At 45.0% G+C, this 50,617-nt stretch overlaps 2 protein-coding genes across 2 annotated transcripts; one reads left to right on the forward strand and one right to left on the reverse strand.

Annotated features, from left to right (window-relative positions):
• Positions 1-761: 761 nt before the first annotated feature.
• Positions 762-10,110, reverse strand: FGFR1OP2 (FGFR1 oncogene partner 2). Its single transcript, XM_054168113.1, has 6 exons — positions 10,078-10,110; positions 7,332-7,468; positions 5,382-5,499; positions 4,364-4,506; positions 2,687-2,800; positions 762-2,131 (listed from the first exon to the last, which is right to left on the reverse strand). Exons 1-6 carry the CDS (start codon positions 10,079-10,081, stop codon positions 1,994-1,996), a joined length of 654 nt encoding a protein of 217 aa, XP_054024088.1. The 5' UTR covers positions 10,082-10,110; the 3' UTR covers positions 762-1,993.
• A 701-nt stretch (positions 10,111-10,811) lies between these two features.
• Positions 10,812-37,385, forward strand: INTS13 (integrator complex subunit 13). Its single transcript, XM_054167939.1, has 17 exons — positions 10,812-11,061; positions 12,433-12,664; positions 13,906-13,980; positions 17,889-18,091; positions 18,346-18,426; positions 20,271-20,361; positions 23,191-23,319; positions 24,941-25,025; positions 26,791-26,880; positions 27,815-27,904; positions 29,318-29,496; positions 30,226-30,396; positions 31,745-31,899; positions 33,778-34,008; positions 35,090-35,229; positions 35,869-36,004; positions 36,711-37,385. Exons 2-17 carry the CDS (start codon positions 12,440-12,442, stop codon positions 36,748-36,750), a joined length of 2,121 nt encoding a protein of 706 aa, XP_054023914.1. The 5' UTR covers positions 10,812-11,061; positions 12,433-12,439; the 3' UTR covers positions 36,751-37,385.
• Positions 37,386-50,617: the final 13,232 nt, after the last annotated feature.

Below are 50,617 nucleotides of genomic sequence, written 5' to 3' on the forward strand. Positions count from 1 at the left end.
AAACACAAAACTCAAATTTCAGAAGCACTGGCAAAGTTTTACAGACAATAACAGCAGACAAGTGTATTTTGTGATCGAACTAAAATGTTCCGCAAAGAATTCCCACCCTGGATGTTTAGGAGGGTTGCAAATGGTGAAGAAAGTCCGCAATAGATTCTTAAGCCTAGAAACAAGACAGGGTGCTCTGGAAAGAGAAGTAGCAGGTTCTCCATTTCCAAAACATGGTATGGAGCTTTGGAGAGTTTGGTTTGTTGGAGTCTGCTCTCTCACCTGCATTACCTGTCACATGGACTAACTGAAAACTGGTATTTAGTGTCTCTGCTATTCACTCCTTTCACACCACCACTTCTAATTTTTTTTCCTTCTTAAAAGCAATATGGCACCAAGTAAGAGTAACAGAACAAAAATTCTTCTCTCCCTCAAAAGAGGGTCACTGGGAATGGAAATTCACCCTTAGAGCTGTGGTGTGTTCACCCTGAGCCCGCAGAAGCCATGCTGAGACAAAACAAGTTGTATTTAAAACTGACACACTAGGAGGTGCACGGTGCTTCATTCATTTTGCACTATTGCAAGTGACAATCAATTTTGACCAAGTGATGGCTTATTTCAGAATGGGAGTTCAACTCATTTTGCTAGGTAAACAGACAAAACATTCAGCTGCGGATGGCCTTTGCAGAACTACAGTTTGCTGTGGCTGAAGGCGCACTCTGTGTGTTTTCCCAGATGAAGAACGTGTAAACGTGCTAGACGAGAAGTGATGACACACATCAGTATTAGGTTCTTGCTGCCTTGACCAAGAAGTCGTAGTCTGACCCAAAAAAAAGCCAAATGTGCTTTTGGCCCCTCTTTGCTGCAAGGCACGCTGCCTGTCCTATCTGTACACGGTGTGAGCGGTATGATCCAGGAAAGCCAATTCCCTCTGCTTCCCCAAGGACTACAGTGAGCAGCCTGTTTGTCTGAAGCTGTCGAGTACTGAAACTTTCTCTAATGCAAACGTTATACATATCTGAAACCGACCCAACAACCTTTCTGATGACTAGTACTGGAGATAGAAAAATTCAGAGAGCATTGATTGCAGGCATGCAGACTGCCAACTTTTGTCCTTCCTTCCTGCCTTTCTGCCTCCCTCCCTACAACTACCCCTCTGCTGCTGCTCTTTGGGTGCTTTGAAATTGCTAGGTCCCAGCCAAGAATTTTGGGCAGAATCAGGGAAGAAGTAGATGGGATTAATGTAGCTTCTTACTTATAGAGAAGTGAGCCTGATTTTCTCTGGTAAAAGCTAAGACAGAGTTACACTGTGCTACCTGTGTTCCAGAGAGCAATAAAGTGGGAGCAGCTCTTTCCATGTTTTGAAACTACTCTTAAGTATATATAAATCTAAGAGTTGTCTTCAGTTTAAAACCCAAACAACTCCAAATACCGAACAAGTGCAGAAGCATTGCTTATGTGCCGTTTAAACAATCGGCTTTATACAGAACAGATTACACTGTGCCTAAGCAACAGAAACCCTCAAGTTTTATGCCCTCTATGTACCCTTTCCCTTAAACAGCCCTGTTGCAAAATGAGTATCAAAAAACTCACTAAAAGAAAAAAAATGAAACGTGGGCCATGCACAAAGCATACACATAAGTTACAGCTTATTAGCCAGGGGGGAAGACTTTAAATGTCACCTTTATATTACAGGTGCACTAAAATTTTGTATGAGCAATAATTTATGGAAATAACAGGAAATCTTGTCTTTTGTCTGTAAAATTACCTCATGTAAAAATAACTTTGGTAAGTGCATTAATTCATTTCCAACTGAATTTAGATCTATGGCAATTAATCTGTCACTGAAGTTTTTGTAGAAGACCAGTTTTATTTTACAGAGTATAAAAGCCACTAAACTGGAGCTTAAGATGCATGAGCTTGCTGGTGCCCTATTCAGTAACAAGTGACCCCTGAAACTCCCTTTGTAAAGTGTGCAATTGAAGCTTGTTGACTTCCATAGCCTTCAGCTTTTCCTCAGGCTCAGATCACTGCTCGTTACTAACCCTGACAGAGATGTGCTCTCTGATGCATCTTCTTTCTTGAGGTTCAGGAATGATTCTCTAGTTATCTGAAGAATTTCTCTCAAGCCTTTGTTTTCCTGCTGTAACCAAAGAAAGAAAAAGGCATATAATAGAACTCCGGAAAGAAGTCAAGATGACTGCATTGACAACCTCCTCTCTGCTCCAAAGAGATGGCTAAGGAATTCAGTCCCACACTGAATTGCTTTGACTGCGCTTCAAGAGCAATAGCGCTGTTTCTCCAATGCCAAGCAACTGAAAAAAAAAGAAAAAATCACCCTAAAGGCAAACCTGAAGTATAAAAATTAATAATGTTTAAGAGCCAAAGGTGTGGGTGTTATTATTTGCATCCTAGAGTCTTACTAGGACGAATTTGTGTCACTTCCTAGATTTTTGCTACACTCACAGAACCTTCAAAAAAGAGAAAGCTTAAGGCAGTATATAAATGCAAATCCCCGATTTCCGGTGATCCAAGTCCTGAGAGTAAGCTACAGTGGGAAAAACAGTAGAGAGCTCCAAGGAGGAAAGTGTAAGAGAACAGCAGTGCGAGTGCCTTATACCGTAACTGAGCAGAGGCAGCTGCGGTAACATTTGCTCCCTTGCCGTTTGTGCCATTGCTGGGCTGACTGCGCGCTTACCTCCAGCTGCACGATGCGCTCCCGCTCCTTGCAGCCATGCTTTTCGTCGATTTCAATGGCTTTTCTCATTACTGCTGCCATTTCTGTGATCTGGTCCACATGCACTTGCAGCTCCTAAGACATAAAAATGAAATGAGGGCAGCTTTAGATAATAGGCAGGCAATTAAGTTAATAGCTTTCACTTGAGAAAACAGCAATTACTGGTGACAGATGAATTCCTTAGTTGTGATGGATTTGTTAGTCAATGAGAGAAGGATTTAGAAACTGCTTCAAGACTGTTCTGTCTTACTGCATGTGAAGGCTAATGATAAGAATAAATAAAGAAATTCCAGAAATTGTAAATGGCAGGCGCTAAATCCTCTTCATCGTGCATTCCTGCGGGATCAGATTTAACCGAAACACTGAAGCCTTAAACCAGTATTATTTCAACAGCAGATTATTTATTTGTCTATTTATTTTTACCTCAAACTTCTAATTCCTAAAAGTGTTCCTAAAGGAAGTTTCAAAGTCCATGTCAGGATGGCTATAACTTAATTCTCTCGTCTTGGTTGTCCCGAGGCTGTAAGACATGTTGTGCTACAAGCCAAGGTAAGCTCTTTTGAGAAGGATACAGCCCTGAGTTTATGCTAAAGATGCAGTTCTAATCCAACCAACTTTCTTTTACTAATCTGAGTAATGCCATTGATTCCAACAGCTCTAACTATGTACACGTGATTTCGTAGAGGTAAGCAAGCATCGAATTCTTAAGTGGTATTTTCTCAGTATGCAGCCCCAAACTCTGCTGTGCCGGCTTAGTTTGTCAAGGTCAAAGGTTATTAAACACTTCAAAGTAATGCTTAGCTACACAGTTACACTGCTCTCTGGTGACTGCGTTTCATTTAAAATGTAATCTAACAGTTGATCAGAAAGCTCCTGTTCAGGTCTGTTAGTGACCTAGAATGGAATTTCCCTGAAAATACATAAAAACTACTAAACTATGTATTAAAACTGAAAAAATACGTATTATTCTTACGATGAAGCTGCCAATTACTCACATATACCTTGCTCACAACAGTTCACAAAAATGTTGCTTAATGGCACTTTGTTTTTCTAGTTTCCAAAACACTTCGAGCATCTCAGGCTGCTCAGCAATCTCACCTGGTACAGAAAAAGAATCAAGGGCCAAAGCAGGAAAAGTGTATGTTCAGTTGTCCAGTATTTAAAATGGCTTTTAAAATATTCTTTTTAGTTTACAATATTAAAGGGACAAAACCATATTCGCATGTTGAATTTAAAAAGCTTACTCCTCCTACTTTCCCCAGCGAGCACAGGTTCACTATTTCTTGGGGTCACTAGCGCAAGTTAAAGCCAGCTGAAACGTCTGAACATCACTAAGAGCTGTAGCATCTGAAATGTAATAGGGCAGTTGTCTTAAAGACTGCAGCAAAACAAAAGTAACCTACGTAGACAGACCAATGGAAATGCCACTTGTTGAAGGATTAAATAAATTAGAAGCTAGTAAGGTTGCCTTGCTTCACTGATCAAGCTTTCTGTTTCATGGACTGGATGATAAAAATTAGGACTCATTAGCACAGTGATATAGAAACTCAGACAAAGTAAGCTTTGAACTGATCTGCTACAAACTAACTTCACTGTTAACTAAAAACCACAAAGGCAAAATAAAAGTGAAGTTATTACCTCAGAATGTTGCTCTTTTAACTTCATGATGATACTTGGATCGTCCTTTTTGCTCGCCATAAGCAATCTAAACATCTGTTCTCTGTACTTGCTCATTATGAGTTCCAAAGCAGACTGATGCTCTTCAAGAGATGTTCTTAGTTCTAGCAACATAATTTCAAGCTCAGTTAACATAAAAGAACTGAAACAAAATGCAAAAGCTCTTCATTTTGTGAAAACCAAAATAAGCCCTTAATTGAACATCTCCTTCGCCTTGCACCATAAAATCTCCACAGGCTCTGCAAATGACTTCAGTGGTGACTGCCCTGGGAAAATTCTCATTCAGTGAGAAAGGGCTTTTGTTAACCTGACTTCCTGTTCAGTCCCTTTAGCCGATATCATTCGTTGTGAGCGTAGCTGAGGAGCTACACTACAAGCAACTCTGTACAAAAGCCAGAAAGAAGTTTACGGATCTGGTTTAATCTGCAGTAAATAGTGGTAATGTAAGAGTTAACACACTTGTGTTCAAAATACACTAAGTCAAAGGACAAATAACTCAAGGTAAAACACAAATCAATCAAGATCATGGAATCCTTTGCCGAATACAAGCGTTAGAATAGCTAAGACGTTCCAGGAGGAGCAGTGTATTCTTGGTGTACAGAATTCCAGAAGGAATTCTATCCCTGCACTTGTATTACAACCTGTCCTGACTGTTCCTAAATGAGTTATTTTTAGCAGTGGGAAAACACATTTCCAAATAAGATACATACATTGCAGAATGAAGTTCTATTTGTCTCCTCACCTGTGCTGATGAGGACTATGAAAGCAATTTTCGGCAACTCCATTTCTGTTAGTCCCGGTGGCTGGACACTAGGGCTCTTTATTAGACTGCATTATGATCAGTTAAACTAACAAATCCAGGTAAGAAGAAAAATATTTCTTCTACGGCAATTTTTGGAGACTAGATCAACGGTACAAATCTCACCGATTCCAGCAGTGCACACAGGAACTTTCCCAGGACAGAATGATCATGTTTTACCTTTATTTTCCTGTTGCAATTCTCTAATCTGTCTGTTTTCTTGTTGGATACCCATCACTAAAGTAGACCGAGGGCGATGTCTCGCTACTTCATTGAGCTCCTGAATTTCTTCTTGGTACTACGGAAAAGCACAGAACCGCAACACTAGTTGAGTAACTGGAAGCAAGCATTACTCAGCAAGTAGAATACATAGAATAAACCAGGTTGGAAGAGACCTTCAAGATCATCGCGTCCAACCCATCAACCAATCCAACACCGCCCAAGCAACTAACCCACGGCACCAAGCACCCCGTCAAGTCTTCTCCTGAACACCTCCAGGGATGGCGACCCCACCACCTCCCCAGGCAGCCCATTCCAATGTGCAATCACTCTTTCTGTATAGAACTTTTTTCTAACATCCAGCCTGAACCTCCCCTGGCGCAGCCTGAGACTGTGTCCTCTTGTTCTGGTACTGCTTGCCTGGGAGAAGAGACCAACATCCATCTGTCCACAACCTCCCTTCAGGTAGTTGTAGAGAGTAATAAGGTCACCCCTGAGTCTCCTCTTCTCCAGGCTAAGCAACCCCAGCTCCCTCAGCCTCTCCTCGTAGGGCTTATGTTCCAAACCCCTCACCAACTTTGTTGCTCTTCTCTGGACTCGTTCCAGCAAGTCAACCTCCTTCCTAAACTGAGGAGCCCAGAACTGGACACAGTACTCGAGGTACGGCCTAACCAGTGCAGTGTACAGGGGCAGAATGACCTCCCTGCTCCTGCTGGCCACACTGTTCCTGATGCAGGCCAGGATGCCCTTGGCCCTCTTAGCTGCCTGGGCACACTGCAGGCTCATGTTCATTCTACCGTCGACCAGCACCCCCAGGTCCCTCTCAGCCTGACTGTAACCAAGTAACCAAGTAACCAAGGACCAGATCTACAGACAGTCCAAGTCTGTAACCAACAAGCTAATGCTTGTTTTCAAATAATAGTAGGAAAGAAACAAAACCGCTGCTAAAGTTGTTGCTAACACGCTTCCCTTCGGAGAGACAAAAGCATCACGTTTGTTTCAAAAACATTCATGCCTCAGATGTGTGTAGTGGGCATTATCTAATCTTCAATTAATGAAAGCCAAATTCACATCAAGTAATTTAAAGCTGATACATGTGGTAAAGACAAACCACGAGGCGTTAACCTCTAGATATTAACAGTGGCTTCCCAATACCTTAAGCCACAAGGCTGTAGGGGTGTCACACGGACCTGAACGAATGGATCCTGACTCTCAACAAATGCTCTTGACTTGGGAGTTCTGAAGCCCCTGCGTAACTAATTTTACAGGGCTGAAGCACACGTGGGCGTTTATTATTTTACAGGTCCGTTAACATGTCCTATGTTCAATTAAAATGACAGGATGAACTCTCACATGGAAAGTCAGTAGTCAGCTTTACATTTCTTCAGAACTTCTCTAATTAGAAGTCACACACAACATGCCTTGAATAAAGCTTAATGTCAGAATGGAAATAATCACAAAGTCGTCTGAGAGCCTCCTTTGACAGAAAAGGAGATAGTGAAAGATAAAGTATTCTGAACAGAAGAAGGAATGGCAGGGCCTCTGCGTGATTAAACGTGAATGTTGAAATTAACAATACAAGGAGCATTTCACAGAAGAGCAAAAGATGACACCACACAGCAGCTGGCAAGACAAATACCCCGTTTTCCACCAGGGTTCTTCAAATAAATGCCAGTTCTCAATGTTTTGCTACAGTAACAGAGAAAACATCTTCACAGGATCAAACCAAATACATTAACAACCTATTCGGAGATCATTACAACGCCTAGAATGAAAACACTTAGCATGGTAATAAAGTATTAACTGAGTAACACAGCAATTCTACATCGTACAGGAGCACGCAAAAACTGTTGTAAATTACATGTTTCTGAGCTGTTCTTTTAATGAAGCACACAAAGCTGGAAAACAAACCTGTTTCATGGCTTCAACCCGCTTGTTAAGAGCTGTGGTCTGTTCGATAAGCGCTTCCGCCGCGTTGTCGTGTTCCCTTAGCCGCTCCACCAGCGCTTTCGCGTCTGCCAAGGCCTTTTCAATTGTGCAACTCATTTCTGAAGAGGAGACATTTATTATTATTTTTCAGTCTAAAGCAGCTGAATACAACCTTTCTCTCAGAAACATCCAGGCATTTTGTTGTCTTTCAAGAGCAGAAAAAAATATATCCGTATTTTAAGAGCATCTTCAGGTCTGCACTTCCTTTCCTTATAACTGCTGTTGAGACCACATATCAGAGCAAGGAAATGAAAGCAGACTGTGCTGTAAGGAGAGTACCTATAGACTAGTGCAAAAGAAGGACTATGGAGCGCATGGGAATCAAGCAGTGCATGTCCTTCTGTAAGCAGCAGAGGGGAAAAAAAAGACCACAAAATAACATTGCATTAACCGTTTCATTTTTCGATATTACCTTTTTTTTTTTTTTTTTTTTTTGTAATGTGCCCTCCTACAAACCAGACATACTTCAAAATATTTGAGAAGTATATATCTAGCATAAAAAACAATGCCACAGGACTACAGTGGACTCAAAGATTTTGAGACACTTTGTGCCGTGGTTTAGTTGATCAGATGGTGTTGGGTGATAGGTTGGACTTGATCTCAAAGGTCTTTTCCAACCTGGTCTAGTCTATTCTGACATGAAATATTCTGAGTAAGATAGTAGAGAAGGAAAAACTCTTGCTGATGGAGTAGAGAAAATTCCTCAGGGAAAATTCCTAAAACTAAAGCCTCGTGTTTCACGTTATGCCTATAAATGAACACAAAACAGCACTGCATGCAATGCAATGCTGTAATCTTCAGCAGGACAGAGAAAGGCAGCAACATGGAGGAAAAAAAGAACAGACTGCAAAGTTAAAACAGCAGCAATTACTACCTATTGCTAGAATTGCTGAACTTGCAAAATGCTTGTATGTACCAGCATTTCCAAAACACTGGCCTTTACACTGAATATCTTCATACTTGTGTTTGACAGAGTTTCGATATCTAGATTTTTCAGTCCCAGGTTTTTATTTTCTTTCAACAAACTTTCCATTTTTTCTACTGAAATCTACTAAAATCCTTTGAACAGTTCTTCAGCAATCAAACAGCAGCAATAGAGGTTCATGAGAATGACGGGCCTTATTGATAGAAGGCTTCATATTTGTTTCGGGAAACTTTCTAAGATACTAAAAGAATCAACTAAATCCATTTTGTAGCCAAATAATATTCTCTGTAAGCATCAAAGGTCTGTGAGCCTTTCCTGAGCTACGGGGGAAAACCCCCATTTGTTTCTATTTGATGTTCTGACTTTTCCAGGCACCTTTACAAATCATAGTCTAGAATCTTTCAGAAAAATGAAAAGAAACCCTCATATTTCCCTCAACTCACCTTTTCCCACTGTCCTCGGTAGAAGCACAAGTAAGGATATTTCAAACACCAGAAATTCCACCATCCCCCTCAAAAGATTTACAAACGTAGCCGGAGTATCTCGCTCTCGTGCATTAAGGTACAGGAACACTAAGCAAGAGAGTTTGTGGTGTTCTCTCCAAAGAGCTCTTGTGCACCCAGAACATCATTCTGGATCTAGCCCTCTCCACAGGCTTTCCATTTGGCAATTTCATTAGCTGCTCCCTCTGCTCTGAGAAAACCAAAACTTTTGTCTCATCCCAAAACAGATCTAAATCTGTGAGTTGAATGGGATAGTAAGGGGGGGAAGCCAAGTGAATCAAATATATTTGATTTAAAAGAATTCTTATAGAATGTAAAAATAGCCCTGCACCAGGTTGCCCAGAGTTGTGGGAAGCATTCCAAACCCATATGGATGCGTTCCTCTGGAATTTACTCTAGGTGATCCTGCTCTAGCAACAGGGTTTGACTGGATGATCTTCCAGGGTCCCTTCCAATCCCTGCCATTCTGTGATTTTTTGTTTTGGTAACTTTTTTTTTTTTTTTTTTTCCAATGAGAATGAAGACTGCAGTAGGTAAGCTTCATGATTCCTGAACTCCAGCCTATAAGAGCTGCCCAGCTGCAAATCTATTTGTTAGTCTGCAATATTAACAACAGGGTCATCGGGCAGCAAGAGCAACAACTCCACCAACAATGCAACGTTACTGCGACGTATTCGTTTCCTGTCACTTCCTGCTATTTACTAATTGCTCTCATTATCAAATTTAGGGGTCCTTGAAAATAAACAAACAGGCACACACAAAAAAGATTTTTCCCCAATTACAGCCTTCCTCTAGTTTCCTCTCTCTCTCTTACATCCCTACTGAGAACCACATTTCTGTGTAATTCAGTGCTTCGGTTTTTTCCTCTCCATAGTTAACTCCTTTGCGAGGAGAGGAAGGTAGCAGGGAACGGCGGAAGCTCCCCCGAGTGAGAGCTGCCTCCTCACCCCCGCCACCGCGACAACGGATGCTGGGGCACGCCAATCAGAACTGTCGCGACACCGACACCTGCCGTAACCCAGCAGGCACCTGTGGGCAGGACTTGCCCTGGCTCACGCCAGCCAGGAGCACTTTGTGGAAGCATGGGGGCCGGACGATTCCTCTTCCCTCGCACCCCCTCGTCACGACCCAGGGGTTCCCCGCGCGTCCGTTGGGCGCCCGGCGGCGACAACACCCACACGTCCTCCGCCTCCCCCCCGCGTCGACCGCAAACACCCCTTTATCCCCTCACCCCACTCACTCATATCCGGCGGCTCCGGCAGCGCCGGGGTTGGAGGGGGGTAAAGCCCCGACCAGCCTGCCCCACTGGCAAACGGCGGCGGCCCGGAAAACGGAAGCGGAGAAGGAACGGGGCAGGTGTGTCCCCGCCAGCCGACAAGACAGGGCAGCTGTGAAGCGACGGCGCCTGCGTTACCTACCAGCGGCACCGGGCGAACGCCCGCTGCTCTCGCGAGAAGACACTTTTACCACCCCCACCCGGCCTCTCCCGGCTCTCGCGATAGGACACCGTGCACGCGACCTCCGCTGCTCCTACCTATCGCGAGAAAGGTGTCTCCACTGCTCACTGCTTCTCGCTTCCCTACTGGTCATCTTCCCTGTAAAGCACCGCCCCTTCCGCTTACCCCCTGCATGTTAGCGGGCTCTCGTCTTCTCGCGAGGCTTGTTGGCCTCAGGGTCCTGCTCTACGGCTCGGGGAAGTGTGGCGACACCACGGGAACGTTTCGCTGTGGGGGGGGGAGGGCCGGCCCGCGCTCAGGCGGAGGGCCGAGCGGTGAGTTCGGGACGCGGGCATGGGGGGGAAGTGATCCCAGCCATCCGCTGGGGTTCCGGGGGCTGTCGCGGCCGGGTGCTTTAAGGGGGAGGAGGGGAGAGGCGCTCCCCCCGCCAGCGCTGGGGGAGCCGTTGTGCCAGCGGCGTAAGTGGCCGGGCGGGGGTCTCGGGGCCTTAGGGGTGGGCGGAGCGGGGGGGGCTTCGGCCGCTTCTCCCACCCCCGCGGGCGCCGGGCGCGAAGGCAGGAGCTGGGTCCCGAGCTCGCTGCGGAGCCAGCGGCAGAGGAGGCGAGTGGAGGGACATGGAGGTCGCCCGGCCGAAGGCGCCCGCGCCTGACCCTGTCTAGGGTGACCCGCGGGCTTCAGCTGTCTTCCTCGGAGCGAGGCCGCGGCCGGGCCCGGGCCCGGCGCGGAGCAGGATCGGGACTTCTGCATCAGAGGAGGAGCCGGCCAAGGTAAGAAATGGCTCCCTTTCTTTGCTTTTGGGAGGGCGGAAACCGACGTCTTCTTCTCCAGACCCTCCGGTCTGCGCCTGTGTGTTGCTCTTGCCTGTCCTCTTTCCCTGCCTTCCAGGAGCCAGCGCGGCTTCCCTGGCCCTCAGGCTCTCCGCCAGACCAACGGTAGGATGCAGGTTCTTGGACTTGGCCAGCCTGGGCTGCGGCCAGACTTAGCATCTTCCGAAAGGGTGTAGCGTGCCGCTGCAACTGCGATTAAGGGCAGGTGCAAAACCTGCATCGCCAGCAAGGTGCTGCCTGCAGTCTGATTCGTGTATATCCTCGTTATTTTAACGTTATAGTGTTTTTACTGAGGTCCTGTATGGTTTTGGTGTATTCTGTAATTCAACAGCGTAGGGGTAGGACGAGATGGTCTTTGGAACTCCCTTCCAACCCCTACTATTCTGTGATTCTGGCTTTTTTTTGTGGACAAAATAGATTTTCTATACTGGAAACGTTATGGACACGCCTGGAAGTTAAATCCTTTTGGTGAGCATTTGGTCTAAGCTTAACTGCTGAAGTAGCATTAGTCTAAGATCAATTGTTATGTGTAGTTCGGGGCTTGAGGTTATGACGTCGGCCCTAACGCAAGGTTGCGATGCTATGGCTGCTTCAAAAGTATTTCTTTCAGTGATGCTATAGGAGAGGAAAGCCCAGTCTGCTGGTGTGGAACAGGAGAACGAACTTCACATCGTTGTGGAGTTCTCAGGCTTTGTAGTAGGGAAGTATACGAGGAGTGCTGATTTGAGCTTTCTTGGAGTGTTGGTCGGTGAAAGATGCCAATATTAATTTAACATTAGAAGGGGGTACCTAGCAAAGTGAAGGCTGAAAACCTCTAAAGTTTCGTATTTGTTGTGCTTCAGGGTGTCTATTGCCTAATCATAAATAACTTTTTCCTGTGCTGTTTATTTTAGGAAATAAGCTTTATAGAGGAAGCAGTTTCTGTGTTTTTCCTTAAAAAATTCTTTTGATTAGAAAAACGGGGTGGGTAATACTGTGCATTGTTATACTTGCACATTTCCTAAGTGAAAATAGTTTCTTCTGATTAGAAATCTAGTATACCAGCTGTGTGAGCTACTAGGAGTTCTAGAAGGTGGTTGTCTCCACATAAATAGATTAAAATGGAAGTTTTTGTAGGCTTTTTTTAAAAGCTTAGTAGTTTTGTAGGAGCTATATAATTTGTAAAGTAAGTACTGTATGAGGTAATCTCTTTAAAGCTGGCATATTTCAGTAAGATAATTTTATTGTATAAGAAGTTTTGTGTGTTGTTTTTTTTTTTTTTTGTCTTGTACAATTTCTCTTTTTTTTTTTTTAAATATCTGTTTCTTTTAGGAAGAAAATGAAAATCTTCTCTGAGTCTCATAAAACTGTTTTTGTTGTGGATCACTGCCCATATATGGCAGAGTCCTGCAGACAGCATGTTGAATTCGATATGTTAGTAAAGAACCGGACCCAAGGAATCATCCCTCTAGCACCCATATCAAAATCGCTATGGACCTGCTCTGTGGAGTCATCCATGGAGTACTGTAGAATAATGTATGATATTTTCCCTTTCAAGAAGCTGGTAAGTTCTAGTCATGCTGAATATGATCCTTGATGGTATGAGGGATACTTCCCCATTTTAACAAAATCTTGATATTACTAACTGTTGGTTACATGTGAAAAGATAAATCTAATTTGTTCCCTAACAATTTCTTGATGTTACTGATACGCTTCATAGCTATTTGGACGCAATGATCTTGAAGGTCTCTTCCAACCTGGTTTATTCTATGTATTCTATGTATTCTATTTAAATAGAGTAGTATATTAATCCCATTTCATACTTATGTTGGGGACCTTTCATTGTCTTAGTCTTGTAAAAGACAAGGAGAGGTGCTTTAAGATAACCTATGGATTTAGTATGCTGCTCTCCTGAGCTTTAAGTTTACAAAGACGTGAGCAAGGCTTTCAATTGAGTTTAGTTTTTAAATGATTTGTAGCACTTTATAAGGTTTTTGATGTTAACCTGGAAGGAAATTCTGGGCTTTAGGAAGAGGTAGCTTCTGCCTGAAGCTACTAGTCTGAAAATGACAGTTTCCTGGTGTACATCTCTGTGTAGAGCAAGAAATTCCTGATGGGTTTTGTAACATTACGCTGAAAATGAGGGTATTTTTTTCTTATTGAGTAAATCGTTATGCAGTGTCCTGAAAAGGTCAGTTACCCTTTTTTCAAAAAAGGAAATTAACCTTGTGACAGTGACATTGGTACAAAGTAGTGATGGTGGAAGAGTTGGCTGAGCTGGAGCATGTGTGGTATGAGAAACAAACACATGTGGAAAGTGGGCTTCCTCTAGATTTTTTTCTGTCATCTTTGAAATCACAGAATCGGTCAGGGTTCGAAGGGACCACAAGGATCATCTAGTTCCAACCCCCCTGCCATGGGCAGGAAATGTATTTTGCTGCGTAATGCTTTGTGAATCACCGCTGTGATGTACCGGGACAGTCCTTGGAGAATGATTTGCAGCTTTTGAATTATTTTTTTTTTTGTAGCTACTCTACTGAAAATGTTACCTAACTGTTAAAATATTTCATCATATCCTGCAATGCTGATATGATAGAGGTTGCGTTAGCTGCTTAAAAATAGGGATCAAGAAACTGTTACAATGTTAACTAAAGGGGTAGCAGATGCTTTCTGTGTTATTACTGTTTTCAGTTTGGGCTGTCATTGCACTTACCTGCAGAGGATCAGAAGACAGATACCATTTGTTTGATTTGGGGGATTTGTGTGATTGGCTGTTATCTTACGTGTGCTTTTTTCATCCTTTAGGTGAATTTCATTGTGAGTGATTCTGGGGCCCATGTCTTGAATTCCTGGACTCAAGAAGATCAGAACTTGCAGGAGGTATGCTTCGGAACTTTCTTTTGTTACGTAAGCCTAGAATAAGTGCAGTGTAAGTAGCAGCTAGTTACTACTTTCCGAATGAAGTAACACCGATTAACGTTAGTGGGTCTGGTCTGAAATGATCGCTTACGGAATCACAGTATCACCAAGGTTGGAAGAGACCTCGAGGATCCTCGAGTCCAACCTGTCACCACAGACGTCACGACTAAACCATGGCACCAGGTGCCACGTCCGATCCCCTCTTGAACATCTCCAGGGATGGTGACTCCACCGCCTCCCTGGGCAGCTCATTCCAAAGACGAACGACTCTCTCGGTGAAGAACTCTCTCCTCACCTCGAGTTTAAACCTCCCCTGGTGCAGCTTGAGACTGTGTCCTCTTGTTCTGGTGCTGGTTGCTTCAGAGAAGAGACCAACCCTCTTGTGGCTACAACCACCCTTCAGGTAGTTGTAGACAGCAATAAGGTCTCCCCTGAGCCTCCTCTTCTCCAGGCTAAACAATCCCAGCTCCCTCAGCCTCTCCTCACAGGGCTGTGCTCAAGGCCTCTCCCCAGCCTTGTTGCCCTTCTCTGGACACATCCAAGTGTCTCGATGTCCTTCCTAAACTGAGGGGCCCAGAACTGGACACAGGACTCAAGGTGTGGCCTGACCAGTGCTGAGCACAGGGGCACAATGACCTCCCTGCTCCTGCTGGCCACACTGTTCCTGATGCAGGCCAGGATGCCATTGGCCTTCTTGGCCACCTGGGCACACTGCTGGCTCATGTTTAGGCAGCTGTCAATCAGCATCCCCAGGTCCCTTTAGGTTTGGCAGCTCTCCAGCCACTCTGACCCCAGCCTGTAGCTCTGCATGGGGTTGCCGTGGCCAAAGTGCAGCACCCGGCACTTGGACTTGTTGAATGCCGTCCTGTTGGACTCTGCCCATCTGTCCAGTCGGTTGAGGTCCCTCTGCAGAGCCCTCCTGCCCTCTGACAGATCAACATCTGCTCCCAACTTGGTGTCATCTGCAAATTTGCTGATGACTGACTCAATCTCCTCATCCAGATCATCAATGAAGATATTAAAGAAGTTGGGGCCCAGCACTGATCCCTGGGGGACACCACTAGTGACTGGCCTCCAGCTGGATGTGGCACCATTCACCACCACTCTGGGCTCAGCCCTCCAGCCAGTTTCTAACCCAGCTCAGTGTGCTGCTGCCCAAGCCAGGGGCTGACAGCTTGTCCAGGAGTTTGCTGTGGGGGACGGTGTCAAAGGCCTTGCTGAAGTCCAAGTAGACTACATCCACAGCCTGCTCCACATCCACCAGGCAGTCATCTGGGCACAGAAGGAGATCAGGTTGGAGAGGCAGGACCTGCCCTTCCTAAATCCATGTTGGCTGGACCTGAGCCCTTGGCCATCCTTCAGGTGCGCAGTTATTGCCGCCAGGATAATCTGCTCCATCGCTTTCCCTGGCACTGAGGTCAGGCTGCCGGCCCTGGAGTTTCCAGGTTCCTCCATCCAACCCTTCTTGTGGATGGGGACCACGCTGGCTGCTTTGTAGTCATCTGGGACCTCTCCAGTGAGCCAGGACTGGAGGAAAATGATGGAGAGCACTTGGCCAGCTCATCGGCCAGCTCTCTCAGCACCCTAGGATGGATCCCATCCGGTCCGATGGACTTGTGAGGGTCCAAGTGGGGACTCAGCAAGTCCCAAACTAATTCCTCGTGGATTTCCAGGGCGATATACTGCTCCCTGATCCCATCACCCAGCTCAGGAAGCCACTTGGCCTGAGCTCCTCCTGCCTTACTGTTGAAAATTGAGGCAAAGAAGGTGTTCAGGACCTCAGCCTTTTCCTCGTCTTCAGTCACAGTGTTCCCCTCCAGGTCCAATAAGGAGTGCAGGTTCTTCATGCCCTCTTTTTAGCATTAATATATTTGTAAAAATGCTTTTTATTGTCTTTCACAGAGGTGGCCACTTTAAGTTCTAACTGGGCCTTTGCCTCTCTAAATTTTTCTCCTGCATAATCTAACAACATCCTTAAACATATCAGGAGAAGCCTTCCCCTCCTTCCAGAGGCAATGCAGCCTCTTTTTTCCCCTTAACTCCTCCAGGAGCTGCTTGCTCATCCAGGCCGGTCGCCTTCCCCGCCGGCTCATCTTTCGGCACGTGGGAACCGCCAGTTCCTGTGCCTTCAAGAGCTCCTGTTTGAAGTAGCTCCAACCATCCTGGGTTCTTGAGGGCTGCTACCCAGGGAACTTTGCGAATAAGTTTCTTAAACAGGCTGAAGTTTGCCCTCCGGCAGTCCAAGGTGAAGGTTCTGTTGGTGCTCCTCCCTATCTCCCTGCATATTGAAAACTTCACTATCTCGTGGCACCCTAGGCAGCCTGCCACCATCACTTCTCCCACCAGCCCTTCCCTATTGGAACAGCAGGTTAAGCAGAGCCTGTCCCCTGGTAGGCTCACTTAACAGCTGTGTCAGGAAGCAGTCCTCCATTCGCTCCAGGAATCTTCTGGACTGCCTTCTCTCTGCTGAATTAAGTTTCCAGCAGATACCTGGCAGGTTAAAGTCACCCACAAGGACAGGATCTGATGATCTTGAGACAGCCTCCAGTTGCTTATAGAACATTTCATCTGCCTCCTCATCCTGGTTGGGTGGTCTATAACAGACTCCAACCAGGATGTCAGATTTGTTAGGCCTCCCTCTGATTTTAACCCACAGGCTCTCAATCCTTTCATCCTCCACCTCAAGCTCTGTGGCAAAGAGCAATTCCTTAATATGCAGAGCCACCCCTCCTCCTCTTCTCCCTCGCCTGTCTCTCCTAAAGAGCCTGTAACCCCCCAGTGCAGCACTCCAATCGTGCATGTTGTCCCACCAAGTTTCTGAGACGGCGACTATATCGTAGTTGCCCTGGTGGACCAGGACCTCCAGCTCCTCTTGCTTATTGCCCAGGCTGCGTGCATTGGTGTACATGCACTTCAGCTGGGCTCTCGATTTCTCAATTAACCCTAATTTGTGTCCCACTCTCTCCTCTTCAGAGAGACGGGTTTCCTCACCCACCCCCTTCAGACCTAGTTTAAAGCCCTCTTAATGAGCCCTGCCACCTCTAGTGCTTGGGCTTTGGGCTTGCTTGGGCTCCATCGGGATCCAGCAGGTCAGGTGCAGTAAAAGTTGCCCTATGATCAAAGAACCCAAAATTCCATTGCTGGCACCATCCCCTGAGCCAATTGTTGATGGCACGGGGTCTCCCGTTCCTCTCAGTCTACTCCCCTGCCACTGAGGGAACTGAGCAGAACACCACTTGAGCTCCTTAACGGCACTTGCAGTAGCCTGTGAGGCTGGACTGTTCTGCGGGCAGCTTTACACAGTTTAAAAAGAATCAAGTAGCTCTGAGTAGAGAGTTATACGTCAAAATAAATCTTAGCTGTGTATAAATGCTTTGAAGCAATTACCTGTGTATTTCTCCTTTTTGAATTTTAGATTTGGGCTTTTTTACGTTTGCGTGACAGACTGAAATCAGCACTCTAGGAAAATAAAATTGTAAATACTTGATTCCTTTTCTTGTTCCCTACTGAAGGGGCTTGTCCTCTGAAACGTTTGTTTTGAGGAGGAACTGAATTTCCACATTCTCAGGAAATAAAAGCAGATGGCAACTGATAATGTTAGCATTTCTCTCAGGTATTTGGTACAACTTGTTGCAGCCAGATATTTTTCCGTAGTGAGTGAGAGTATTGCATTCTCAAGGTTTAGTTAACAATTAAATGAACTGCCAAGTACAGTTTAATGATAAATGTTTCCCAGAAGGCAGTCTTTGGTTTTCTCCCAACACTATTAATGTGTGTGTAAAATAAGTTGCGATGATCTTTTCCTGAACTGGTAATTTTAACCAATGGCTGGAAAGTAATTTTCAGTAACAATTCCATTTTCCAACCAGTTAATGGCAGCATTAGCAGCTGTTGGGCCACCTAATCCTCGGGCGGATCCGGAGTGCTGCAGCATACTTCATGGTCTGGTGGCAGCAGTTGAAGCGCTCTGCAAAATAACAGAGTACCAGCACGAAGCTCGAACCATGCTCGTGGAGAATGCAGAACGTGTTGGAAACAGAGGAAGAATCATCTGTATTACTAATGCAAAAAGGTATGTATGATCATGTGCTTCTACCATGCAGAAAAAATTATTTCATGCTTTTTTGTGGTTGTCTTGAGTTAGCACCCCAAGTAGCTAGCTTCTTTCTGTTCCTTCTTAAAGCCTTTCTTGCCTTATTAGATGTTATTTTTGAGGTTTGTTACAGTAGCAAACTAAAAATGTCTCACCGGAAATAAGAGCGCATTTAGTGGCATGTTGCTTTGAACAGGAGGATTGATTGTCCTGCATAAAAAATGTTTTTCTAGTGACAGCCACGTTCGGATGCTGGAGGATTGCGTTCAGGAAACCATTCATGAGCATAACAAGCTTGCAGCTAATTCAGATCAGTGAGTACACTTCTTGCAAACTTTGTTCCTCTCATTCTGCATGTGCTGGCTGTATCCTCTATTAAATGCAGACGTATTTTTGTCACTTAAAGCTTACTCTAATGGACTGTTAGAATGCCTGTGTGAAACCATAGAATCGGGGAACGCTCTGGGTTAGAAGGGACCTCCAAAGGTCATCCAGTCCAACCTCCTCTGCAACCAGCAGGGACATGCTCAACTAGATTGGCCTGCCCAGAACTCTGTTGAGCCTCACCTTGAATATCTCCAGGGATGGGGTCTCAGGCAACCTGTTTCAGTGTTCCACCACCCTCATCGTAAAGAACCTGTTCCTAACAGCCAATCTAAATCTGCTCTACTCTAGGTTGAAGCCATTGCCTTTTGTCCTGTCCCTGCAGGCCTTTGTAAACAGTTTCTCTGCAGCCTTCTTGTAGCCCCCTTCATGTACTGGAAGCTTGCTATTAGGTCTCCCTGGAGCCTCCTCTTTTCCAGGCTGAACAGCCCCAACTCCCTCAGCCTGTCTTTGTAGTAGGGCTGCTCCAACCCCCTGATCGTTTTCATGGCCCTTCTCTGGACCCGCTCCATCAGGTCTATGTTTTTCCTATATTGAGGGCTCCAGACCTGGACACGGTACTGCAGGTAAGGCCTCACCAGAGCAGAGTGAAGTGGCAGCAGCACCTCTCTGGATCTGCTGGCAGTGCATCTTTTGATGCAGCCCAGGATTTGACTGGTCATCTGGGCTCCAAGCTCACACTGTGTGCTCATGTCCAGCTTCTTATCCATCAGCACCCCAAAGTCCTTTTCCTCAGGGCTGCTTTCTGTCACCTCATTCCCCCAGTCTGTATTGACAGTGAGAATTGTTCTGGCCCAGGTGCAGAACCCTGCGCTTGCTCTTGTTGAACCTCGTGAGGTTCACCTGTGCCACCTCTCCAGCCTGTACAGGTCCCTCTGGATGCCACCCTGTCCCTCTGGCATATTGGCAACACCACTCAGCTTGGTGTCATCTGCACACTGCTGATGGTGCACTCAACCTCACTGTCTATATAATTTCTTTTTCTTTGACTGAAATAGCCAGCTCCTTTGGAAGTAGTTTTTAATTTCTAATTACTGTGTCTGACACGTTCCTTCAGGAAAAGGAACCTCTTGAAATGCAGGTTGTGCATCTCTCAGAATTTCTTTTTCCACCTTGTTTTGTATAATTAGTGACGTTTTCGGCCCAGGGACTGTGTATTGCCTTGCTAAGTGTGGAGCAGGTTGAGATCCTCTTCTTGGTTTCTCCTTAGGCACTTAAGTAGCAGAGGCATGAGTCTCCTGTTTTTCTGCTGCGGTTTCAGCTTCTTGTGTGTATAAAGGATACTGCCCCAGGGCATCTGGTTCTAAGTCCACTGGAAATAGAGAAAAGCAGTCTCCTTTGTGTAGGTAGAGATGTGGAACAAGGCTCTGATCTGCAGATGTCCAGCTGCATCAGGAGACAAGCGTGCTGTTTGGGTAGTTCTTATGTTGGCTGGAATCCCCTTATTAATTCCTGTGCAGACACTTAGAGACGGATCTTCTGTAGTGTCAGTTGTCAGTTGAAGCTCAACAGGCGAAGGTTCTAATCCACTGATCTGTCCAAAAAGAAACAGTGCTGTAACACCTGAAGAGCTAGAAATTTACTCTTTTTATTCTCGTAAAAGCTTTGTTTGGAGTGTGTGCATTTTAAAATGTAACCTGATTTCTACAGAATGCCTTTTTGATACATTTTGAAGATTGTGTTCTGGAAAGCAGGTGAACCTTGAAAGAAATGGTTTAACTTCAGGAGAATCTCTGCCACACCATAGGCTAAATAGAATGTTTTTGTTTTTAAGTCTAATGCAGATTCAAAAATGTGAATTGGTCTTAATCCACACTTACCCAGTTGGTGAAGAGAGCCTTGTTTCAGATCGTCCTAAAAAAGAGGTAAGGATCTTAAAATGAAATTAATCTAAGGGTTAGGAGCCATGTCAGACTCAAAATAGTGCAAATTAAGTTTTGAGCCTCTCCTGTCTGGTGAGGTGTAGAGGAAAGTACAGAACTCTTTGAAAAGACAGCCTGCATATTGCTGTCTGAGATGTATGCTGTCTCCTTTAGTTTCTTTACTCGGATTTCTTGCACTAGTTCATGATTCATTTTTTGTGAAATAAGCTGTTAATGCTGTAGAGTAATGGTCTTGTGTGTGTTTTTGAGGCTGAAGTGCACATTTAGGACCCTAGTGGAAAACCATTAACTTCTTGATGTGTCACGTTAGCTGAGGAATCTTTCCGCTCTTTAAGCGTAAGCTGACAGCACGAGCCCTGTTTTGTCAGATACGTTACTGAATGACGTGGACTTTGTTGAGCAGTGTTCCACGTTACCCAGACTAACAAGTTAGCAGTGTTGATTGAATGGTTTTCTCATGAAACCAAAATAAGACTTTGTCTGAATTATAATAATAATAATAAACCAGGTTGGAAGAGACCTTCGAGATCATCGAGTCCAACCTATCAACCAATCCAACCCGCCTAAACAACTAAACCATGGCACCAAGCACCCCATCAAGTCTCCTCCTGAATACCTCCAATGATGATGATGACTCCACCTCCTCAGGCAGCCCATTCCAATGGGCAATCACTCTCTCTGTACAGAACGTCTTCCTAACAGCCAGCCTAAACCTCCCCTGGCGCAGCCTGAGACTGTGTCCTCTTGTTCCGGTACTGGTTGCCTGGGAGAAGAGACCAATCTCTGCCTGACTACAACCCCCCTTCAGGTAGTTGTAGAGAGCAATAAGGTCACCCCTGAGTCGTCTCCTCTCCAGGCTAAGCAACCCCAGCTCCCTCAGTCTATCCTCACAGGGCTTGTATTCCAAACCCCTCACCAGCTTTGTCACCCTTCTCTGGACTCGTTCCAGCAAGTCAACCTCCTTCCTAAACTGAGGGGCCCAGAACTGAACACAGGACTCGAGGTGCAGCCTAACCAGTGCAGTGTACAGGGGCAGAATGACCTCCCTGCTCCTGCTGGCCACACGGTTCCTGATGCAGGCCAGGATGCCCTTGGCCCTCCTGGCTGCCTGGGCACACTGCAGGCTCATGTTCAGCCTACCATCGACCAGTACCCCCAGGTCCCTCTCTACCTGGCCGCTCTCCAGCCACTCTGACCCCAGCCTGTAGCACTGCCTGGGGTTGCTGTGGCCAATGTGCAGAACCCGGCACTTGGATGTGTTCAATCTCATGCCGTTGGACTCTGCCCATCTGTCCAGCCTGTCGAGGTCCCTCTGCAGAGCCTCTCTACCCTCCAGCAGACCAACTCCTGCCCCCAGCTTGGTGTCATCAGCAAATTTACTGATGATGGACTCGATGCCCTCGTCCAGATCATCAATAAAGATGTTAAAGAGCATGGGGCCCAGCACTGATCCCTGGGGCACACCACTAGTGACTGGCTGCCAGCTGGACGTGGCACCATTCACCACCAGTCTCTGGGCTCGGCCCTCCAGCCACTTCCTAACCCATCGCAGTGTGCTCCCATCCAAGCCAGGGGCTGACAGCTTGGCCAGGAGTCTGTCATGGGGGACAGTGTCAGAGGCCTTGCTGAGGTCCAGGTAGACTACATCCACAGGCCTCCCCACATCCACCAGGCAGTCACCCGATCATAGAAGGGGATCAGGTTGGTCAGGCAGGACCTGCCCTTCCTAAATCCATGCTGGCTGGGCCTGATCCCTTGGCCATCCTGTAAGTGCTGAGTGATTGCACTCAAGATGACCTGTTCCATAATCTTGCCTGGCGCTGAGGTCGGGCTGACAGGCCTATAACCATTATGTTCCATTGTTAGCAAGCTGAATGTCTTTTAAATGAAAAGCATTAAGAAACATCTGCTTCCAAGTGAAAGTGTGATATATTGTAGGAATGTACAGTATGGTTGAAGCTCATTGAGTGTGTGAAGTACCCTACAGTTGAACAGGTGAAAGAATGCATCTGAGAAATTAGTCTAACTTCTCAGCTGGGTGATGAAGGTGTGTGTGCTCTATGGACTTGTGTAGAGATGCGTTTGCAAGCAGGTACATGCAAAACGTCATTTCTTCCGCTCTTCTCGGTGTCTTAGTGTCTTCTCTAAGAAAGCAAAAAGACAAAGTCGTACTCTTAACAGGCAAAGCATCCAGTTCAGCATATCAGTTCATAACTAAAAGGACTGTGATAGCTACCTTCCTGAGATTCTTTTCTACAAGACTCTTTTGTAGTTGTGCTTAAATAAAATGCAAATGAGAACAAATTTACTGCTACTTTTCTCTAAGGCACTCATCTTAATATTTGGGGTTTTTTTCTAAAGCCTAATACCAAAGTCCTTGCTGGCTAGGGAAAAATCAGATGTATCTTATGGCTTGTATGTTTCACCTGTGTGTAGGTATGGCACACGTGCAGCTCGGTATATGCCAATTACTTTGTTCCTGTTACTCGGGTAGAGAGGGGGAAAAGAAATACTCTTAATGACAGCTCTGAGCCTTTCTTCCTCGTGTTGTGCTATTAACATTTAGCTTGAATTGGTTTTAGCACACTTCTAATTTTTTGACAAACTGTAGCAACTGTGACTATAATAATTGGCCAAACTTGAGAAGATCTGAATGAGAATTCTTCCTTAATTTACCATGGTGTGGGCAATTGTGGTTTTTTTTCTCTGCCTAGTCAAAGTTAGTGATGCGTATTTTGGACTCTCGTGTGAATAAGCCTTCGTACTACAGCCCAATTCATGAATCCTGTGTGCTCTGTCAATTTGTTTTAGCTTTCACCTGTTCTAACCAGCGAAGTGCACAGCGTCCGTGCAGGTCGGCATCTGGCTACAAAACTGAATGTTTTAGTACAACAGCACTTTGATCTGGCCTCAACCACAATAACTAACATCCCTATGAAGGTAATACTGTGTCAAGAGCGTTGCATTAACTAGCTGCATCACTTCTAAATTTGTTTGAAAACTTTTAATGTTTATTTTAATTGAACTTTTGCATTGTTTTTCTCTCCATATTGTATTTTCTGTTCTTTTGTTTTTTATTAGCCCACATTCAATGTCTGTGAGCAGGTTAGTAAAAATGAAGGGGGGGAAGGAAGTAGAGGATCACAGAACATAATGTTGTATTGCTGAATCTCAATTTTTGATGTAGCAATACAAGTGTTACTGTAGGTCTGTCTGTATTTGATATAAATACAATCTTATTTACCTCAGATTACTCGCTGTGATTCTTTTGTTCTTTTCTAGTTGTGTTTAGGTATTCTTGACCCTTGTGCATTATAGTGGCATAGTGAGTCTCTCTTTCCTCTGTTTCGTTATCATGCCCACCCAACATAAAGGTGTTTGTAACTAGTAGCTGATTTTTGACTAAAGATTTTCCATTGGTATTTCCAGTTTTTGAAGATCCATAAACCAGAAATGGGGACAGGGAATATGTCTAATTGAAAGACACTAACTTAAACATCTTCTGTTCAAATTTGTTTAGGTCCCTATTTTTATTTTTTTGTTTATTTCTACTGGGAGGAAAGTCAGTGCAGTAAGAATTTCAGGTATTAAGTTCACAGTCATTTTCAGATCAGGCAGCCAGAGACAATTGAAACCAAAGTGTCTGTATTCAAACAAATGGCAGGGGCAGGTAAATTTTCCTGATTTTTAAAAATTTATCAAGGTCTATTACTGTCAGTTATTGCATCTTTTAAAACTAGCAATATTGTGTGAATTTTTGAAATTAAAGCACAAAATTAAAGATTTTTGTAGCTTTAAGTGAGACATGGGTCATTTCTTAAGTGTGACTTAAGTTTGCAAATACCTTGTCTGTAACTTTCTGACCTGTGTGCTGCTGGTATGCCTCTCCCTTCTGCCTTTCTCCTTGTAGTAATAGACTATGTTGGGTTCTCATGGGTTTGGGTTTTGTTTGTTTTTTAATGTGGACTAAACTGCCAAAGTTACTGATTTTTGCTAGTCCTCTGTAGCTGTTTAAAGATGCAGTGTCGTCTTTACAAGCATCCCTGTTTTTAAATCTAACACGCAGCTGCCAGTACAGTTCTTGCATCCTAAATGCCAGGAAATGATAAGAAGTTCAAAAAGTGTGGGGGCTTTTGTTTGATTTCCTGTCATTTTTAGTTATGGCAAGCTATTCTGCAGTGACCATTTGTCACTGCTGAGTCGCAACTGGTAGTGGTGTTCAATGTGTCATAGCCTTAACTGGATTCATTTGGACAAAAGTAGTTAAGCCTATTTTTAACTTTTGTTTTACACTGTACCCTGCCATGACATTTGTATAAAGAGGAAACCAGGGAATAAAAAAAAAAAAAAAAAAAAAAAGAAAAAAAGCTGAAAAGAAAAGCAGCACACGGTTGCATCTTCAAACAGGTCAGAGAGCAAAGTTTTCCTCAGTATTGCAGTTCTGTATTTGATGCTCTTTGGAGACTTTGGAATGAAAGGTAAATGTAGAATCACTAATTAATGAAAACAGTGACCTCCAGCTACACTAACTATTGCTGTTCTCTGCCTTTGTCTTTTGAAGGAAGAACAACACGCTAACACATCAGCTAACTACGATGTGGAGCTGCTCCATCACAAAGAGGCACATGTTGACTTTTTGAAGAGTGGTAAGTGGAAATAGTCCTTGAAAAGTAGGCTCTGATCAGCCTGCTGGAAGTAAAGCTTGTGAGCTTCAAATTGATGTGTTTCACATGTAATTAGCATTGGAGTCTTACTCATTAATAGCAGATGTTAATAATGAAAGATATAACACTAAAAAACTTAAAATTGATTGGTTGTGGTTTCACACACTCAGGATATTTGTGAGATCTGAGGGGAACACATTAACTTCTTACTGAGATAAAAAGATGAGAGAGCAGATGTGCAATGCTTTTACGAAAGAAAGTGCCTCTTATGGTTGTGTGGAAAACTATTCCTTGCATGAGTTTTGATCTGTGTAGTAATAACCATTGACATCACTTAGATTCCATAAGCCTGTTCATGGCAGCAGTTGCTTTGGAAAAGGTAATTGTTGTTCAGCTTTTATGTTGTTTGAAATGCCTAGTATCCTTTTTGTAAACTTGTAATTATGTGGTATTACTCTGGGGTGAATTTCTAATAACTCATCTGAGGTTAGGGAGCATAAGAGTAGGCCTTGTGCAAAACTATTTTGGTCGAGAAACAGTGCTTGATGAAAAATCTTTGGTGTATAAATAAAGATTGAGGCGGGGTGGGGGGGAAATAGGATGTTGCAGTAATGTATTCAGTCACCTGAGCTTGTTTCCATGTTGGAAGTATAAAACTTTATTGTAAGGGCTCAGAAATAGTCTGTAAGACCTTTTGGCTCAAGGAATAAATCTGCCAGTAAAAGTCAATAACAAGCTCCAACTGCAATTCCCCTTCAGGACCTTGGGAGGGACAAGTTCTTAGGTCCCTTACAGTTTGGTTTATTTTATTTGTTTTTAAGTAAATCTTGTAGCTGTTAATAACTCTGATCCTAGGAAAGTAGGAATTTAGTTACATTGATCTTACTTCTGTGAAATGCGAGTGGCTTGATTTTGCTTATTTATCGTGCAGGTAGATCATTTGTGAGTAAATGTCTTCGGTATGAAATAAATCATCTAACATGAAAGATTAGGCTAAACCCTAAGGTGAAATATGACATTGCATGTTGATGTCTTGCTCCTCCCAGTTGTCCTGGATTTGAACATGCTAAGTGAAACTTAATTCTGAAACTTAATGTAAGACTCGGCCAATCATGAGTCACAAAACCTGCTAGTAGCAGTACTGTATGTTTTAAAACCTTCAGGTAGTTTTTGTCAGACCAGTTATCAGTGAGGTATTTCATGAAAGTATTTTAATGGTAAAAGATGTAGGGCCACAGAAACTTGCTCAGAGATGCTCAAATTGAGTCTGACACAGCAAAGATACTGGCTGATGAGACCAAGTACTACTTTCCTCCAGAAGTACAACTTGTGAAATATGCCTTTAGATCAGTATTGGCTCTGTCATTGTTCAAGGGCTCTGATTTATGTGGAAAACTGAAAATACATTGTCTTGAAGACCTAAGCCTTTGAGATTGAAAAGATTGCCTGTAACAGATAAAACATAGAATTTTGTGGTTGTTGAGTCGTGCCTGTGGAACATACTCTGGAGCTGCAGTGTTTTCTGTGCTGAATTACTTTCTAAGATGAGCAATGGCTGATTACTTCAAAAGGGTACTTTTGCAGCTGTCACTGCTAATCACTTCTTTGATCAAGCTGACTTGGTAAAATTAGGTTATTTTGCATATGCTCATATTAGAAGTATTTTGTAACTTTTGAAAGTGCAGCATTTTATACCGTAATAGAGGAACTCTGGTTGATCACATGGTTGTTTTGACTTTTATGGCAGGTGATAATCATACAGGTGGCAACAGCAGAGAAGGCACATTTAAAGAAACTGTGACGCTGAAATGGTGTACTCCTCGAACAAATAGTGTGGGTAGGTAAAATGAGAGCTTACAGAACTGGTGCTCTAATTGTTGAGCACTGTTCTCTATGCTGATAAGAATCTGAACAAGGAGATCATTGGCTTCTTGTTACTGCTGGGGTTTGCCTTTTGCTCAATAAACCTTGCTGCTGACTGCACTCCACTAATGGTCATAAAATGCTCTGCTGGTCTTGGCTAGTCAGGGGGTTGTGTAAGAGATGAGAGTAGTGATGGTTTTCTTGGTGGCTTTTTTCAGTCTCCTCTTAAATGTCGTGAGGCTGTTCATTGACTCCCGTGTGCAGTAATTATTTGTCATTCCCACACCTTGTCAGTTTGACAGTGGTGGTATTTCAGCGTAGTGGCTTTGAGACACTGAATGTGTTCTAGTTTTAGAGGGGAGGGGAGTCAAAGTAGTTTCTTAGTGTAATCGATGGTGTTAAGTTGGGAAGCTTTGGAAGATGATGAAATGTATGCAGTATTATCCACAGACTAGCCCCTCAATATTAGCTTTCTGATCTGAGCAAGGGAGGGATCTCTATCCAAATCGAAGCAAAGGAAGATTTGGGGTAACATAAGCGCCCCCTGGCCATTCAGGTCATGTACCTTTTTAGACTACCAGCAAAACCTGTTGACTATTTGAGCAAGCAGGTCAAAAATTTCTAGGTAAGAGAAATTTAGAGGAGACTGACGCAGTGAAATCATTGGAGATGAACTGGAAGTCCTGCTGGAAATACGGCTTGGGATTGCATTAGAGTCTGAGCTGAAGGTACTGGAATGATTGTGAGGAGATGGTGAAAGGAGCAGACTTGATCGAGAAACAGCTGGGTTTTCTTCTGCTGATTTTTGGAACAGCCTCTTCCATGCTTCTATGAGGTCATTTTTTTTATTCTTCTGTTTTGTTTCTGTGTGGAATAACGCTCAACGCTTCTACTCGTTTATCTTTCAGAATTGCATTATTGCACTGGAGCATACAGAATTTCACCGGTAGATGTAAATAGCCGACCTTCCTCATGCCTTACTAACTTTCTTCTTAATGGTAAATTTGTCTTTGGCTAATTTGTTGTAATTGTTAATATTGTGAGCAGAGTACTTGCCATGTTTTTAGTTCGTACCGCAGTAAATGTCTGTTTATTCACACGCGTCAAATAAGAGAGGGAAGGTGTTAGACGTACTCAAAGACAAATGGAATATGTTTTGAAACTTGAGGATGGGACAAAAGGAGCAGGTGTCAAATTGTGAATTCCTTTCTGAATCCAAATGTAGAATACTTTGCATGCTGTTTAATAGGAAACACCACCCTCATTAGGTGAGAGTGTGCTCAGTCGTGAGGCTATTCTGACTATTGCAAAATGTTAGCAACTTAGGTCTCTGCCTGAGCTTTAGCAGATGCTGGGCAGCCTCAGAAAGCCTTTAACTGGATTATGACCACCTAAGTATGTTGGTCAGTTGAAGAGCAGACATACCTATGTGTGCTGGAATCGCCCCGAAAGTAGGTTAGATTTGCTGGTCTGCAAGATCTTGACCCTGGCCCTGAAAAATCTTCTGTAAGAGGTTACCATTTAAGTACATGTGAAAACCCCAAGCCAAAGCTGCTTGTTCTGAACAAATGGTAGTAGGCAATGTTAATCAATGTGGGGGTTTTATGGTTTATCAACACAGTTGTACTGCAAACATCCTTTAAATGGATGGTTGATCTTCAGGTCCTTTGAATATCTAAATACATGTGCAGTAGTTTTATTAAACAGTTTTTGTGCGTTTTTCTCTAAAGATTCTGTACTAGCAAAGTACTTCGATTAATAAAAATGGTTGGAACCAAAATTAATAGCTAATTTCAGACAACCACTCTTCTGATCTTAAGAGTTTTGCTTGCTGATTTCAGACAACTCATGTTGAGAATGCACCCTTTTATGCTTAGTGTGTTTTACTGTGAATAAGACAGTTTTGTTTCTCTGTCAGAAAAAGGTATCCATTCTAAACATTAACAAATAGTACCAACGGATACCTTTACACTCCAGTAGACTGTTTGGTTACTTTTAAAAAGAAGTTGAATTTATTAAGGAAAAATTCTGTGGTAGGGCCAAATAAGTTTAGTATCCAAAAGAATCTGTGATAATTAAAAATAGCAAATAATCTTTAATCGTAAGGAAAAAACCAACCCTTACAAAATACATTATTTTAATGTCTTACAAATATATTTTTCCTAAGAAGGATATCCTGCAGAGGAAGTGATTGGTCCAGGAGAGAGGCTTTTTTGATCTTCCTGTGCAAAGAGCATATGACACTGTGCTCTGTGTAAAGACCTGGAGAAAATGCCCACAGGAGAGCTAGCTGAAAGCACAGCTTTAATGGATCCAGAGCCTCACAGGCTAGGGTCAAACCTGTATCGTGTAGCTGTAGGTTGTGAAGTACAATTGCAGCACGCTGATGAAACTGATCTTGTCTCCAACAGGCCGTTCTGTTCTCTTGGAGCAGCCACGCAAGTCTGGATCGAAAGTTATTAGTCACATGCTCAGCAGCCACGGAGGAGAAATTTTTCTGCATGTATTAAGCAGTTCAAGATCAATTCTAGAGGATCCCCCATCAATTAGTGAAGGGTGCGGTGGAAGAGTCACTGACTACCGGATTACAGTAAGAGTCTCCTTTTTCTTTGTTTTCCTCCTCTAAGTTGTTGCTTATCTCAGATGAGAAGGGAAGGTGCTGCCATAGATGTGTCAAGGAAATATTGGTACCCTCTCTGGAGTGGACTTGCATAGTCAGACTGTTTTTGTTTGCATTGCTGACACGTTTAATTCTGCGTAGTACATCTGCTGTTGCTTCCTAGACTCCTTTCCGTGTCAAGGGAGTGACTCCTCATGCACTACAAGTATTTAAAGTCTGTTCTGATTCTGGAATAAGTTTTTTGGCAAGTTTTTTTCTGCTTATTGTCACAAGGATAGGTTACCCATGAATGGTCTGTACAATAAATAGAAAAGGTGAAGTTACCATCTTTGAACCCTGGGTATAAGCAATCGGCTGGCATTCATTTTCTCATGTTCCACAATGCATCGTTTGCATCTGTGAATGAGCAGAATGGCTTCCAGAGCAGACTGTAACAGACTTCTTGCCATACGTCAAACACCTTGCAGATCCAGAAGCCATCCTCATCCAAAACTTTGCATCCATTTTTAACAAATTTTTTTTGTGTTCACCTCATATGATGTGCATCTGAAAGCTAGGAGCAGGGCTATGGTTGTTAGAGTCAAATTTATCAGTGTGGGTGGTACCGAGGTAGTAATAAGCAGGACTGTGCTGTTCTGCCCATTCAGTGAAAGTCATTTTGTTAGAGAAATGCCTAATTGTGTCTTGTTTGGTTATTAGGATTTTGGTGAATTTATGAGGGAAAACAGATTAACTCCTTTTCTAGAGCCCAGATACAAGCTTGATGGAAGTCTTGAAATTCCTCTGGAACGTGCTAAAGATCAGTTAGAAAAACATACTCGTTACTGGCCTATGATTATTTCTCAGACTACTATCTTCAACATGCAAGCTGTAAGTAACCCAGGGTTTGTAATCTTCCATTTAGGTTTCATCTTGCTACATGATGAAATAGTCTATTTTACAGTATGTCACAAAAGCTGCTTATTTTCAGTTTGTTTTTTTTTCCACTTAAGTGAAATTCACACTCTGTATTTAATGTCAATAGATTAATGAAATGCCAGCTAAGTGGAATGGGAATTACTGAACCTGACAGCTACAGTACTGCTGGGTAAAGAACGTGAATCTACCTATAGCTGCTCAGAGTTACTACTGGGTTGAGGATAAGAGGGGTGGTTTTTTTTCTGTGTTTTTCCATTGCCTGAATGACAGAGCTCAGAGGGTGGCAGTCAGTGGCACAGGGTTTAATTGGAGGCCTGTAGCTAGCGGTGCTGCCCATGGGTCAGTACTGGGTCCAGTCATGTTCAGCATCTTCAACAATCCAGACGATGGGACAGTGTCCCCAGACAGTTTGCTGATGGGACAAACTGGGGGGAGTGGCTGACAGGCTGTCAGGCTGTGCTGCTATCTAGTGACACCTGGAGAGCTGGGCAGGGGAAACTTCCATGAAATTCAACAGGGGCAAGCAGAGAGTCCTGCCCTTGAGGAGTAATAACTCCCTGTACCAGTACAGGTGCGGGGTTGACCTGATGGAAAGCAGCTCTGTGGAGAATGACCTGGGATTACTGGTGGACAAGAAGTTCACCAGGAGCCAGTTATGTGCCCTTGAGCCTAAAAATGCCGATGGTCTCCTGGGATGCATGAAAGAGTATGGCCAGGAGGTTGAGGGAGGTCCTCCCCTGCTTCTGGTGAGGCCACACCTGGAGTATTGTGTCCAGTTCTGGGCTTCCCAGTTCAAGAGGGACAAGGAACTACTGGAGAGAATCCAGTGGATGGTCACAGAAATGAGGGAACTGGAGCATTTCTCTTATGAGGAGAGCCTAAGACACCTGAGGCTGTTTAGCCTGGAGAAGAGCAGCCTGAAAGGGGATCTAATCAATGCTGATCAATATTATAAAGGTTGGAGGTCAAGCGGATGGGGCTGGGCTCTTTTCATTTGAGCCCGGTGATAGGACAAGGGGCAATGGGCACAAACTGCAACGCAGCAGGTTTCACTGAACATGAAGGAAAAACTTCCTGTGAGGGTGCTGGAGCTGTGGAGCAGGCTACACTTTGTCTGCAGACTTTCAAAACCCACCTGGATGCATTCCTGTGCAACCTGATCTAGGTGCATCGATGTTAGCTGGGGGGTTTGGACTAGATGATCTGCAGAGGCCTCTTCCAGCCCCTACTGTTAATGTGATTCTGTGCCTCTCCTGCAACATACCCATGTTCTTGTTGTGGTGGTTGTTTTGTCTCACAGGTGGTGCCCTTAGCCAGTGTGATTGTAAAAGAAGCAATGACTGATGAGGATGTTCTGAACTGTCAAAAAACAATATACAATTTGGTAGACATGGAGAGGAAAAATGATCCCCTGCCCATTTCAACAGTTGGGACAAGAGGAAAGGGCCCAAAAAGGTGACATGCATATCTCCTTTTGTTGAGGGTGGACATCTTTCCAAAATAGTCTCTGGACACTATGTTCTAAGATCTGGTCAGAGGCAGTGTGTAGTGAAGTAAATGCCATACAGACAGGAAGCAAATCCTGGGAATGTCTTGCCTGCACCTTCAGGGACTATTGCAGCACTGATATTGCTGTGTTAGGGAAAAATACATGGTTTTACTGTTGAAGGATTGAAAGCATGCTAAAAATACAGAAGCAGAGATTGTCATCAGGAAGGGTAAGAGATTGATACAAGCTAGGAGAGGGGAAGTGGAATAACTTCAAATTAATAAAGGAAAACCGAAGCATATCGGAAACAAATAATGCTTTAAAACTGGGTTCTGTTAGAGTCGGATCCTTTTGAAACAGTCAATGGAGGTATGGGCTACAATGTCCTGGTATCTGGGACCAGTCTTGTTCAGCATCTTTGTGGGTGCCATGGACAGTGGCATTGAGTGCACCCTCAGCAAGTTTGCTGATGATGCTAAACTGTGTGGTGCCGCAGACATGCTGGAGGGAAGGGAGGCCATCCAGAGGGACCTTGACAGGCTGGAGAGGTGGGCACAAGCCAATCTCATGAGGTTCAACAAGACCAAGTGCAGGGTCCTGCATCTGGGTCGAGGCAATCCCAGGCACAAATCCAGGCTGGGCAGTGACTGGCTGGAAAGCAGCCCTGAGGAGAGGGACTTGGGGGTGCTGGTGGACAAGAAGCTCAGCAGGAGCTCTCAGAGTGCACTTGCAGCCCGGAAAGCCAATCGGATCCTGGGCTGCAGCAAGAAAAGTGTGGCCAGCAGGGCAAGGGAGGTGATTCTCCCCCTCTACTCAGCTCTGGTAGACCCCACCTGGAGTACTGCATCCAGTTCTGGAGCCCCTATTACAAGAGGGATCTGGAGGTGCTGGAAGGTGTCCAGAGAAGGGCCACGAGGACGAGCAGAGGGCTGGAGCACCTCTCCTATGAGGACAGACTGAAGGAGTTGGGGCTGTTCAGTCTGGAGAAGAGAAGGCTCTAAGGTGACCTAATTGTGGCCTTCCACTATCTGAAGGGGGCTACAAGAAGGCTGGGGAGGGACTTCTCAGGCTCTCAGGGAGTGATAGGACTAGGGGGAATGGAATGAAGCTGGAGGTGGGGAGATTCAGGCTGGACGTGAGGAGGAAGTTCTTCCCCATGAGAGTGGTGAAGCCCTGGAATGGGTTGTCCGGGGAGGTGGTTGAGGCCCCGTCCCTGGAGGTGTTTAAGCCCAGGCTGGATGAGGCTCTGGCCAGCCTGATCTAGTGTGGGGTGTCCCTGCCCCATGGCAGGGGGGGTGGAACTAGATGATCCTTGTGGTCCCTTCCAACCCAGACTGACACTATGATACTATCGCTCACTCGTTGCATGTACTTCCAAGAACCGTCTCAAAATTCTGCTATAGATTGTCCCATATGCCTGGAAGGCCTGGTGCAGCCCTTCCTAATGTTTCTTTTAGTCTGGAGAATTAAATAGTGTAAATAGTTTGCGTGTCGCCGTACAAGCGACTCTCTGCACACCCTGCCACCACCATAGTTAGTGAGCAGCCAAGAGGATTCAGAATGCCTTTTGACAGTCAGATCTTGTGGAAGTGAAGCATCTGATTTCTGTGGACACAGTTTATTTAGATTAAAACTTAATTCTGATTCTTAATCGGGAAATGTGATGTGGCTTCGCGTTTCACGGATGGTGTAATCTCAGGTGGATAGACCTCCAGTACAAGAGGATGGAGACTGGAGTTTTTTGTGTTTGGGGTTTCTTTGTTTCTTGGTCTGTTTTTTAATCTTAATTTGCTCTGTGGTGCAGTGACCTAGGCACGTAATAACTGTTTCCTGGCCCTGTTCAGGGATGAGCAGTACCGGATTATGTGGAATGAACTGGAGACCCTTGTGCGAGCACACATAAACAACTCTGACAAACACCAGCGCGTTTTGGAGTGTTTGATGGCTTGCAGGAGCAAACCCCCTGAAGAAGAGGAGCGCAAGAAACGTGGTAGAAAGAGAGAAGACAAAGAAGACAAGTCAGAGAAGCTGGGCAAAGACTATGAGTCGGATAAGCCATGGCAGGAATCGGAAAGGTAAGTTTCCTGAAGTGAAACGAAGTTGGAGTGTAATTTTTGTCTGGGCTCACTTCAAAGGGGTAGGGAACTGTGGTGGCAGTTGTAGGTTTCAATTTGATGTATTTGTGCTTGTAACCTTGGTGTGCACTACCACTGGGTGTAGATCCCCAGGATTTTTGGATCAGAAACCATTGCCAAAGTTGGGAAATACCATCTTATTGTGGTGCAATTCACGTATTTTACAAGCAGTCTGATTCTTGGACAAATTAACTGCTTAGCAGGGCTTTGCAACTTGGGAGTTGCTGCTGTCGGATTTTATCATAACAGCGCCTGTTAGGCACAACTGCTTTTTACAGATATAAAGTATGACTGAAAACTCGGGACAAGCAGCTTGTTTCTCTCGAGCTGTTGATAGTTTAGTGTTCAGGTAGATAATCCAGATGTATTTGGCTCTTCTCTTTGGTTCAGCTAATCCTTTAGTCAGGATTGATTGCCTGTATACCTACTGTCTATAATTCTGGTTGTCACTGTAGTTTGTGTAAATGGTAAGCATCTTTCAAGTCTCCTATGTCTTTCAAACTACAAAGGAGATCAAAAGCTGCTTGTGGTGCTAACCTTAATTTGCGTGCTGTGTGCATGCTTTGATTATTTAGGCTAGGGAGGGCCTTTTTGCCTGTGGTGTTGTCAGTGGGCTCAATGACAGCCTATGTCTTTGTGTGTGATCAAATCCATTCCTATAACTGCTTGTACTTCCATGTGGGGAACAAAAATGAAAAATGGGAGCTGAAATAAAAGGAATTTGGTATAGAATAGGTCTGAATTCAGAGAAAAGAGTGTAGGAAATGGTGTGGCACTTTTCTAGATGGTTACAAAACTGAGAATGCTCAGCTGTCACAACTACAACACAAATGCTGTCAAGTGAAGGGATACTTTAAGTCATTTTCCCAGAGGATCGCTCACCTAGTCTTCCCTCTTGTTTTGTCACCCGTTCCAAGGGTCCAGAGGGAGTATTCTCATGATACAGGTCATGTATAACTCTGAGGAATCACCTGCTGCTCTTGCAAATTTTGATTCACTGTTTTCCTTCCCTTTCAAAAAGATTGAAAGGTCTCTTGGATCGTGAAAAAGAAGAACTAGCGGAAGCTGAAGTTATCAAAGATTCCCCTGATTCTCCTGAGCCACCCAACAAAAAGCCGCTTATTACCATGGATGAAATGCCCGCAGCTGAAAAAGCAAAAGGCAAGCCAGAATTACAACATCTTCTCTTTTAGAGATAGGTTGTTATCAGTCTGTATTTTCTGAGGTAATTAGATTAATCTTCTTGGAGGTAAAGCTCTCAGTGAGGATAGTCTTTAATTAAACTCACATTGTTGAGAAATCCTTGTAAGTTAACCTCAACAGGTCTATATAAAAAGAGAGGTAGCCAAGATACTGTGTGGGTCTGCTGGCATGCACTTGGGGTGACAGAGCAGGTTGGACAAATTTCTGCTGGTGCTCTCTGAGCTGCTACATGTCAGAAATGCTAAGGCAGCAGAAATCATCATCTCCTGACTAACAAACATGGGCCTAAGCAGTGTAGTTGTCAGAATGGGCAGTTCTCAATGACCTCTCTCTTCCTTGGTGAGAGCTATTACCTGCCACGATAGTTGAACTGATGTCCAGATGCTACATTTAAAGCAAAATCCATTTCATGTGAAGTAACTAGTCAGCTGTTACTGCTTTGCATTTATTTAGCCTCTCTTGTAAGGTGGTTGAAAATTAGTAGGTTTAATATGTTGTGCTACCTCTGGCTGTGGTTCCATCTAAGCCTTTAAAATGATATGGTGTTGAAGAATTCAGGAATTAAATCCTTTAGACTCTTTCTACTTGGAATTTTAGGGCCAATGTCCTTGCTGTCTTTGTGGAGCAACAGGATTAATACTGCTAACTCTAGGAAACATCAGGAGTTTCTTGGTCGTTTGAACTCTGTCAACAATAAAGCTGAACTGTATCAACATCTGAAAGAAGAAAATGGGTTTGTATCAGTAAATTCATCACTGCAATTTTCTTAGCAGTAGTCAATGTGCAGGATGGAGGAACACTTCAGTTGTATCATTGAAAGGACTTCTTTGAGATGAAAATACACTAATGCATTCCTCTGTAACCTGATATTGATGGAGAACTACAGCTTTGCAGTTTGCATCTGTACTGAGCAAGGCTGAATACTGATGCATTCCCTGATCTCGCCTTTGTAGCGAAACTCTCAAACTTCAGAGCTAGCTAAATTGAGATTTCTTGTGCCAGCCTGTTGCATGCTTTAGCTTCCAAATAAAATGGGTAATACAAAAATATTTTTTGAGTGGCTGAATCTTGAGCTGATGGTAGTTCATGTCCTGCCAAAAAATAGTGGAAAACCAACCTCCTCATGAATAAGAAGAAAAAGACCACCTTTTTGAACTGTCAAAAGCTCAGATTTTTATGAATAGACTCTCTGTAGTCACATGAATATGGGCTTTTGTCTTTTGGTGAGATTAATAATGCGTCGCTTTTTATTTGCAGAAGCCTGTACTGGTTATTGCCTGAAATATTAAGAGCAGATAAGGGACTGTATGTTTGAGGCAGGGAGGGACAGGATGGTTAGTGAAGTAAAAACATACTTTAAGGAAAACATTCCCATTTAAATATTTGAATGTGATTTGTTTCCACCACCAGTCCTGACCAGCTGCTGTCTTGCATTTCAGAATGGAAGCGACAGAGAACGGAAAAGCGGGCCGGCAGTGATGGTTTTGCTTCCTCACACAGAGCCCGACCCAACTGCAGAAGTGCCGAAGGCTGGGATGGATGTTGGTACCACCTCAGTACAGTTGTGTAGATCTGTTTTGGCTGGCTTTCACATTTTTCTATTCTTGTTTTTGCTATGAAATATCAAGCCCACGTATCACATTAAAAGAACAGTGTGCAAATAGGAGCTGTACTAAGGTATTTTACAGGTTGTGTTTGTAGGATGGAGAAAACCTGAGCTGCCATGGACTGAATCAAGTCATTGGAAGTGCTTGCAGAGTTTAAAGTCCTCTCCCATAAGTAACACTTTTACTATTTCAAAATCAGTGATGACTGTTTAAAAAAAGAAAACCAATCAAGAAGCTGACAATTAACTGATAATATTGTTAATTTTGATTCGTCAATATATTTATATGAAACTTCCTCAGGAGTCCAGAGTTACAGGAAAGGCCACACACTGAGTATCTAGTCACTGAGCTAAGGAAATGTCAGCCTTGATTTTCACATGAGGGGTGGGAAAGTGAATGGCTTTAACAGGTGAAGGACTTTTTTTATTTGACTAGAAATGTACTTTAGAAGTCAAAGCCTTTCAGGTTGTGCTGGAGTTAATCCTTTGTAAGCAAAAGTAAAATAAAATTTTTGGTAATCATTAAATTATTTTTGATGAAATTTACCCTCTAAGATACCAGTGCTTTTAGATCTAAGCTTACAGATGCTCCTTGTATGACATCTTCCAGACCCCTTCCCGGCCTTGCTGCTCTTCTCTGGATGCGCTCCAGCACCCTGCGGCACCCAGAACTGAACCCCGTGCTCAAGCTGTGCCCTCACCAGGGCTGAGTACTGGGGCACCATCGCTGCGCTGTTCGTGCTGTAACACGCTGGTTTTGATCCAGGCCAGGATGCTGCTGGCCTTGGCCACCTGGGCACACTGCTACCTCATGTTCAGCTGGCTGGTCTTCCACTGCTGGGCTGCCTTCCAGCCACTCTGCCCCAAGCCTGTGGTGTTGCTCGAGGTGGCTGTGACCGAAGTACCGTACTCAGTCGTGTTAAACCTCGTTGCTTTGTCACTGGTCTGAGGCTCTTGGGTGACCCACCTTCTCCCCCAGAGTCCTGTGGCAGTTCTGGAAAGGGCCATGGTGCGTGTCTCCTTTCCTTTCTATGTGGTGGTACGGACTGTCCTTTGGGCTTACTTCCCACTGTACTTCCAAGGAAGATTCTCTCAGGTTACAGATGACTTAATCCATACCTTCCAATTGTAGTTTAATCCATAACCTGACTATGGGTTAAATTTTGTTTATGAAACAATTTTTAAATTTTTGAGAAGCTTTCTAGAACATCTCTTCCTCCTTATGGTCCTTGAACTGTCATGGGTGGAAGCAGACAAAAGCCAGTTTTACTGTAAGAAAGCTAGCCTGTAACTTTAAAATATACTTTTAAAAGTATGTTGCACACCTACAGGAAGAGCTGTGTGTTAAATAGCTACAGTTGCCTTTAAACACTACAGTAATGTATTTAATAGACTCAAGAGAAGTATCAAAAGATTGAGGACAGACAGTGATGCCTGTGAGAAAGGAACAGTTACTGGGTGTGGGGTTTTTTTGGAAGTGCTACTCTGATACTCCCAAGGTGATGTGGAGACTCGAGAGTTATAGTGCCTTTGAACTTGAATGGAGACATCCTGTTCTGTGGAGGTCCTTCTGACAGTTCTGCTTCATACAAAATGTCTGTTTATGAATTGGAGTCGTCATGAAGCTGGCTTTACTCTACTGGCTGTGACCTCTCATTCCCACCAGCAGCAGCTTGGCAACCATTTCCCTATTTTGCTCTAGTACCTCATTTCAGGGTTCCTACTCTGTTGATCAGGCATTGGTTAAGTGTGTTCTAATTTAAATTGAAACATGATAAAAATTACTGACTGCTTATGCCTTTTTCTGGAGTAGAAGGGACAGAACCTTCTAGTACAAACTGTCTTTTGTAGACTCGCTCTTAACGCTTACAAGAGCTTCAGTCTGTGGCTGGTGCCCTGGTCATTTGGGGTAGTCATACTCTCTTGATAATGGGGAGGGAGCTGGTATTTTGGTGGCTGTGAAGATAGGATCATGTGTGGAAGTCTTACGGACCTAGAATGCTGCTTTTAGGAGATAAGTGATAGCTGAGGTGGCATCCATGGCTGAGGTGGAGGTGAAGCCCTGCACTCATGTACAGGTGCTTTGTGTGGTTTCAGGACATCCAGTTCCACGCCAGTGTGGCTTCTCAGAAAGGTCACAAACTGCCTTCCAGGGATCTTCCTCTGATGCTTGAGAAATCAGTGAACCAGAGCTACCCCAGCAGTGACATAAAGACTGAGTAGTGAGGCAGATGGGGTCTTCCTAATCATGGAGTCATTCTCGGTTTGACATGTAGGCACAGTACTCTTGAAAGGCCCTTCGTGTGGCTTCGTAGGGGACAAGCGGACTTCTCTAGAGGAGATGTTAACAATTGCATCAATTCTGCGTTCTGGCAGCGTTGCTTGGACCAAGTGCGGGCTAAGACACCCACCTGGCGTCTCTGAATTTCTCGAGTGCTTCCTGGACTTCATCTTTTCTGCACCAACTGGAAGATCTGTTGAACACAGTGAACTGTTATGCCATGAGATGACAGTGGACCCAGGTTGGAAAGCAGTCAACTGTGGTATCTTTGAGATTGCTAGAGTTCACATAGAGGGAGAGGAACAAACTAATCCTTTTTCTCTCTCTCAGGAAAAAGCAGTAGCTGGTTTTGGTTCAGGTGGTGTAAAGGTGGTATGGTACATTCATAGGCTTCAGAAGCGCAATGGTGAAAGGTACTGAGGCAGGCAGTCCTCCTGAATCTCTGGCAGACAGCACAAACTCCTGGGGTGGATACTGGAAATCAAGATCAAGGGGACAGCCATGCGTGGTTTGCTGAGAGGTGTTAAATTGCAGCCAGCTTTCTGATCCCAGGGGAGAGCCATCAGCCAGAATGATTTGTAGAGATAACTGAGTTGAGTTGCCATCTTCCTCATCGTAGAAAGTGTTGGCAGGTATAGGGAAGAGGAAGAGGCATCCGATACTTGCTGTTAGGAATTCAGTGGGATGAACAACCTTTGAGGAAGTGTTTGCTTGCCCTTTAGAGAGGAGGAAGAAAAGGAAAAGCATTGAGGGGAAAATAGCTTTCTGATACTGAATGACAGCAAAGACATCTCATCAACCTCAGAGATAATGGAGCATGTTGGCCGGAAGGGACCTCTGGAAGTCATCTAGCCCATCTCCCACTCAAAGCAGAGCTGTAGCCAAGGTTAAATGAGGTTGAGCATGGCTTTGCTTAGCTGAGTCTCAAAGGCTTCTGAGGGCGAAGGGCCCCAAGTCTTTGTGGGCGACTTACTCTGTCGCTGTGTTATCCCTCAGCGATGAAGTTTTCCTGATGCGTGAATCTCCTGAGATGCAGTCTTGTGGCTCTTGCCCATTGTTACATCATCTGGCACTTCTCAGAGGTGTTCATTGCCCAGTATTCTCCTTGTTGGATTTCATTTAGGGTCAGTAGAGCTCCCCGCTGCCTTTCCTACAAGTTCCTCGTGATTTTCTGTTGCGTCTTTAAATGGGGATCAGTCTTTGAGAGACTTAGACTGAAAATACAAGGGTGATAACTGCCTCAAATTCAATCGAGCACTCTCTTTTGGTTTATCTCTTTTTCCAAACCCCAAGCTGTCAAGGTCAAATCAACATCTAATCAGAGGATAACATCAAAGGCAATTAGGCATTCTTGGGCATTAATTTGAAGCTAAGCTACAGAATGCAAATTGGAGATTCTAAAAATCTCCATTGTGTCATGTGATAACTAACTGCTAACATCTTGTAAATCAAAGGCAAGCTACTTATCCTCCCTCTGTCCTGGTGAGGCCTAACTTCTGTGTCCAGTTCTGGGCTTCCCAGTTCAAAAAGGACAGGGATCTACTGGGAAGAGTCCAGCAGAGAGCCACTAAGATGCTGAGGGGACAGAAGCATCTGTCCTTTTGAGGAAAGGGCCTGTTCAGCCTGGAGAACAGCAGCCTGAGAGGGGATCTGATCAACAGCTAAGGGGCCAGTGTAAGGAGGATGGGCCCAGGCCCTTCTCGGTGGTGTTCAGTGACAGGTCAAGGGGCAATGGGTACAACCTGGAACCCAGAAGGTTCTATGGAAACAGGGAATAAATTCTTATCTAGCAGAGCCCTGTAGCAGGCTGACCAGAGAGGTGGGGGAGTCTCCTCTGGAGCATTCCAACCCCACCTTGGGTGTGCTCTTGTGGGATTTACTGTAGGTGATCCTGCTCTACAGGGGGATTGGACTAGACCTTCAGAGCTCCCTTCCACCTCATAGCATTCTGTGATACTTCAGTTGTCCTTCTTTAGCCTTCAGCTTGGTGGGTGATGCTTTTTACAAGGGACATCTCACAGACAAAACTGCTTTTGCAGAAGATGCTATTGAACTATTCCTTCAGGACTCGGGGCAGGAAGGATGATGAATGCTAAGTTAGATCTTACATATACCTGGTATACTGCTGGGCAGATGAGGAGGAGCTGTATTAAATACATTCACCAGAGGTGCTCCTACAGCATCAGATTTGATATCTGAGGTTTTGTGACTCCAGGGTAAGGTCAATGACACTTGGCCAGATCCTCTTGTTCCCAGGTCATGCTCTGAGTATAGTTCCTGTGTGCTGTGGGATAAAACACTTGCCGGCTTCATCTGTGTTCTGAGTATGCTGCTGCCATAGGAAGTGAAGTGTGTTTCTTGGTTTGGGTGGCTCAGATGTGTCAAAGCTAGAAACATCTACTGGCAGAGTAAGAACTGGATCAATACCGGGATAGGACAGAGTGAACAGGCTAGGTGGAGTGCCATAGAACATGCTAGAGAAGCAGGCTGAAGCTTCAGGGCTGATGCTCCCCTTGAGACAAAGGGTCTGTCCTTCTCTCCAGGTTACAGAAGAAACTCTGCTTTTCCCTTCAGCAAATGGAATGCCACTGGGCTGTGGGGTCGTCATAAAAAGCATTAACTGTAGTCATTAGTGACCACTTGGATCAGACTGCTGCATACTGGGACAGAGCAAAACACGTTCTTGATGGGAAATGTGAAGTCAGACAAAGTTGTGGCTCCTGCTGAAACTTTTGGGAGTGGTGAAGGGAGCATTTCTGGAGAAAGGGATGCACTAGAAAGCATTTTGAGTTCTGGAAAGTGGCATTTTGCCTCGTGGCTGTAATCTGACTCTTCTGAAACTGACTTCCCTTCTGGCAAAAGTTGATGAAATTCTGTCCTAGAAGGAAATGTCTCTGCTGAGCTATGAGGCCATCGGTGAGGAGTGTTTACTACCCAAGTGCATGTGGGACTGGAAATCAGAGAGCAGTCTGAAGTGTTGGTCTGTAGGAAACAATATGCAGATACTTCTGATTTACTAGAAAGAAAATCTGAGCCTGTCTCAGGCACGTGATGCTCTGGCTGTTCCAAGAGCAGGAGCGTGACAGAATCTCTAGCAGGCAGCACTTCCAGAGCAGTGGAGAGAAGCATTCTCGTAGTCATCAGCAAAGACGAAAGATCTGGAAACTCGGTGCCTGCAGACACAATGGATGCTGTTGGACTAGTTGGTGTGTCCCACACAGAGTCCTTCTGTAAGGTGACCAAGCTGTCTCGACTTGTAAGGTGGATATTATTCTGCATCTTGTAACTTGCTGTCATACTTTCTTCACAAAGCAATGACAAACTGAGTAGGTGACACCACAAGTTGTGTGGGTAAGTCACTTCGCACGGTAGAGAACAAAGACCTGGAAGCACCTCCATCAGCTGGTCTCTGTAATTCTAATTGATTTTAATGTAGGTGTTGATGTGATCATCAACTGCCTATGCTGGTGTCTCGAGACCCTGGTTCACAATCTCTCCTATGTATTCTCCAGCCTGCAATTTCATACCCTAGCAGCTGTGAGAGGTAGTGTTGTGTCACAGGACTCAGATGAGCTCGGAGAGCAGGGCAAGCCCTCTGCTCCTCACGGGCCAGGGGAGCGCTTGGCAGAGGCTTGCCCTGCGGTGGACATGCGCACTGCCTGCAGGCAGCGTGGCTGGGCCCCGCCAGCTGGTGCCGGGTGCTCCGCAGGGGCAGCAGACAGGAGTCTGGGTGCCGGAACTTGGCTATCGTGCACACGAGGTAGGGCTGCTCCTGTACTGCCAGGCCGCCGGCTCCAGCAGATGGAATTATTTCGGAAGTGATGGGAGCCTCCTCCTCACAGCTGGTGCTGAAAGGCCAAAAGTGCATTGGCTAGGAGTGGTTTGTGCACAGCTGTCCTTGGGAAGGGATGTATTTGGTTTTAGTCTCTCATCTGATGCACGTGCATCACTTAGTCCAAACCTTCTTCCTGCTTGCACGTGTGAACGTTTCCCATTCTGTTAACGTCAGTGAAGGCGCTTTGATCTCATTGCTTGCATAGAGCATGGCACCAATGGTCTGAATTTACCAAACACTGTCCTCATTATGTGGACTTAGAAGTAATTAACTTGAGACATAGTCCAAATCCATTAGCTATCCAGCGAGGGTACGTGCATTCACAAAGCACCATCAGTAGACTGTGTCTTGTGGAGGCAATTTAGAGCCTTGCTGGGAGCCTGTTTCTGCTGACAGAAGAGCTCCAGATCCTAACTGGGGGAGAGAGGCTTAATGTCACCTGTACAGGAGCCACCTGGAGAATCAGTGCCCCGGCACTGCTGGGCTTGCGGTCTTCATGCCCATGCTTGCTGTGCGCTGCTGCTCTGCAGCAGGGAAGCCTCTTGTGTTCATTCAATATTTGTGAGGTGTTCTGTTGTTGGGTTTTTTTGTTTGTTTGCTTAGGTTTGTTTCCTCAATGTCCTGTTTCAAGGGCAGGAAAAACCCACCTTGTGTCAGTTAGGGAGCACCCATCCCTGTTTTAAAAACACACACACAAGTTTGTTTCTTTGGGTCTGTTATTTGATCCCTTGGCAACCACAGCAGGTGTTTACACAGATACCAGTGCAAAGAGAAGAGGGACCGTGAGCAGGACTTGTGTTCCCAGCAGCAAAGGGGACCCGGAGGCAGGAAAACCTCACCCGGTGGACTGGGGGGGTTGCGTGCTGCTGGCATCGGGTGCTGCTACTTCATGGTGCTTCACGGCTGGGGTGGGGGGTAGGGGTGGGGGTGGGAAAAGCACACAAACCAGAAACACAACAAACCCACATGCACTTCAGATCAGTCAACTTTATCTTGAGGGGAAGCAGAAAGCTGTCAAACCTGGCAAGGCTTCTCACCATATTCATTACTGGACCACAGTGACATCTGGGGAGGGTTTATGGGCTTTTGGAAAGCCTTGAGACTTACCATCTCTACTCCATTCAGCTGAAGGCTTCTTTGGGGAAAACATGTAGTGCAGTTCATGCTTTTTAACAGTTTCCTTCAGACTCTCTGTTCCTCCTGTCTCTGCTTCTGTCATGATCAAAGTCCCCTTGGAGATGAAATGTGACGCTAGGGGCTCCTCAGGGTAGGGGGGGTGCCTGGCTTAGAGGAGAGCCAGGTAAACAGCTCAGTAACCTGACCCTCCAGGGTTTTATGGTATAGGGGTAGCAAAGCGAAAGGCGAGTATGGCATGCAACAAATTGTGAAGGCAAAGATAGGCTAAGCAATAGCCTTTGCTTTGTGACATTAAGGGCTGGACTTCTGACTTGGTACCCTTGAGGCCTCTTTTTCAAGAGGAGTTAAAAGCACTAAGTAGTAAAATAGTTCCTGCAAGTGTAGGGTTCTCATAAACCTGAGTGGCTTCTAGTTTTGAGATGAGAAGAACAAAGAAAGTCACGGAACAGTAGGGCTTCACCTAAAGCGGGTCACACAGGAATGCGTCCAGGTGGTTTTTGAAAGTCGTCAGAGAGGGCTGGTTACAGCTCATACTTTCTGCAGGATGTCTCAACAACCACAGCCCTTAGCAATGCCTCTGCAGACTTTACAGCCATGTATCTAAGAATGAGGTCTCACTTTACTGGTTTTTAACAAGTGTTCTCTTCGTTCTCTTTGTGTATATGCTTGCAGTGGGCTTTGTAAGCAGCTGCCAACTGTTCTGTCATGCTCTGTTGCCCTCCATTTCAGTCTCCCTTTCAGTCCATTTCTGTCTCCCTTCCATTTCAGTAATGAGTAGAGAGCATACTTTGGGCAGAGTAAGAAACAATGTGAATTGATGCTCCTAAGTGTTTGTATCGTACATCCTGAAGCACAATGGTCTGGTGGAGTCTGCAGTGTGCCCTGCTGGAAGTATACTATGAAAACAAAACACCGCCACCACTACTGTGCTGGGTTGAGGCAGCCCCCTCTCTCCCCACCACGGGCAGGAATAAAACACTCAGACAAACGGATTGCAAAAGTGATGGAAGTTTAAATAGAAAGCAGTGAATGTTACAGAGAACCCAAAGCGCAGTGACAAAGAAAGATCCCAAAGCAAACCCAGAGGCATCCCATTCCCACCTGAGGGTACACCCGAGACCCTCCGGGCTCCTTCTTCCCCCTCCCTCTGCTGGGCAAGTCTCAGCTGGCCAGGCCTGAGACTGCCCATCCCCCCGTGGCCTTGGGCCTAGCCAGGCCCAAAGCCAGCAGACATCTCCCCCAGTTACTGGCTGGCGGAGGAGGAAGAAAAGAGAAGGTGCCAGACCCCGCACTGGATCTTACAGTGATGCAAAGAATTATGGTAGGAAATACACACAATTTCCTGCGTCCATCCCTCTGGGCTGGACTTCTGGACACAGGAAGTGAACACACCAGGGGGGCACCCAGCTCAAACTGCAACAACCACCCCCCAAAAAAAGCGTAAAACAACAAAAAAACCCCAACCCACACAAAACCAATTGCTTTGCTGAGAGATGTGTGGAGCGCATTTCCCCCTCTAGTCAACACTGGTGAGGCCATGCCTTGAGTACTGAAGCGGGTCCATAGAAGGGCAATGAAGCCAGAGAAGGATCTGGAGAACAGGGCTGGGGAGGACTGGCAGAAGGAACTGGGGCTGTTCAGCCTGGAGAAAAACAGGTTGAGTGGAGACCTCATTGCTCTCTACAGCTCCCTGAAAGGAGGTTGGAATGAGGTGAGGCTTGGCGTCTTCTCCCTGGTAACAAGTGACAGGAGGAGAGGAAATGGCCTCAGGTTGTACCAGGGAAGGTTTAGGTTGAATATTAGCAGAAACTTCTTGACTGAAAGGGTTGTCAAAGCCTGGCACAGGCTACCGAGGGAGGTGGCTGAATCCCCATCTCTGGAGGTGTTTCCAAGAAGCAGAGGTGTGGTGCTGAGGGCCATGAGTTAGCACCAGCCTTAGTGGAGTTAATGTTTGGCTGTAATGATCTTAAATGTCTTCTCCAAGCAAAACAATTCTGTGAAAGTGCTTGAAGTTGTTGGCTGCTTTTGGAGAAAGATGAATCTGTTTCTATTGCAACTGTTTACTGGCTCTGGATAAATCAGAAGTTGTGTTTCTTTGGCTATCCTTAGTTATGCTGAGAAACAAATTGCTACGTGGAAATCTCCATTTTTTCATTGTCACTGTCTCCTGTGCTCCTTTCTTCTGCAGCCTCTCAAAGGACTGTGTCCTCTTAGGGGACGCAGTCTCAACCTGCACCAGGGGGAGTTTAGGCTCGAGGTGAGGAGAAAGTTCTTCACCAAGAGAGTCATTAGTCATTGGGATGTGCTGCCCAGGGAGGTGGTGGAGTCACCATCCCTCGAGGTCTTCAAGAGGAGATTGGACATGGCGCTCGGTGCCATGGTCTAGTCATGAGGTTTGTGGTGACAGGTTGGACTCGATGATCCTCGAGGTCTCTTCCAACCTTGGCGATACTGTGAAAATATAATGGCATGTCCTTGATTCCTGATTATGAAACTATGGAAAGAGAGAGTAGGTGGTGGGGTGGAAGCTCAAGTGGGCAATGAGAACTTTGTTTAGAGAATATAATTCCTATACAAGCAAGTGGGTGCTTAACAGCTGACTAATCTCTCCTAGTGAATTTGCCTCCTGAGGGCTTAATAAATATTGCCACGTAACCATGTATGAATCAGTGTGCTGCAAAAGGCTGGGGGGGGAAGGGAGGTTAGATCCCTTGGCTGCTGCGAGCTGGAAGCAGTCAAAACTATCTCTAGAAATGCAACACCAGAAATGCCCCAGTTCAGGGATCCCAAGTCCCCAGATCGGCTTGGCCCTTTAGATGGGGAAATGCCAGTGAGCATTACACCTGTTTGGATCCATCCTTAGTAACTTTGGACCTCCTGGCTTTGACAGCAGCAGACAGGTATTTGGCCTGTGGTGTTGGGTGAGGCAGAATATTTTCACTTTGTATAATGACTTGGTGGTTCAAAACTTTACATGAAAGTGCTAGGGAAGTTTAAAATAATTAGATTTTTAAAACTTCCCTGGATGTCTCCTGTAGTTTAGAGACCTTCCCAGGATGCCTAGAAAACTCAGCAAGGGCAACTGAAAAATAATATTTTTGGCTTTCTCATGCAGTCTGAGGGTTTTTTGGTTTGGTTTGTTTTGAGTGTCTGAAGCTGATGGTGCTGACAGACCTGGAGAGCTGGCACCTTGGTAATGTGCCAGGCCATTTCAGAATGGTTTGTGTTGACATGACAGGAAGTCTGCTGGTAGCACATTTTCTGCTGAATTGTTCAGTGTAGGATTTTCCCACCTCTTTCCTTTCACTTCCATTACATTCCAGGAAAAGACTCTTGTTTTGGAGCTGCCTGGTGACATATAGAGATACGCCTGCAAACTGGCTGTTGGTGTGCCGAGGCTCATGCACAATGCAGGAGGTGTCTTTGTCTGGCCTCTTATAACCAATGCTCTGAAAGGCAGAGTCCTGGTAAATGGGTGCTGGGAGAGACACATGCCTGTGATGGGAGACAGGAGCCTGTGTCTGCAGCAGTATTGCTCTTGTGTGACAGGCCAGCCAGAACTAGTACAATGCACCCTTGCTGCACAGGGCGCAAGACACTAACCTCCAGGTACTCGCTGTTAAGTGGGGTAGTTTTTAGTACTCCCGCTCTATCCAGAGGCAGAGCTGTGTTAAAGGGACATGCACACTTTATTTTCCGTATGGAGAAAGCTGCTTCTTAAACCTTGTCTTTAGTTCTCCTTCTCATTCTGCTTTTCACTGGGTGTTTTCACTTCCCTCCCAAACCATCATGATTCCTCTAAGAAACTGCCTACATAGGAAAGTTTAAACATGAAAGTTAAGGTCTGAATTTATACCAGATGAAATTTGAGGTTCACTACCTATGAGAACACTCTGCTTTGCTACCAGCACTTTTCTTTTTCAAATTATGGTTTTATTTCCTTCTTTAAAGCTTCTCTGGTGGCAAGCTGTTAAAACTTTCCTGGGAGATGTTGTAGTAAAAGGATTCAGGCACTTGCAGAGTTCCAGGTACACATCTAGCAGATGAAGCCTTCCTGCTCAGGCAAGCCCTCACTATTCATGAGACCAAGAAGCATTCTGTGACTCTTGCCTACCCTGTGCTCTTTGGCGAAGAGTAAGGTGCAGCACGGTCAGAATCGGCCCCAGACTATAAATTGTGTTGAACTTTCGGGGGAGGGTGGAAGAAAACCAAAACAATTGTTTGTGTTGTAAATACCTCTTCCCTGAAACAAAATTATGCATTAAATAATGAAAAAAGTCTTTGGCTAGGCTTAGCAATTGCTCTTTTAAACACACAGCAGCAGTCTCTGTGCGGTTGCATTTTCTAAGCCAAGGTCCTCACAGTAAGTTCTGTCACTGAGGCATCAGATAAAGTAGGTAAGTTCTTAGGAGAAGCTTAAGGTCTTTTCTTGCAGTCCTTGAGAGCTTCTGGACACAAAGCTATTTAAAAGCCTAGATATAGATCTGTGGGCCTTCGTTGGGGCTCTTTATTGCCAATATTAGTCTGGCTATTTGCCTTTTTCCCCCCCGCAGGCTACTGCGCTTGGATGTTTCTATTTGCATACATAATGTTTGTTCCTGCAACAGTTACTGCTCTATAAGTTGCCATGGTAACAGATTTCACTGTTGTTCTCCTTTTGAATGCAGGGGACATTAGCACCCCGACCTCCTGGCTGGATACTGCACCAGGAGAGCCAGGTTTCAATCCTGGCTACCACCAGCCTCTGCCCTTGCCTGAGCTGCCCCCGGCAGGAATCGGCAAAGCACCGCAGAGATGGATTCCCCGCCCGGGTGACTGGTTTTGGGCAGCCCTCCGAACCCTGCCTGGAAACCTCTAGAATCCAAAACATTTGCCTAAAGGTCACCTTCTACATCCACGAGCTCTCCTCACACCTTGCTGTCCACCCGACCCCAACTCCCCTTTGCCCACATACTGGGTGGTCTTCAGACCTTGCTTCCCTAAATCCCTTTGTGTGGCTCCTGACACCTCTTGGTGTCAGGACACCAAGACACCCTTTCCCTGCTCTGTCCTGTGGCCTCCAGCCGCACCGGCTGGCTTTGTGGCTGCACCTTTGTTCATTTGTGTTAGAGCTGCAAGCTCAGATGTTTTGGAGGCACAGCTGTATGGAGAAAGGAGTCTGAGTGTGGTTCTTCTCTTACTGAAACTCTCAGAGGTTTTCCTTGTTTATGTTGGTTTTGCTTTCCTATTTCCTGAGTCTGCCTGAAGGTGTCAAAACAATGACCAGCTTGCATTACATTAACTTCATGCTTCTTGATATCGCTGACCTTTAGCTCATTCACTGAAAGCACCTAAAAGAAAGCCACTACTACTGATCTGTCTGGTTGTGTTTGGATGGGGGCTGGGGGGATGTTGGGTGCATTTTTTTGTTTGTTTTGGGGTTTTTTTCTGATTTTAAAAAAATATATATTTTTATTTCCTTTTTTTTTTTTTAAACCAGAACTTCTCAGAGTTCACCCTGCAGAACAGGACTACGGGCAGCTCTCCTGAGCTCCTCTGATCCCTTCCTTGATGGATCACCCTCTTTCACTGCTCTGGCCTCAGGTCTGTGAGAAGCTGAATTTGTGGGACTGGGCAACTGAAACCAGCCCACAACACAAACAGTTATCTCCAGGCTCTGCCTCGGTGTGTCTGCCAAGCGATAACTGGGGGGAAGAGAAACCCAGCCCTCGTGATGCCCATTTGGTACATGATTGACAGATTTATGATAGGACACAGCTTCCTCCGTTTGTCTGGCAGTGAACAGCAGGGCTGTGTAATTGTGTGTCTGCCTTCTCAACAGCCAGCACTTCCAGCTGGATTCAGAAGCCAGGAAATGATTTAGCAAAAGGCTTTTAGTAACAATTAGCAGAATTCCTCTGCTGATAATGGCGGGGGGGGGGAGGGAGGTTGTCCTCTCCCTCAGAATATTTTTACAGCAAGCTTTAAGTCATTGTGGAGTGGCAGTGGAAGCGGGTGGTTACAAATATTTGTCATGGGGCAGCTTTTATTTCTGTTGAAAGTATGATTTGTATTCTGTTTGGTGACCAGAGCAGCATCATTTATTTTCTTACCAAAGGATCGTACCCCAACACCCGGCTCAACTTCGTCTTTGCACAAAGAGTTATTGTCAAAGTAACCTAAGGAAAGAGTGAGATTGTCCAAGAGTCTCCTAGTAGGGAGGATCAGGGAAGAAGTTTATGCTTATGTCAGAGGTGGAGCAACTGCATTGTAAACCACTCCTTTTTGCCAGGAACAGCGAGGGATGGAAGCCCTGGGCTCACAAGGCAATACCAGCTTTGGAGCATCCGTGATCAAATCCCCCAGCTTGCCTCATGCATTCCCGCACACGCCGCCTCACTTGCAGCAGGGGAAATGTGAACATGCATTTGCTGCCACAAGCAACTGCCTGAGTCAAAGAAAGGAAAACTGCTCTTGGATGTCCTCCCTGCGAAAAACGTAGCAGAAT

This window comes from Dryobates pubescens, chromosome 15, assembly GCF_014839835.1.
Source record: "Dryobates pubescens isolate bDryPub1 chromosome 15, bDryPub1.pri, whole genome shotgun sequence".
Classification (NCBI taxonomy): Eukaryota; Metazoa; Chordata; class Aves; order Piciformes; family Picidae; genus Dryobates; species Dryobates pubescens.

Coding starts and splice junctions, on each gene's coding strand:
- FGFR1OP2 (XM_054168113.1), bottom strand. Junction 2,801..4,363: donor TAAAAGAGCAACATTCTGAG/GTAATAACTTCA, acceptor TTTATGTCTTAG/GAGCTGCAAGTGCATGTGGA. Junction 2,132..2,686: donor AGCGCATCGTGCAGCTGGAG/GTAAGCGCGCAG, acceptor CTTTGGTTACAG/CAGGAAAACAAAGGCTTGAG.
- INTS13 (XM_054167939.1), top strand. CDS start 12,440: ATGAAAATCTTCTCTGAGTCTCATAAAACTGTTTTTGTTGTGGATCAC. Junction 29,497..30,225: donor TCACTGACTACCGGATTACA/GTAAGAGTCTCC, acceptor TTTGGTTATTAG/GATTTTGGTGAATTTATGAG. Junction 30,397..31,744: donor CTATCTTCAACATGCAAGCT/GTAAGTAACCCA, acceptor TTTGTCTCACAG/GTGGTGCCCTTAGCCAGTGT.